Source organism: Helianthus annuus, chromosome 4, assembly GCF_002127325.2.
Source record: "Helianthus annuus cultivar XRQ/B chromosome 4, HanXRQr2.0-SUNRISE, whole genome shotgun sequence".
Lineage (NCBI taxonomy): Eukaryota > Viridiplantae > Streptophyta > Magnoliopsida > Asterales > Asteraceae > Helianthus > Helianthus annuus.
Genome location: NC_035436.2, coordinates 191000126 through 191071508, shown reverse-complemented (window position 1 = coordinate 191071508; position 71383 = coordinate 191000126). Strand labels below are relative to the sequence as shown.

General features: G+C 38.1%; 7 protein-coding genes across 8 annotated transcripts in view; 4 read left to right on the top strand and 3 right to left on the bottom strand.

Moving 5' to 3' along the window:
- Positions 1-34861: 34861 nt before the first annotated feature.
- On the bottom strand, positions 34862-39620 carry LOC110937625 (origin of replication complex subunit 5). The gene is made up of 4 exons (XM_022180072.2): positions 38619-39620; positions 37273-37689; positions 35274-35595; positions 34862-35171 (listed from the first exon to the last, which is right to left on the bottom strand). Exons 1-4 carry the CDS (start codon positions 39443-39445, stop codon positions 35121-35123), a joined length of 1617 nt encoding a protein of 538 aa, XP_022035764.1. The 5' UTR covers positions 39446-39620; the 3' UTR covers positions 34862-35120.
- Positions 39621-42220: 2600 nt separating this feature from the next.
- Positions 42221-43962, top strand: LOC110935185. The gene is made up of 2 exons (XM_022177706.2): positions 42221-43129; positions 43781-43962. The coding sequence occupies exon 1, from the start codon at positions 42497-42499 to the stop codon at positions 43070-43072; it is 576 nt and encodes a 191-aa protein (XP_022033398.1). The 5' UTR covers positions 42221-42496; the 3' UTR covers positions 43073-43129; positions 43781-43962.
- Positions 43963-47978: 4016 nt separating this feature from the next.
- LOC110937626 (ATG8-interacting protein 2) lies at positions 47979-50782 on the bottom strand. Its single transcript, XM_022180073.2, has 3 exons — positions 50583-50782; positions 49097-49889; positions 47979-48378 (listed from the first exon to the last, which is right to left on the bottom strand). The coding sequence occupies exons 2-3, from the start codon at positions 49871-49873 to the stop codon at positions 48271-48273; spliced, it is 885 nt and encodes a 294-aa protein (XP_022035765.1). The 5' UTR covers positions 49874-49889; positions 50583-50782; the 3' UTR covers positions 47979-48270.
- Positions 50783-53373: 2591 nt separating this feature from the next.
- Positions 53374-57143, top strand: LOC110937628. Of its 2 annotated transcripts, none has more exons than XM_022180078.2 (10): positions 53374-53537; positions 55073-55153; positions 55236-55325; positions 55423-55589; positions 55874-55943; positions 56050-56129; positions 56232-56294; positions 56368-56444; positions 56603-56705; positions 56965-57143. In XM_022180078.2, the coding sequence occupies exons 1-9, from the start codon at positions 53460-53462 to the stop codon at positions 56701-56703; spliced, it is 807 nt and encodes a 268-aa protein (XP_022035770.1). In that variant the 5' UTR covers positions 53374-53459; the 3' UTR covers positions 56704-56705; positions 56965-57143. The 2 variants fall into 2 exon arrangements, with proteins under 2 accessions (XP_022035770.1, XP_022035769.1); XM_022180077.2 differs by having other exon boundaries at positions 56960-57143.
- A 3398-nt stretch (positions 57144-60541) lies between these two features.
- LOC110937627 lies at positions 60542-63271 on the top strand. Its single transcript, XM_022180075.2, has 9 exons — positions 60542-60717; positions 60801-60881; positions 60962-61051; positions 61593-61759; positions 61951-62020; positions 62106-62185; positions 62300-62362; positions 62800-62876; positions 63012-63271. Exons 1-9 carry the CDS (start codon positions 60640-60642, stop codon positions 63110-63112), a joined length of 807 nt encoding a protein of 268 aa, XP_022035767.1. The 5' UTR covers positions 60542-60639; the 3' UTR covers positions 63113-63271.
- LOC110937630 lies at positions 63239-64362 on the bottom strand. Its single transcript, XM_022180080.2, has 3 exons — positions 64006-64362; positions 63655-63783; positions 63239-63562 (listed from the first exon to the last, which is right to left on the bottom strand). Exons 1-3 carry the CDS (start codon positions 64336-64338, stop codon positions 63392-63394), a joined length of 633 nt encoding a protein of 210 aa, XP_022035772.1. The 5' UTR covers positions 64339-64362; the 3' UTR covers positions 63239-63391.
- A 6920-nt stretch (positions 64363-71282) lies between these two features.
- LOC110934070 overlaps positions 71283-71383 on the top strand; it is a 3002-nt gene continuing 2901 nt past the window's right edge. The window contains exon 1 of the mRNA XM_022177262.2: positions 71283-71363. Within this exon, the coding sequence (XP_022032954.2) occupies positions 71283-71363 (81 nt within the window). The remainder of the gene's footprint in view (positions 71364-71383) is intronic.

Here is a 71383-nt window from a genome sequence, read left to right as displayed (position 1 = left end):
CAACCACGAGTGCACAGACTATACGTCATAGCACTATGCCTGCTATCACATCCGCGGGCCCAAGTATTACTACACCGCAGATGAGCATGGCTCAATACTATCAGCCCTCGGCTACATACGCCATGCCACTTTTATACTCAGCAGCATTAACGGCGGCATTGTCCACGCCACCACACCAGACAGTCATCATGCCTCCAGGGATCATGAACGCCCCGGTCACGTTGGGGAATCAAGCTTACTTCCCAGGTTACTACTATGCACCCCCATACGGGTATTTACCCCCGTACAATACTCAAACATATACTCCACAGATGTCGGCACAGAGTTATGCTCAGCAGTCGCCATACGCAGCCTATATGTCACCTTGGTGGACTTTCCCAACATCATAGCCGGCTTACAGTTAACCCCCGCCTATGGCGGAACCTGTTTATGACAGCGGAAACGCATCAAGGCCTCGTTTTTCCCCAAACGGGGGCCCCCAGCTCTACACTGAACATCACCTCGGCCCAACCCCCTATCACTCAGGGAACCAGCCAGGGCGGAGCAACCCCTCTAGTACAACCCATTAACGTTGAAGATGACGATCTCACTAGACCTTATAAACCTGTGGACGCTACTTTCAAGTCCAAGTTCACAAGGAGAATAACTGAAGCCCCAATCAAGGAAAACCCCAAGATGCCTCAGACAGTGGGTAAGTACGATGGTCTAGGTGACCCTGATGACCATCTCAACCTGTTCAAAAGTGCCGTGGAAGTAGCCTGCTGGCCCATGCCCCTTTGGTGCAAAATGTTCATCCAAACGCTGGTAGGGGCGGCACGGGTATGGTGGGATAGTCTACCCATTGGAGAGATCGACAACTTCGAAGACTTAGAAGCCAAATTCACGTTGCAATTCAGTCAACAGAGAAGACACACAAAGGATCGAAACGAACTCCTTTACATTCGTCGGCGAGACAATGAAACAGTGGAGAGTTTTATCGTCAAATTTAACGAAGAGAGCCTGGCGATCCCAGGTGTCACAAACGATCTGGCCTGCGGTGCTTTCCTACAAGGAGTAAACGATAATGAGTTATTAAGGACACTCTATGGAAGGGATGGCGTGCCTTCCACCATAGAAGAAATCCTGAGGATAGCCAAAGTATATGTTACACAAGAAAAAACTGTAGCAGCCAGTCACGCGGCTAACAGGAAAAAGGAAGCCCAGAAGAATCAAGACAATAGAGAGCAGCGGAACTCTAAGGGCAAGGGTATAGGAGACAAGTACCAAAAAAGTGATAGATCAGACTCGCGGTACGACAGATCCAGGAGTTCACATTCAAGAAACGAATCCTCCTCTAAGCCGCGGTCTGATTACCCTAATTTAAGTAAAACGCCGGCAGAAATCCTAGCCTCCGAAAACCTCAAATTCAATCCTCCCAAGTCGTTGAAGGACGCTCATAACAAAGACACTCGTAAATACTGTGAATATCACAAGGGGAGCAGCCATGATACCAATGATTGCTATCAGTTGAAGAAGCAAATTGAGTATTTTGTAAAGGCGGGTAAGTTGGCTCACCTGGTTCGAGATATAAAGCAAGGCCCGCCACCCAACAAAGAAGAGGTTGACAAAGGGGCGGGCAAAAGACAGCGGGAGCTGAATATGGTATACGTCGACAAGGTAAAGGGAGCAAAATGGAGTTTCTCCACACTCGAACCCTGGATGTTGGCAACCATGACAATCGAACCACGCGTAGAGGATTTACACCTCACCACTGACCCCCAATCATATCCGCCGCGGTAGGCGACTATAATATGAGAAGAATCCTGGTAGACACCGGGAGTTCTGAAAACATCATATATGAGCACTGTTTTAACATAATGCAACTAGAAGACAGAAAATTGCTCGAGTCGGTACACGCCCCTATTAAAGGATTCAGCGGAAAAAAAGGTTGATCCAATCGGCCAAATTACTTTCCCAGTTACATTCGGACAAACCCCCCGGGAAAGAACCATACTCCTCACGTTTCTTGTGGTACGCGCTGAGTCTAGGGGTGCTAAACGGGTCGTGTTCGCGGGTTGGCGGGTTCAACCCAACCCGAACCCGAAAAATTTAGACAAACCCGAACCCGACCCGAACCCGAAAATCGTGCCATGTATATGAACCCGAACCCGACCCGAATATTCGCATACTGACCCGAACCCAACCCGTTCAACCCGAATTTTTTATTTTTTTATTTTTTTCCTGCAAATTAATATATTAAAATTAACACTACTAAAAAAAACAAAAAAATATATAATAAAATTATTAACCTATAAATAAGCAAGTTATATGTGCATAAAAGGTTGTACCTTTAGCTTTGGGAGTCTTTAAAAAAAATTGGAAAATTTTCTTTTTAACCCTAAAGTTTTAGTGTTTGACAATTTAAGTTTAAACTTCTAATCTTTGTTTCCTTTTTAACCCTAAAGTTTTAATCTTTGACAATTTTTCCTAAAATTTTAATATTTGACAATTTAAGTTTAAAATTTTTAATCTTTCTTTCCTTTTTAACCCTAAAGTTTTAATCTTTGACAATTTAAGTTTAAATTTTTAATCTTTGGTAATTTAACCCCTTTGATTAATTTGATTTTTTACTTCTAATTCAAACCTTTACATCTTTTGCGATTTAGCCACTTTGATTTTTTTTACTTATGTGTTGTAGTCTTGGCTTTGGGGGTTTTTCAAAGAAAAATGGTTATGCATATGGTTGTTGTAAACTTGGTTTTGGGGGTTTTTCAAAAAAAATTGATTTTTTTACTTTTCACCCAAAAGTGTTTCATAAATTACTTTTAACCCAAAACTATTTGTTTTTTTTTTTACTTTTAAGTTTTAACACAAAACTTTTTATCTTTTGCAATCTATCCTCACAACTTTTTTACTTTCAACTTTGGTCCTTTATAGTTTTCATTTTCCGCAAATTTTTCGCTTTATGCTTCGTTCTAAATTTTGTGACTTAAAACATCGCAACGTGCGTCTATGGTTTAGCATTTTCACGTTTCGTTCTAAATTTTGCGAGTTAACACGACGCAACGTGTGTGTGGGTGAACGTTTTTACATCGTTTTTTTTTTCCCGTTTGACAGGTTCAACATAACGAGCGCGTCCTAAATCGACTTAGTTATAATTTAAGAATCTCCGCCGCATTGCGGCGGGTCGTAATTCTAGTTATATTAAAATCATAAAAATTCATGTCAACTTTCATTTTTAAGTAATATTTATAGCATAAAATACATACCTAATTTAATTTATAACATAAAACATATTTTAGAAAATATAATATAATAGAAATAGGTTAAACGGGTCAACCTGCCAACCCGACTGGGTTGACCCGAACCTGACTCGTTTAGCTAAACGGGTTTGCGGGTTCAACCTGAAACTGACCCGAACCCGTTTAGACTAAACCCAAACCCAGGAATTTCGTGTTAGGTTCGTGTCGTGTTTTCGGATCGTGTCAGAAATCACACCCATAGCTGAGTCTTACCACATTGTAATCATTGGAAGGTTTACCCTGGGAAAACTTGATGCTGTAGTTTCCACGGCGCGTGGGTTCATGAAGTTCCCCACCCTGCGAGGGATTGCAACAGTATACCGGGACAAGCTGGGAGAAGTTTTGGATACCAAGAGGTGCCGTCAAGGACCTACCGGCGCCATCGGCCCAGAAAGGTGGGTTTTAAGCACACGCCATCCTGAGCAAACAGTGACAATAGGAGATAGCCTTTCTCCTGAGGTTAAAAACAACCTAAAACGGTTGCTAAGAAGGAATGTCGATATCTTTGCCTTTGAACACTCTGACATGACTGGGATACCACGGGATAAGGCAGAGCACAAGTTAGCAACGCTCCCGGGCATTAAGTCAGTCGCCCAGGGGAAGCGTAGCATGGCTCCTGATCGAAAGGCAGCGGTAGTGAAAGAAGTACGAAAGCTGGTCGAAGCTGGAATTCTTAGAGAAACTAAATATCATACATGGGTATCAAACCCCGTGATGGTTAAAAAACCAGATGGCACATGGCAGATGTGCATTGACTTCAAAGACTTGAACAAGGCTTGCCCTAAAGATGCTTATCCGCTGCTTGAGATGGATTTCAAAGTTGACTCACTGGTCCCTTATAAGTACAAGTGTTTCTTAGACGCCTATAAGGGTTACCACCATATCAAAATGTCAAGAGAAGACGAAGAAAAAACGGCGTTTCACACCGACATAGGCATCTTCTGCTATACCAAAATGCCTTTTGCCCTATGAAACGTCGGGGCCACTTATCAGCGTCTCATGGACAAAGCTTTCGAAAAGCAAATCGGCAGAAATATGGAAGTGTATGTCGATGACTTAGTGATCAAAAGCAGAGAGGAAAAACAAATGCTCGAAGACATCGTAGAAACCTTCCAGAAGCTGAGAGAATACAACATTAAGCTCAATTCCAAAAAGTGTTCGTTTGGGGTAGAAGAAGGCAAGTTTTTGGGGGTAGTGGTCACCCGGGATGGTTTTAAAGCTAACCCGGAAAAAGTAGCCGCTATAGCGCAGTATCCAACACTTGAAAAATTGGTACTGGCACTAGTCCACGCTACTCGGCGCCTTAGACGATATTTTCAAGGACACCGCGTACAAGTCTTAACAAATTATCCGCTACAGCAAATTTTGCACATGCCAGAAATCTCAGGAAGATTGGCCAAATGGGCGATTGAGTTGGGAGCCGTAGATATTGAATATCGAAAACGAACAATAATTAAGGGGCAGGTGATCGTTGATTTCTTGGCTGAGATTCCAGACGGAGAAGTAATACAAGACCCCGCGGTCCAAGATATACCGGAGTCCAGCACAGCCAGGCAAACCTGGATATTGTACACTGACGGATCTTCCAGTGGAAAATGATCCGGGGCAGGCCTCATGCTGATAAACCTAGATGAAATAAGATTAATGTACGCCATGCGGTTTGACTTCGAATGCTCCAACAACGAAGCAGAGTATGAAGCGCTATTCGCGGGCTTGAGAATGGCCCAGTCTATGGGTGCAACAAGGGTGGATGCATACGTCGACTCTCTGCTAGTCAATAACCAGGTGAACGAAACCTATGAAGCTAAGGATGAAACGATGGCAAAATATTTGGCTAAGACCAAGGAGCTCATAACTTCCTTCGACAGCGTCACACTTAATCACGTCCATCGAGGAAAAAACCAAATAGCTGACGCCCTGAGTAAGCTCGCTACCTCGGGTATGGAAAAGGAAGTAAAGGTAGAAACATTACAAGCGCCTTCCATAGAACCCCGAGAAGTGTCCGCCATCACAGTGGAAGAACCCTGTTGGTACACTCCAATTCTAAAGTTCCCCACAAAGGGGGAATTACCCCATGCCCGAGGTGAAGCTCAAAAGATACAAACCAAGGCGTTGCAATATGAAGTAAACAACGGCATCCTATACAGGAAGTCATACTTGGGACCATTATTGCGGTGTGTATCCCCAGCGGAAGCAAAGTACCTAATCCAAGAGATACCCGTTGGTATATGTGGCATTAACGCTGGACCCCAGGCAGTTTCCGCCAAAATCCACAACGCCGGGTACTATTGGCCCGGGATGCATGAAGACACAGTAGATGAACTCAGAAAGTGCCGTAGTTGTCAAAAATTTGCTCCTCAAATGCTCCGCCCCAAGAACAATTTGATTCTTGTCACGGCGGCCTGGCCCTTTAAAAAATGGGCAGTCGATATCGTGGGGCCATTCCCGCTGGCCCCCGGGAAGCTAAAGTACCTAATTGTGGCAATCGACTATTTCACCAAGTGGGTCGAAGCCAAACCCTTGGCTAAAATAACCGCTGAAAATTCCAAGAAATTCCTGTGGGAACACATAGTGTGTCGATTTGGATTGCCGCTATACCTGGTAAGCGACAATGGAACGCAATTCACAGACAGGATCTTACAAGATTGGTGTGCAGAGCTTCAGATTCAACAAATCTTTACATCGGTAGCACATCCCCAGGGAAACGGCCAAGTGGAGCGGGCAAATAAGAGTTTGCTTGATGGAATTAAAAGAAGGTTGGGCTATGAGGGAAGTTCTTGGGTAGAAGAGTTACCAAATGTCCTATGGGCACATCGAACAATGCCCAAGACAAGTAACAATGAAACCCCCTTCAGCCTAACCTATGGCGCAGAGGCTATGATACCCGCGGAAGTTGGCTTACCGTCGCTAAGGTGCCTTACCACTAATGATGATAATGACAGGCTCCTAAGGGAAGGCCTAGACCTACCGGAAGAATGGCGCGAGGCAGCCTCCATCAGCGAGGCAAAGTACAAGAAAACTTTAGAAAAGTACTACAACCAGCGTATGGCTCAGCATACTTCCAAGAAGACTTAGGGAAAGGGGCTTACCGCCTAACCAGGCTTGATGGCACCGCGGTTCCACGAAGCTGGAACGCGGCTCAATTGAAAAAATGTTACATGTAAATCGCCCCTAACGGCGGGTTTGGTTATTTTTTCTTTTACGAACAAGTGTAATTCATCTTTAATGATGTCACTTTTTTCTTTAAGTATTGAGTTAATAAAAGTTGTTTCTTTTTTATCCTCCCTCATCACTTACATGCACAAAAAATTACCATCGCATTTATACTACACTTGAAGGTACAAAAAATTACCATCGTATTTAAACTTCACATAATGGTAAAAAGTATCCTTGACACGAAATATTTTTCATATATAAGTCAGAGGATCAAAACTATACAGCGCTAAGAGTGCGTATCTTGGTAATAGATAAATTAACCACTACAAAAATATAGGTATTTTGGTAATAAATACATACGACTATCTTACAAAAACCAAGTACTTATCCCTGTTGCTTAACACCAACATACGGGAACCAAAAAACGAACATGTTCTAAATATCCAATCATCGGAAAGCATTGCCCTCACCTCTGCAGGGGTGTACAATGCTTCACCGTAATATTCCAGAGGATGAGGGTCGACGATCAGGTCGTCGACATTCACTTCATCTACCGGAAAAAGCCAAAACACTCTGATCATCAACCAGGCCTGCACATCGACGACCATTACAGCGTCGTTCGTATACCATCCTACAGAATTGAACATGATTGGAGTGGAAAGCTTGCAACAGGGTGTCAGCTGATAGAGAATTCACACCCGTCTCAGCTTTCGAATGGCCCTCATCTTCGATACTTTTGTGTGACCGGCTTACCCGGGGCACAGTATCGCCAGAGTTGATCTCCTTTCCTCTAATCATCTCCTCCGTCACCAGAACTTGAAGATGAACTAGAGCATCGGCTGCAGCCAAACGTCGGAGTACATTGGACATTTTCTGTTTATGGCACTTTCGCCCCATGTTTTCAATTACCAGATTTTTTATACAGGTCTAAGGGGGTCTGACAGTAATGACGATAGCAAAATTAATAAAAAGTCATCATTACACGTCAAATGGCCACAGTTAGGCAAACAGCGGCGCCATTCATCATGATATTAGCATTAAATGTCTGACAAGAAATCGAGTGCTTACACGCACCCCAAACAAAACAGTGTTTTACAAAATATCTAAGGAATAGTGTATATTACAAGCAAAATAAAAACACTCATTCTTCCTCAGACTCCTCCGCCGGGTCCAGTATCAGGCGTAAGGAGTCCACGTCGTCCTCGTTCACTTTATCCATCTGGTCGGCATACGAGGGCAGTGGATCATTACACGCCGCTTTAAGAGCATCCGCCATATCTCCCTGCAGTTTACCTCTTTTTGTGTGAAACGCGGGAGTAATCTTATCTGACCGTTGACATTTAAAGTAACCATGGTAAACGCTATCATGGTGACCCGATTGATAAGCTGCAACAGAAAGGCGGTCCAGCAAAGCCGTAAAAGACTCTGATTGGCGTAGGTACTCAAACGCCCCAACCAGGCCATTGGTTATTGACCAATTCCTGTCACCCCGTAATCCAGCCAGTTGGCTGGTCAAGCTATCCACCTCAGCGTTTGACTGTTCCAAAGCACTTTCCACCTCTTTAAGGCGTGCCTGATTGGTTGCGAAAGACTCAACAAGTTTATTCTTCTCGGAGACAAGGGAGTCGCACTGTTGTTGAAGCTCCCTAAGTTGTGCCTCCCGTTCCTCCAATTCAACCTATTTGGCTTGAGCCTTGGCATTGGACGCCTCTAACTCCACAGTTAGAGCTTGGTACCGCTCCTGCACCTGAGACACAAAATCAGTGTCAATTCGGAACTTTTCCATTTTAGCAGACAGCTCAGATCTCACCTTTTGAGCCTCGGCAACAGCCTTGCGTTCCAATTCTTCTTGGACAGTTTTAGCAGGAGCAAGGACTCGATCCTTCTCCGCTATATCGTGGGCCCACAGTATTCTCTCTTCAGCAAGATGGGTTGTCACGCGCTTTAAATCATCCTGTGCCTTGTTTTTCTCAGAAACAAACCTGCTCTCCCTCAGCCAGCAACTTGGAGTTGACTTTCCAAACGATACTTTTCATCCTTCAGCTCCTAATTGCAACCCGCGCCTGGTGGAGCTCATTGTTATCATGCATCCACCGGCGTTGGATTTATGCTAGCCTCCGGGGCTGACTAACGGAGTCCACCTTCATGGCAGTCATCAAATTCTCATTATTTAACCCCTCAACATAGGCTGACTCAGCCGGAGGATATGCCCGCTCAACCCAATGATGTACCACCGGGGGGAAGAATAACCTGGATGACTCCGCTATCTTCCACTTGGGCTGATAACGCTTGTCTTGAACATTTGGATCCCAATTAATAGTGGGCAAATAAAGATCATCGCCCAAACGGGCCCCATCATCAACAATTCCGCTGCTAGACCCCCCATCATCGCTCACGGCGGTATCTCTGGCACTGTTCGCCTCATGAGCAGCGGACACGGTAGGCATCTCCTTTTCAGATGCAGAAAAAATGCTAAGGGGAGAGTCAAACAAGGATGTGGGACACTTGAGGGCAGCGGTGTAGAGACTGAACTGGTTGTCACAGCCACAGCAGCTGTGAACACAGGAGGCGGCATTGAGGTACTATTAGCGGCAACACTCGCCTGTGATATAAGCTCTGAAAGGCTTGGTCCGCTCGTAGCAGAAGGCATGACATCCACATACGTCAAGGGGGCGGAGGACACACCCTCAACTTGAACCTCAACAGTAGAACATGTGTCAAATCAGATGTTCAGCAACATAGCATACAAAGTCCACGCTTACACCCACAAATAAAGTACTAACCAGTGGGCAAGGCATAGGCAGTTTGGATAGCTTGAAAAGCAGTCAAGGGAGGAATAACTTTGTGTTTCTTCAACGCGCGAGTTGGACTCACCAACTCAAGAGCAGCGGATGTAACGGCAACACCGCCAGCTGGCACAGAAATGCCAACCGCAACAGCGGAAGTAGCGGCCCCCGTGGCCATGTACTTCCTCCCGGTGACTTTCACCCGGATTGGTTTTGTCGCCTCTGCAAAAGAAACACCGTTCCCCCGCTGGGGGGGGGCTGGGAAATAAAAGCAGACGGATCCGCTGGCACAGCAGGCAGCAAAAACTGCGCAAGATGAATCTTTAGTACATCAGGTTCTTGTTCACCAATCACGCGATCCGCGGCCTTCAAATCAGCATTCCGCGGAGGATCAACAAAGTCAAATAAACTCCACTTACCCTGTTGGACATTCACATACGTTAATTCAAACACATTTAACGGGATAAATTCAAGACAAAGGGCCACATACCTTCATCATCCCTTTGGAAGGAAGGATACAACCTGATATCACGCCATAGCAGGCTCATTCCCGCCATCACCAGGGCTCCCTCCGGGATCACTGTGCACTCGGAGGGACATTTACACAACCTCTTAAACAGAGCGTTTTAAACATAGGCATCTTTTGGGGGACCGTCGTCTTTAACCTTGTCCTTGGGTCCCATTTCCCTCCACTGCATTTCTCCAGGGATCACACCGGCATCGATATAGAAGAACTTCTTCTTCCAGTCCTTATCACCGGAACTGGCAGGAATGTCCCTCAAGCAAGACACATCGATGTCTCACCTATCAAAGGTGAAAAGGGGGATTTCCACACGAGAACGAAAAAAGCCCTAAAAACGGTAAGTTCAGGGATATGACCCAGGGCTATACAATCAAATTCAAACTGTCGAAGTTTGACCAACCCTAATGGATGTAGTTGGGAAATGTGAATGGGATAATGGTCAAGAACTGTAACACCTCGAATTTTTTTGTCCAATAATGTGTTAACACGTGTCATTGATTACACGTGGCATCTATAATAAATAAAGGACTAATTTTGACAAACCTTGAAAGTATATAAATTCGAGGGTTATAAATGTCAACAAGGGTAAATATACTGTATAGTAACCCTAAAATAATGCTTGTACCTTCAAACGAATAAATCATAGATCGTACGGAAGCGAAACACGGAAGAAAGTGAGAGATTACGAACTACAGGGGTTAACTGTGTCAACATGTTTAATTATACCTCTGAGTGACCCTTTAACGTTCCCAAGACTTCGTAACAGTATTATACGCTCACTAGAAAATACTGTATAAATTCCGCGAAGTTCCGTCTTAAAACGAGAGAGTTATACTCGAATTCGTATGCGAAGGGTTAAAAGCGTCAACAGTGAAAGTTAAGACTTTCCAAATAATTAATAAATTAACCGGGGACTTAATAATGCGGGTAAATAACACGAGGCCCCTATCGGTAAATAACCGAGGGCCAAACCGCAAAGTTACCCCTTCGAACCCGAAAGGTCAGGTAAATCATTACGAAAGATTTCGTTATTAATTACCAGGATTTCGTAATCATGACAAAAGATTTAAAATTTCTGAAATTATAACCTCTCGCGACCCGCGTGATGGTTATGGTTAAGTGTAAGCGGGCCGCGAGCCTCCTGTTTTACGCGCCTGATATTTGAATATTAGGCGACCCGCGTTAAACAAGCATGGAACTCCCATGCGGGTCGCGTGGGACGCCCAGATGCAGAAAGTTGTAACTACTTGCCTTTTGGAGCCTTTGAACAATCAAAACCTCAATCAATGAGGCATGGGCACCCTACACTTGACCCATACACCTTAGGGACACCTGCCCATGATCCATGATCAAATGTAGGCTGAGTTGTGATGATCTTGAGGGCTTAGTTTCACTATAAATAGCCAAGTTTGACTCATAACATTCACACAACTCAAACATACATCTCTGATCATTCTAAGGAGCTCCCAAGCACCCTTCTCTGCTCTATAAGCAAGAACACACTTCTGTAAGTCGATCACAACCATTTTGGTCATACATTTCCATAGTTTTAGCCTATAAACACAACCGTCGTAACTAACGGTTGTCATTGCAATAACTTGCAAATGGTTCAGTCTTATGACGGATCAAAAGTAGTTTTGAGTAGGTATTTATGTGGGTAATAAACCTCTAAAAGGGTTCCCCCTGATCACCACTCTAACTATGTCAAATATCGAGTCAAACGTGCGGTTAAAAAGTCAACAGAAAACTATTTTAGCAATTTATGCATAATCTGTAATGTATATGCTATGGAACCTGTTTTGACAATCATAAAACATGATAATAAGTATATAAACTTGTTTGCGTTCGTTTGAATCGACCATTTGCTATATTGAACCGGTTCGGAGCCGAAAGTCGCAAAAGTTTGACTTTTGCTTTGACTTCAGTTCTGACCCGTTTTAGTGAAGTATAGATATACCTTAGGACTCTCTTAGGACCAGGTCACATGTTGGTATAAACCTCTGTGATCGGTTCATGAGTTATCCGAGTCTTTTGCGCATTTCCGTCATTCGCCTAAAAGTTGACCGTAACGGCCTTTTGAAATTAAAACGAGTAATTCGGACACGTGAACGGACCAGAACCTTGCTTAGTAAATTATAAGCATGTCCGTAAGGTTTCACGTCAATCCGAGGTCTAGAATGGGAGATATGCTAATTAGCGCAAATTAAATAAACTTTTGTAATAAACGGCGCAATTAGCATAACACCTATCTAAACCAAAATTTCGTCACCAAAACTTTTACCCACTGTATTAAAATAATATTTTGGGAATTTTAAAGATTTTTAATAATTTTTACCTCGCTCATAACCTGCGGTTATGGCTACGGTTCGGTAAATACCGAATATGCCCTTTTCGGCCAAAACATGAGTTCTACACGGTCTTTTGACCCGATTCCAGTTGCTACTGATTTTAAATAATAAATAAAGTATTTTAGACTTTATAAACTGTTCGGGAAACTCAGATTTCCTGTAGAACTCGAAAAGCTCTTTAAAAGTCTTTAAAATGACCGAAAAGCCCCTACGGGGCATAATATTAACTTAAACTCGTTACGGGCATCACGGAAGGTATCCTACTGATACCACAACTTCGTTAAGGCATATTGACTTAGGAAATAAGCGTACGACTCTCATGGTTAACCGTTTCGCCTATTGCGCGCACGGTTCGGCTTATGAAACTAGTTTTCATAAATTAGCCGATACGGGTCAAATTATATTATTTGAACCCCAAAATCCAGAGTGTGAACCATAAACCCGTATAAAACAAGTCTCTGAACTTGTTGGGTCAGAATCACACTCCATTCTCGGTTTTCGCCTTTTCGCGCGATTAAACCATATCTATATATATCGGAACCAACCGGTCTAGGCTACGGCCATTATAACGACTCGTTAGGATTCTAAGAGGTTAATTAAAACCTTCGTTCCAGATTAGGAGCCCCAGTAAAAGCTATCGGTGATTTAATCCAAATTAAGGAAATATACTTGCAAAGGTAAATACTTTAACTTATTTCCCCTATATGGGCTTGGGTTACGGTATATTAATACCGCTTGATTGAGCATTGTATTCTTCCATCGCTTAGGTGGTTAATTAAATAATATGATCGGCTCATTTAAACAGTTTTGTTTCTTATAAGCCTTTGGGGGGTTTAATGACCGTTGTCCCGGATATCCTTGGCATCATTTTACGAAATGGCCACGACCATCGACATCCCGGTGTAGGCGTACACCCGGTATAAAGTGTCGACATTAAATTAAAAGACGTAGCCGTTGGTTTTTTACACTACGGTTTTACGCAATGTGGTGTGTCTATAAATCTTTAACCCGGCACGACCCAGGCTACTGAACGCATAAAAGAACATGTAAAACGTTCACAAGATTTTAATAATTTTCCCAAGTTATAAAAGAGTTTGTGCCTTGTGCATTCAAATCAATTTTAATAAACATTTTCAAATGTGTCAGTTGAATGTATTTACCAGTGTAAACTGACGTATTTTCCCCAAAAAGATTAAGTGCAGGTACTAGACGAAATTAGCTGGTACTAGCTGCCTAAGCATCACGAATAGTCTCGCAAACTTGATGCCGTATCTGAATGAACAATATTTATTTATTTTGATCCGCTGTGGATATATTCAACTTCTGTAATACATTTGATATTACAACCAGAGGTTGAAGTTTATATATTTATCTTTAAGCTTCCGCTGTGCATTATATAATTGTGTGGTTTGACTATATTGTTGCCAACATCGTCACGGTAATCCCCCACCGGGCCCACTGGTGAGACACGTGGAAATCGGGGTGTGACAGGTTGGTATCAGAGCCAACATTGAGTGAATTAAACACTATCCTATTGTGTTTAATCTCAATGACACAATTGCACATACTTGAGTCTAGACAAGAACTTAGGACAAATTCGAAATTTTATTCCAATTTTGTCTTTTTCTTTTATTATTGGAATTTAAAGTTTTATAAAGCAGGAAAATGCCACCTGCTATATTCCGAGGAAGAGGAAGGGGAAGAAGAGGCAGAGGAGAAAGCGTGACACATCACGATAACGAAGCTGGACCATCAGGTACAAGACATCCTTCGATGACACGGAGCGAAGAGCCACAACGACGAAGAGATCTTTACGAACCCACGAGGCATTCCACCTCGCACAGCTCGACGCCATCCTATCGGCACTCCTTTGGACCAAACTCAGAGAATGATCCCTACAACCCCCAACCTTCCTTCATACCTCTACAACGTTCGGTATCGACCCGGAATTATGACGATCCTACTCCATACTACATAGGTCAGTTTAATCCGGCTGACTACATACAGGAACCTTCAGGTTTTGTTCCACTAGGGCCACAAGATCATTTCTCCGAGGACCATATGGATGAAGATACTGATCCAACTGAACCTGCGCGTGGTACGCCCACGCATCCGATAGAAGTCTCTGATGGGTCATCCTTCCATGGCACGCCCTATCAGGGACCAGACAGTTTCCAAGCGTTGTTTGACCGACATGAGTGGTACTACACGCCACCTCAACAGACATCTCAACAACCGCGACATCCACAGGATCCCTCTGAGGATTCACGCTTTGAGGCAGTTACGCCACCACCTCCGCCACCGGCGCAACCAGTAATACCTGATCCGCCAAGGCGTAGGAGGACAAATGCTCGTATGTCTACACGAGGAGGAGGGGGTATCCACTTCAGCACTCCTCGACATTCTAGTAGTAGCCACTATCCGCCACTACAAGAAGAAGGACCTTCAAGTCCTATACAGGAGGCGAACTCCGCACCAGCTGCACAAAATTCGCCACCATTTGGGTATGACCAACCCATACCTGCTTACACGGGTCCGACGGCTTACAACCCGTTCGAACCATCACAAGCACAATACAACTACGGCTATGAGCGCGACCCATATGTGGTGTCGGCAAGATATAATGTGCGCTACCCTGACGGAGCACATGGAAACATGGGACCACCGGACTACTCAGCTCATGGGTATCCAATACCTCCCAGACCTCCAGTTTCGCATCAAGCGCCACAACCACGTTTCTCTCCTCCTGAACAGGAAGAGATACTCCATCGACTAGATCGTGTGGAGAGAGAGTTCGAAGAAGAGAAAAAGAGCCACCGAGGATTTCTCAAAGGCTTGGCGAACCTACTAAAGGGCAAAAAGAAGAAACGTGACCACTAGCCCTTAATAGCTGTACTAATGTAATTTCTACTTTGAAATAAGTCCCTGTGTGGACAACTTATCGTATTTCAATCCCTACGTGGACTTATCTTTTAGTCCTTACATGGACACCTATCTTGTATTAGTCCCTGCGTGGACTTGTCACTTATTTTAAACCTCTATGGAGGTATGTACTATTTGAAAGACCCGTTTAGGGCAATATGTAATTGTATTTGAGATTTTGGAATGTATGTTATGAGTTTTGTTTTAATAGGTATAAAACAAATCAAAACCAATCCTTTTAATTGATCTGCCTAAATAAAGAATCTTAAAGGGGTGAAACCTAGCTTGGTGTCTTCTAAGATCCAGTCAAGATGGTACGACCTAGTTAAAAAGATTCTGATTCCCTGTTAACCTCTGTACGCATGTTAACATTCATGGCAGATGTGATTCGTTAAAATCACGCACGTCATTCTTATACAATAATCCTTTAAGGATTTCAAAACCCAACTAAATGATTTATAAATCGTGGGTTAAATCACCAATGAAGGTGATTAATATTATTAAAACATCCATTAGTGATGTAGTGCCTACGGGCCAGTATTATTAAAACATCCATTAGTGATGTAATGCCTACGGGCCAATATTATTAAAACATCCATTAGTGATGTAGTGCCTACGGGCCAGTATTATTAAAACATCCATTAGTGATGTAGTGCCTACGGGCCAATATTATTAAAACATCCATTAGTGATGTAGTGCCTACGGGCCAGTATTATTAAAAACATCCATTAGAGATGTAGTGCCTACGGGCCAACCATATTAAAACATCCATTAGAGATGTAGTGCCTACGGGCCAACCATATTAAAACATCCATTAGAGGTGTAGTGCCTATGGGCCATAATAATTGTCTTATAAAGACAAAAGACAGTGGTAGTCTATGACTCTCTGTCAGAAAGAGATAAAAGAACTACGGTTTAAATCTCTATGCCTTTGATTCTCAGAAATCTCGGCTAAAAATTATAAAACATCCTCGTGATTAGGCTTTATGCCGCCAATACTATTATTATAGCTGAAATAGGATATATTCGAATCCTAATAAGTAATGAAATAATAAGTTAACCAAATATGGTCTCTGTACCATGGTTGACAAATTGTCATAAACGACAATGATATAATAATCTCCTGAATAAAATTTTGTTATCTTCTGTAACAGATTCAAGTTACAATGGCGGACCCCAACGGAGAGAATAGCCATACTAATGATGATGATTACGACAATGCGCCAGTGCATCTGACAGGTGCACAGCTGAAGGCTCTGATTGACAATGCTGTTCAGGCAGCTCTTGATCGTCAATATACTGAGTCCCAAGGCAGAACCGTGTCAAAACCACCCTCTAAACCAAAGACACACTCCAAACCACCCTCTGAACCCAAGAAAGATGACGACAAACACTCGTCCACTGAGAACAGCGTTCATCGCGATAGAGAATATACTGATGCATCAAATGCTAAGGGTTGCACCTACAAATACTTCGTATCGTGTAAGCCCCGGGAATTTACAGGGGAGAAAGGTGCTGTTGATTGTATCACCTGGCTAGATGAGATGGACACTATTGTGGACATCAGCGGGTGTGCAGCGAGGGATGTGGTGAAGTATGTGTCCCAGTCATTTAAGGGCGAGGCCCTGGCATGGTGGAGGGCGTTGGTGCAGGCATCTGGTAAGTCTGCTTTGTACAAGATGACATGGGAGGAATTTATTGCTCTCATTAAGGAAAACTACTGCCCTCAGCATGAGGTTGAGAAGATCGAGGCTGACTTTGTGTCACTGGTGATGACGAACCTGGACTGCCAGGCATATTTGACGAGTTTCAATACAATGTCTCGTCTGGTCCCGTACCTTGTGACCCCAGAACCTCGAAGAATCGCCCGTTTTATTGGGGGCTTGGAGCCTGCAATAAAGGCGAGTGTAAAGGCCTCTCGGCCGACGACCTTCAGGTCAGTTACTGACCTTTCCTTGTCTCTTACCTTGGACGCTGTCCGTCTGAGGACACTAAGGAACAAGGAGGCTGAGAAGAGAAAACGTGAGGATGATACCTCACGAAGATCAGGGAAGAAGCACCGTGGAAACGGTGAAGGCAAAAGAGGGTCGGAGGCAAAGAAGGATGGGCAAACTGGTGAAAGGCCCAACTGCAAGATCTGCAAGAAACCCCACTCTGGGAAATGCAGATTTGCATCAAACTCACAGTCACAATCAAAGACTCCTTCCTGTGGACTATGCAAGTCCAAGGATCATAAGACTGTGGAGTGCAAGAAAATCAAGGATGCAACCTGCTATGGTTGTAATGAAAAATGGCACATCAAGAGTAACTGCCCAAAGTATGCCAAGAAGGCGGAAGAAACAAAGAAGTCAAATGCGAGAGTTTTTCGCATGGATGCAAAGGAAGCGGTCCAGAACGACAATGTGCTTACAGGTACTTTCCTCGTAAATAATATATTTGCAAGAGTACTATTCGATTCTGGCGCTGATAAATCCTTTGTAGACCAGAAATTTTGCCAACTACTAAATATGCCTATCAAAACCCTTGATGCGAAATACGAAGTAGAGTTAGCGGACGGCACGATAGAAACCGTCTCAACTGTTCTAGAAGGATGTGAAATGTCCATTAGGAACCATTCTTTTCCTTTATCTCTACTTCCTTTCAAATTAGCGGGTTTTGACATTGTGCTAGGCATGGACTGGTTATCCCGTAATCAGGCCCAAATCATTTGCGGCAAGAGGCATATAGTGCTAAAGACTCCGAGTGGTGAATCGCTTACCATTCGAGGGGATACGCAGTACGGATTGCCCGAAGACGTATCTATGCTGAAAGCTTCAAGGTGTTTGAACAGAGGCTGCGTAATTTACATGGCTCAGGTGATAATTGAAGAACCGAAGCCGAAGATCGAGGATCTTCCTGTCATTTCTGAATACCCCGAGGTTTTTCCCGAAGAACTACCTGGTTTGCCACCAGATAGACAAGTGGAGTTCAGAATAGACATCATTCCTGGAGCTGCTCCGATAGCAGGAGCACCTTACAGGTTAGCTCCGACGGAAATGAAAGAACTGAGGACCCAGTTGGATGAACTGCTGGCGAAAGGTTTTATCAGACCTAGTTCATCTCCCTGGGGAGCACTAGTCCTATTTGTAAAGAAGAAGGACGGATCGATGCGGTTGTGCATCGACTACCGAGAGCTAAATAAAGTTACCATAAAGAACAGATATCCTTTACCAAGGATCGATGATCTATTTGACCAGCTGCAAGGAGCAAGCTATTTCTCAAAGATCGACTTAAGGTCGGGTTATCATCAGCTAAGGGTCAGAGATGAAGATGTACACAAGACTGCATTTAGGACTCGCTATGGTCATTACGAGTTCCTAGTGATGCCTTTTGGGCTCACAAATGCACCGGCTGCGTTCATGGATCTCATGAATCGCGTCTGCAAGCCGTATCTAGACAAATTTGTCATAGTCTTCATCGACGATATCCTTATATATTCCAAAAACCAAGCTGACCACGAGAAGCACATCCGTTGCATTCTCGAATTACTACAGCGTGAGAAACTCTACGCCAAATTCTCGAAATGTGAATTCTGGCTAAGAGAGGTTCAGTTTCTAGGTCACGTTGTAAGTGAGCGTGGTATCCAAGTGGATCCCGCTAAGGTAGAGGCGGTCATGAACTGGCAAGAGCCAAAGACGCCTACCGAAATTCGTAGTTTCCTGGGGTTAGCAGGATACTACCGGAGGTTTATTAAAAATTTTTCAAGGATTGCTGCGCCCTTAACTTCCCTAACCAAGAAGAAAGAAAAGTTTATTTGGGGCCCAAAGCAGCAAGAGTCCTTCGAAATACTGAAGCAAAAGCTAAGCAATGCACCTGTGCTGACATTACCAGAAGGTACGGATGAATTCGTAGTTTACTGCGATGCATCACACACAGGCATGGGGTGTGTGCTTATGCAGAAGGGCAAGGTGATTGCCTATGTTTCAAGGCAATTAAAAGTGCACGAAAAGAATTACACCACCCATGATTTGGAGTTGGGTGCCGTTGTATTTGCACTGAAATTGTGGAGGCACTACCTTTATGGTATTAAATGTGTGATTTATTCTGATCACAAAAGCCTCCAGCACCTGTTCAACCAGAAAGAGTTGAACATGAGGCAGCGCCGTTGGATGGAGACCCTGAATGACTATGATTGCGAGATCAGGTACCATCCCGGCAAGGCGAATGTAGTCGCTGATGCCTTGAGCAGGAAAGAAAGGGTAAAACCTATTCGAATCAATGCCAAGAGCATTGAGGTCAAGAACAATTTAATCGAAAAGATATTAGCTGCACAGCGAGAGGCTGTGTTAGAAGCTAATTACCCTAATGAAAAGCTAGGAGTAACTGAGGAGCAGTTGACTCTTAGCAAGGATGGAATCTTGAGGCTGAACGGACGTATATGGATTCCGATTTATGGAGGACTACGAGATGTTGTTCTCCAGGAAGCCCATAGTTCCAAATACTCAGTCCATCCTGGTGCAGACAAAATGTACCAAGACTTAAAGGCAAATTATTGGTGGATAGGCTTGAAAAAGTCTGTAGCCGCCCATGTAGCAAAGTGCTTGACTTGTGCTCAAGTCAAAGCCGAGCACCAAAAGCCGTCTGGCTTGCTACAACAGCCTGAACTTCCCGAGTGGAAGTGGGAATGCGTAACTATGGACTTCATAACCAAGTTACCCAAAACCAGGAAAGGAAACGATACAATATGGGTCATAGTCGATAGGCTGACTAAATCAGCGCATTTTCTACCCATCAAGGAGACGTATAGCTCCGATATGTTAGCCCAACTTTATGTGGATAAGATTGTAGCCTTACACGGCATACCTGTGTCTATTATCTCCGACCGGGATACTAGATACACGTCTCACTTCTGGAAGAGTTTCCAGCAATCTTTGGGCACGCGTTTAAACTTTAGTACGGCTTACCATCCACAGACGGACGGTCAAAGTGAGCGTACTATCCAAACGCTAGAAGACATGCTTCGTGCATGTGCGATCGATTTAGGTGGTAACTGGGATAAGAACCTACCCCTGATCGAATTCTCCTACAATAATAGCTACCACACCAGCATAAAGGCTGCGCCTTTCGAGGCATTATACGGTAGGAAATGTAGATCACCTGTTTGTTGGGCGGAAGTAGGAGAGGTCCAATTATCAGGACCAGAGATTGTTTTCCAGACAACGGACAAGATTGTTCAAATCCGGGAACGTCTCAAGGCTGCCCGTGATAGGCAGAAGAGCTACGCTGATCCAAAACGTAAGGATCTTCACTTCGAAGTAGGTGAAAAAGTGTTGCTTAAGGTATCACCCTGGAAGGGGGTGATGCGTTTCGGCAAGAAAGGCAAACTGAGTCCGAGATACATAGGACCTTTTGAGGTCATTGAACGGGTCGGGTCAGTCGCCTATAAGTTGAACTTGCCTGAAGAGCTCAATGGAATTCACAATGTGTTCCACATCTGCAATCTCAAAAAGTGCTACGCCGATGAATCGTTGGTGATTCCACATACAGATGTGCATATAGATGAGAGCTTAAAATTTATAGAAAAACCATTGTCGATTGAGGATCGACAGGTAAAGAAGCTTCGCAGAAAGCACGTACCGATTGTAAAGGTCAAATGGGATGCTCGTAGAGGTCCTGAATATACGTGGGAAGTCGAAGCTACAATGAAAGAAAAGTACCCCTATTTATTTGAGTAAATCTCGGGTCGAGATTTATTTTAAGGGGGTGAGGATGTAACACCTCGAATTTTTGTGTCCAATAATGTGTTAACACGTGTCATTGATTACACGTGGCATCTATAATAAATGAAGGACTAATTTTGACAAACCTTGAAAGTATATAAATTCGAGGGTTATAAATGTCAACAAGGGTAAATATACTGTATAGTAACCCTAAAATAATGCTTGTACCTTCAAACGAATAAATCATAGATCGTACGGAAGCGAAACACGGAAGAAAGTGAGAGATTACGAACTACAGGGGTTAACTGTGTCAACATGTTTAATTATACCTCTGAGTGACCCTTTAACGTTCCCAAGACTTCGTAACAGTATTATACGCTCACTAGAAAATACTGTATAAATTCCGCGAAGTTCCGTCTTAAAACGAGAGAGTTATACTCGAATTCGTATGCGAAGGGTTAAAAGCGTCAACAGTGAAAGTTAAGACTTTCCAAATAATTAATAAATTAACCGGGGACTTAATAATGCGGGTAAATAACACGAGGCCCCTATCGGTAAATGACCGAGGGCCAAACCGCAAAGTTACCCCTTCGAACCCGAAAGGTCAGGTAAATCATTACGAAAGATTTCGTTATTAATTACCAGGATTTCGTAATCATGACAAAAGATTTAAAATTTCTGAAATTATAACCTCTCGCGACCCGCGTGATGGTTATGGTTAAGTGTAAGCGGGCCGCGAGCCTCCTGTTTTACACGCCTGATATTTGAATATTAGGCGACCCGCGTTAAACAAGCATGGAACTCCCATGCGGGTCGCGTGGGACGCCCAGATGCAGAAAGTTGTAACTACTTGCCTTTTGGAGCCTTTGAACGATCAAAACCTCAATCAATGAGGCATGGGCACCCTACACTTGACCCATACACCTTAGGGACACCTGCCCATGATCCATGATCAAATGTAGGCTGAGTTGTGATGATCTTGAGGGCTTAGTTTCACTATAAATAGCCAAGTTTGACTCATAACATTCACACAACTCAAACATACATCTCTGATCATTCTAAGGAGCTCCCAAGCACCCTTCTCTGCTCTATAAGCAAGAACACACTTCTGTAAGTCGATCACAACCATTTTGGTCATACATTTCCATAGTTTTAGCCTATAAACACAACCGTCGTAACTAACGGTTGTCATTGCAATAACTTGCAAATGGTTCAGTCTTATGACGGATCAAAAGTAGTTTTGAGTAGGTATTTATGTGGGTAATAAACCTCTAAAAGGGTTCCCCCTGATCACCACTCTAACTATGTCAAATATCGAGTCAAACGTGCGATTAAAAAGTCAACAGAAAACTATTTTAGCAATTTATGCATAATCTGTAATGTATATGCTATGGAACCTGTTTTGACAATCATAAAACATGATAATAAGTATATAAACTTGTTTGCGCTCGTTTGAATCGACCATTTGCTATATTGAACCGGTTCGGAGCCGAAAGTTGCAAAAGTTTGACTTTTGCTTTGACTTCAGTTCTGACCCGTTTTAGTGAAGTATAGATATACCTTAGGACTCTCTTAGGACCAGGTCACATGTTGGTATAAACCTCTGTGATCGGTTCATGAGTTATCCGAGTCTTTTGCGCATTTCCGTCATTCGCCTAAAAGTTGACCGTAACGGCCTTTTGAAATTAAAACGAGTAATTCGGACACGTGAACGGACCAGAACCTTGCTTAGTAAATTATAAGCATGTCCGTAAGGTTTCACGTCAATCCGAGGTCTAGAATGGGAGATATGCTAATTAGCGCAAATTAAATAAACTTTTGTAATAAACGGCGCAATTAGCATAACACCTATCTAAACCAAAATTTTGTCACCAAAACTTTTACCCACTGTATTAAAATAATATTTTGGGAATTTTAAAGATTTTGAATAATTTTTACCTCGCTCATAACCTGCGGTTATGGCTACGGTTCGGTAAATACCGAATATGCCCTTTTCGGCCAAAACATGAGTTCTACAAGGTCTTTTGACCCGATTCCAGTTGCTACTGATTTTAAATAATAAATAAAGTATTTTAGACTTTATAAACTGTTCGGGAAACTCAGATTTCCTGTAGAACTCGAAAAGCTCTTTAAAAGTCTTTAAAATGACCGAAAAGCCCCTACGGGGCATAATATTAACTTAAACTCGTTACGGGCATCACGGAAGGTATCCTACTGATACCACAACTTCGTTAAGGCATATTGACTTAGGAAATAAGCGTACGACTCTCATGGTTAACCGTTTCGCCTATTGCGCGCACGGTTCGGCTTATGAAACTAGTTTTCATAAATTAGCCGATACGGGTCAAATTATATTATTTGAACCCCAAAATCCAGAGTGTGAACCATAAACCCGTATAAAACAAGTCTCTGAACTTGTTGGGTCAGAATCACACTCCATTCTCGGTTTTCGCCTTTTCGCGCGATTAAACCATATCTATATATATCGGAACCAACCGGTCTAGGCTACGGCCATTATAACGACTCGTTAGGATTCTAAGAGGTTAATTAAAACCTTCGTTCCAGATTAGGAGCCCCAGTAAAAGCTATCGGTGATTTAATCCAAATTAAGGAAATATACTTGCAAAGGTAAATACTTTAACTTATTTCCCCTATATGGGCTTGGGTTACGGTATATTAATACCGCTTGATTGAGCATTGTATTCTTCCATCGCTTAGGTGGTTAATTAAATAATATGATCGGCTCATTTAAACAGTTTTGTTTCTTATAAGCCTTTGGGGGGTTTAATGACCGTTGTCCCGGATATCCTTGGCATCATTTTACGAAATGGCCACGACCATCGACATCCCGGTGTAGGTGTACACCCGGTATAAAGTGTCGACATTAAATTAAAAGACGTAGCCGTTGGTTTTTTACACTACGGTTTTACGCAATGTGGTGTGTCTATAAATCTTTAACCCGGCACGACCCGGGCTACTGAACGCATAAAAGAACATGTAAAACGTTCACAAGATTTTAATAATTTTCCCAAGTTATAAAAGAGTTTGTGCCTTGTGCATTCAAATCAATTTTAATAAACATTTTCAAATGTGTCAGTTGAATGTATTTACCAGTGTAAACTGACGTATTTTCCCCAAAAAGATTAAGTGCAGGTACTAGACGAAATTGGCTGGTACTAGCTGCCTAAGCATCACGAATAGTCTCGCAAACTTGATGCCGTATCTGAATGAACAATATTTATTTATTTTGATCCGCTGTGGATATATTCAACTTCTGTAATACATTTGATATTACAACCAGAGGTTGAAGTTTATATATTTATCTTTAAGCTTCCGCTGTGCATTATATAATTGTGTGGTTTGACTATATTGTTGCCAACATCGTCACGGTAATCCCCCACCAGGCCCACTGGTGAGACACGTGGAAATCGGGGTGTGACAAGAACCAACTTACAAAACTTGGTGATGGGCAATCGGAAATTGCAGAATTTGAAAAAATCACTAAACAGAGTGATTTTACCCTCTTTTAACGGAAATGTTGTGTCTGTCTTTGACGGCAGCACTGGATTCCAATCTGCCCTAATGCCGTACTCTTGAACAAGATTGTTGAAAGATACAAGCCCCCATTTGACATATAGGGCATCAGAACTTGCTTGGGCAGAAGAAGAGGACTCGCCGGTCTTGGAAGCCATTTTTGGAATCAAGAAGTTGAAGAAAGTGGTTGTGAACAAAGATGGAAATGTAATCCCAAACCCTAAATGGGGAACCTATTTATAAGGGATTACAACCTTTCGAATTCGAAAAGGCAAACGAATGGGAACGCGTGTCAGGACAGGGGAGGTACAACTGTCATCCTAATGATGACTTAACTGTCACATCTTTTCCCATCGCCGCCATTTTTCAAAAAAGTAACGGTACCCCACTCGAGAAACTAATACTCAAATGGGGAATTTTGACTTTTTCCTTTTTAGTCCGAGTTCATGAATTTCATTTCATAACTTCGGACTGGGGGGACATGACGAGGTATGACCCGGATCGGCTAACCCGGCTCGGTCATCACCTATTATGTTATCTATACCTTATAATAAAACAAAACAATTTTAGGCCACTTGGCATTAACTTGAGCTATTAGATGCCATGTGGCATTTTATTGTTTCCTCTATTTTCCCTTTGAGCGGCAAATTTAATAGACTCTTACTATTCTATGTTTCATAATCTTACACTAGAAGAATTCTCAAATCCCTCTCAATCATCCTCTCATCTTCTCTCAAATCATCTTCCAAAAATAAATACATTCCATATTCTTATTCTTGAAGATCATTCCTTTCAATAATCTCCTCATCACAAACCCTAATCTAAGGCGATCGTTCCACTTTGACAATTTTTGTTTGTCGCATTCATCCGCCGTCGCAAGTTCATCGATTTCTTCTTCATCTTTTTCAGTTGTTAATTCACACAAAAACAGTAATAAAACATGAGATCGAAATTTGTGTTGATTATGAATCGATTTTAGATCTATTTTTGACATCTTGAATATCAAGTTTGTAGAAAGTGTTGAATTGCATGTTTTTATTGTTACATCGAAGAAGAAGAGAACAATATAGTTGTTAATTACAATTCATATATCACATCACTGTTTCTATTGTTGTTGGCAATTGATGAAGCTGAAGATGAATGGAGCCAAGAGCAATTTTGGTTGCATAATTTGAAAGAAATTGCAGGTTGTGATTCACGAAGATAAAAATTGCAGGTTTTGCTATTTACAGCAACTCCAACGATCAGATGCACTCTGTGATTTATATAATAGGTATGGTGTTTCTATTTTTCGTTTATGAATTTTTCATTTACAGATGCTAATAGTGTTTCTTTTTTATTTTATTTTTTCATATTGAAACCCTAAATCTGACATTGATTATTCATTCTTCAAAACAGGTTAATTAGTTAATTCTTTTATTTTTTGTTTGCTGGTCAATCTAGGGTTTGGTCCCTTTACAGTGAATCCAAACTCTTATTTCGTATATATTGAATCCAAATCTCTAATGTTTGTTTTTAAATCAGGATTTGTTCCCCTTCCACTGAATCAAATCAGATGCTCTATCAGTTCCAGGTAAATACGGTAATTTTTTCTTGGTTTGATCGGATATTTGTTAAATTTTATTTGTTTCATTTTTAATCTAATTTCATTTAATTAAGAACGGGTCAATTCGTGTTGTGTTTAATCTCTCAAATAGGATTAAATCAAAATTTTCAACTTATAATTTAGCACTAATATTAAGTATGTTATAAAGTTTCATTTTACTAATAATAAGCATCTATAAGAAAAAAAAAAGGCTGGATATTAATATTGAAACTAAAATTTGCACATTGTTTTGCTCCTTTAGTGCAATAGCAGATGAGGTTAACAAATAAACCATTGGAATCAAGCTCTATGCCTCCAATAGAGAGCTGGAACATTACTTTTAAAGTAATATTACAATAACATTACTTTTGATTATGATAATATTACAATAACTTCTCTTTCGAGGTACGCACTTCCCCGTATCATTTTGTGGGAAGTTTGAGTAATTTAAATTGGTTTTTAATCGATATTTGTTCTATTTTTTATAAGTTTGTTGATAATGTGTTTAGCCTGTGCAAAAGCTGTTTGCACACCTTGAGGTTGCGATAAAGGTTATATTATTTCTATTCATTTTTATGTAGATAGAGATTTTAATTATAAACAGGTCATTTTTGGCTTGTGTTATTGATTTGTGACTAAACTTGCGTAATCTAATTATCAAACTTGCGAAATCTGGATATCGTCTTCTAATACTCAATTAGTTATTGATTTGTGACTGATATTCTTTTGGTGGATGTGGCTTCGTAGCATTTACAGAGATCGTCTTGAATATTTCGGAAGCTCTTAAACCAAATGCCTAACCCAAAGATGAATGTGGCTTCTACTTGACAAAATGTCAAGAAATTGGCTTGAAGTTAAAGGTAAACAAACAAGGTGTCTTAAAACGGATGCAAGTGTTTTCTGAATTTAATATTCTTTGATTTTTTTTTTCTAAGAACTTCTAAATAGGATTGATAACTAAGCTATCAAAAAAGTATGGATGAAGCTCAAACTTAACTAAGTGTTGTCACCATTATTGTGTGCAAGCACCTTATATCATTAGAGTGACCAATACTCTATATGACCAACAAATATTGATTTCAAATAAGGTTTAGTTGGTAATCTAAAGGGGTAGTGTTTTCCTTCTTTACTTGACACATTCAAAATTATTGCATGCATGCCCTTTTGCCATCTTTCTTTTGTAACACATATAAAGTTATGAAAGATTACACATAATATAACATCCAAAGCAGTTATAGAAACCTTACCACCATACTTTGGTTGACTATATTGTTTTCCATAACATCTTAACACACTTCACTAACAGTACATGTCATGCTTGATCTTTTTTTCAGAGAAGTGCAATTGAAGCTGTTGCGGATTCAAAGGCCTACTCACATTTTGATACACTTATTCAAGTCAACCATTGCCATATTATATAATATTACATCTTCACCATGCAATAATGCTCTTATATTTATTAGTTTTCGGGTCAATCAGGGCTGGATTAGGACGTCTATTCTGCTGCAACAAGTGAGGTGCTGGTAATATTTTCTCTTTCTTTTGAGTGTGAATGACTGTACAAGCCTACAAGGTGTTGCAGGTGGGTTAGGTAACAAGTCAAAACAAGTCGAGCATATTAACTCATAAACACTATATTGTTAAAAAAATTATAAAATGTATAATTGATTACAATTCATTGTTATTATGAACGCTAGATGATTACTATAATAATTTGAACTTTTTTCATATTAAAACCGTTTGGAAGGTTTTATGCGTTTTGGTGTGTATTGGATGGCTTTTTCATACTTTATCCTGTTACATTTTGAGTTAAGTTACAGCCTTTAAAATGGTTCCAATATGTATACTTAGGCTGGATAGGAGTTAACAAGTCACTAAAAGTAATGATGTTTTTCAAATTGATCAAGACTCAACATTGATGTACCCGCGGGTAGAGGGATGGATTTCTTTACTTCAACGATTATTTCATTTAAAGGATTATTTTAACATTTTTAAGTTATATATTTGTGTGTTAGTCCACCCGCGAAATTACAATTGTTTATTGTTAACATTATTATCTCTCACAGGTTTCCATCTCTTGCGTCGGTGATAATGTAACGCCAATTTCTTCTGCCGGCATGAGTCGCACGTTGGAAACGGATAAAGACAATGAGGTATCTCCAAGTAACAGTCTTAAACGTAATCGATTTGTAGTTCAACGTTTATTTAATTAAGATGTTTACTTAGATGGTGTTGAATAATATTAATTATTGTTGGTCCACCACCCGTGTAACACACGGGTACTTAGACTAGTTATAAATATTTAATTACACATGTTTATTCTAGAATGTTCTATTCTGCATGGATAAACCACGTAACCAAATCCCCAACCTTTTGGGAAGATCATGCAAATCCCTAACTTATCGGAGTCCATCCTAAGTTAGGGGAAACCCTAATGGTAAACTATAAATAGAGGTAAACATCAAAGGTACGAATCATCTTGCTCTCGTTTACTCTCTCTCTCTCTCTACATTCACACTTTCTTTCTCCCAAACCGAGACTTATTCTCACGCCGGAGGGTGGTTACAGGAATAACCCCATTCCTGTAACGAGTCATAACGGTGTTTGGTTTTGCAGTTAGCTGTTCGGATCGCCAAAGAGTTGAAGTTCTAGCCAGAGCTTACCCATAAGGTCAGTGTTTCTTCACTTACAATAAACAACTGTCATTTTCCCAGAAATGTATTAATGTTTTGTTCAATATTATGAATGTAAATGAATTTGGATAAATATAACTTTGCCACAAAATAAAGCTAAAATTAGTTTGAATCATATCCATCTCCCACCAAACAATTTTAATGTATTTATTATCCTTCCTCAACTAAACAAACCCATTTTCTTAGCTTAGCTTAATGCTTCCTCAACTAAACATACCCATTTACTTAGCTTTGCTTCATGCTTCCGTATGCATTGTATGTTTACCCTTTTGTGGTTCTATGTTATTTATGATTACTATTTTCAATCTTTGAGGCAAACATCACATATATGTAATCAACTTGAAACTTATTGCTATCCTAGTGTGAGCGATTATACATACCGCGTTATTGTAAAATTACCTTCTTATTTCACCATATGAAATGGTAAACAAATATAAATCATCTACAATATTAGAACACAAGCTTTATAGCATGATATATCAACATGTGAGTTTTATAGTTAGATATATAGAATATCATATATGTGACAAGTTGAATACGTTTCTAATAAATCATCTACAATAGAATATAAGTTTTGTAGCATGATATATTAAAATGTAAGTTTTATAGTTGGATATATAGAATATCATATAATACTATCTGACAAGTTGAATATGTTTCAATTAGGCTGCACGGGGTGCAGTCGGTGAGTGAATTCGGGGACCCCCTTCACCGATTAGGGGGGGCTGCCATCGACGCGGTGAGTAGAGAGAGGAGAGAGGAACGGTGGTGGCTCACCGAAGAGAGAGGGAGGAGAGAGAAGGGGCTTGTCCAATCAATGATTTCCTTTTTTTTTTTTTTTTAAAAAAAAAAAACCAATTCACCTAAGAGGGGAGTGGCGCCATCAAATTGGGGTGTTAGGGGAGTTTAAGAGGGGACTTGACGTGGCACACGGGGATTGGTTGGGCGTAAGAGAGGGGACTCACCTATTAGGTGAGCACCCCCTTCACCCTTATAGTTGTTGGAAGCCATCGCCCATCACCTCTCACGCTTAGGCTCGTTTTCCAAGCAAGGTGAGATAATTGCGCTTTAAGTTGAGGAAAATGCGCTTTAATTGTCAAGGTGATGGTTCATGCGCAAATCCTTGCGAGATTCTTAGATTTCCAAGAGTTTCTGGCCAAATTCTCTAAATTCGGCAACATTCCAGCTAGATTTCAACTTTTATCTAAGGAAAACTATTTTTCTACACCAATACACTAACATTTTAAATCTTTTGGTGCTAAATATATGATATTAAATGTTATATAATAGGTTTTGGGTTTATTGTATTTGAAGAATATTATTATATTTCTGACACTTAATATATTTTCAATCTTTTTTCATTCGCCTTTTTTTCCTTAGGCCTTCGCTTTTTTTTTCGCGTCTTACGTCTAAGCCCAGGCGAGGCCTATACGCCATGAGTGCGCCTAGCACCTTTAATAAGTATGGTTTCAATATATAATGATGACGGAGGTAGCCCAAGACTAAATAAGATGACTTAAATACATGAATGCTCAAAGGGTTAAATGGTTCAAAGGTTGAAAAACTGAGGAGATGAAGTAAAGCAATACGGGAACAGTAAGTAGTCACATCTCCGGATTGCTTCACCAACTCACCAGTCGCAAAAGCAGCACAGACACATAGAACACACTCTTTTACCCACAGGTCAAAGCCTTCAACCCCCAAAAAGGGCAAAACCCCCACTGCAAGCATGGTCACTAGTCAAATACATTCCCCTTCGAGAAATGTCTTCTCCTATAAATTTGACACTTCATTAACTGAGGAGGACATTCCTGGCCAGCCTTGATTTCCCGAAATCTCTGGTCATACACCACAAGTACTTGCTTCTCGCAAGATACTTTCTCTCACAATCAACACACACATTCCTTTTGCTAATTCACCCGAATCTGAACACAATTCAAAGGAGGACCTTTTAGCAAATCACAAAATCAAACTAGTGAACCTCTCTCCACGTCTTGCAAACGTGGGGGGACCTGCGTTAGGCAAAGTTGAAGCCTTCAACCCTTTTACTTAACCAGCTAAGCTACTATCTTTGGTCTATTATTTGTTGCATCAACATATAACATATACACATATGATACACAATTAAGATTGTAACAATCATAAATATATACACATTATCTGACTAACATGAGCGACTCTCGACTACATTAAGAAAAATGAGCAAAAATTTGAGCTACCATATTTAACGGGCCCCAAATTTTGTTATGGCTTTAATACACTACTTTTGTATTAAATAATTTTTCTCCGATTACAACTCGCTGATCTCTAAATCTCTCTTGTTTTCTTTTACAACAGCTACTTATTTTTTTTAATTACTTATCTTTTTAAATTTTTTTTGCATCTTCACAAATTGGAAATAAATAGGTGATTACGATTACATTCGTTTATTTTCACGTTTTGACAAAAAGAGCAAATAATAAACATATTAGGAAGAGTTACCTATTTGTCGTTCAAAAAAAGAAAGACTTTTCTTTTCACTAAAACTCCCTTCAAGCTCGATATGTGTCATGTGTGCCTTTTAAATATCATATGAAAAAAAAAATATGTATCGTCAGTTCCACATGTTACCATCCTAAGCATTTTTTTTTTTTTTTTTTTTTTTTGAGAATAACCCCGATTTTTTAATCCACTTGAACTATCTCAAAAAGGTTGAGCCGTGAGTAAAAGTAAAAATGTAGATCACATGCCATGTGCAATCTATAAATATTACTTCATGGTATGTTTGGTTGGAAATGTCCCAACGATAATGGAAGCACAAACCACCAAAACAAAAAACAATGGAGTTTACTTTGCACACATAATCGATCATACAATAGTTGTATCAAGTCATTGGTGTTGTTATTAATAACCGGATCTGATCTGCACAAATATAACTGGTTAAAAAACCGGTTGAGTAGGGTTTTAAACAACTAATGATTACAATGATAATAATATATATATTTGTTAATATTATGTTACACATGATTGTTACCTATTTCTGTTAACACAGATCAAGAGGTGTAACGCACTTGAATACACTTCAAATTATGTTCAACCCGTTAAGTCGTTAACCCGACTTTTTTTTAGTTAAATAATAAATCTTAACAAACTTTGACGCATTAAAAATAGAGTAAAACACAAATTAATAAGAGTAAACTGCTAAAATCGTCCCTGTGGTTTGACTCAAATTGCTAGATCGGTCCAAAATCAACTTTTTTTGCTAAAACAGTCCCTGAGCCTAGTTTCTGTTGCTATTTCAGTCCAATAAATTAACACCGTTAGAACCTCCGTTAATGAATGGGTAAAACTGCCAAATTCATCCCTGAGGTTTGATTCAAGTTGTTAGATCAGTCCAAAATCAAGTTTTTTGAATTTGTTAATTATAAACTTATTTAGGTATGTAATTTTTCTAGACTTGCATTAATTTTTTGAATTTGTTAATTATAAACTTATTTACATTATAAACTTATTTAGGTATATAATTTTTCTAGACTTGCATTAATTTTTTGAATTTGTTAATTATAAACTTATTTAGATTATAAACTGAGTAAATTACAAAACTCGTCCTTTATGTATGTCACTTATATCAAACCGTGTCCTTTATCTTCAATATATTCAAGAAACATACTCGATGTTTGCAAATCCTTACAAGTTATGTCATTTAGCCCTAACACAGTTAGTTTTTATGGTTAAATCTGACCTAATGGACCCCAAATGAGGGTATTTTAGTCTTTTTACCCTGTCTTTTGTAATTTACTCTAAAATTAATAATCATAATCATCTTCAACATTCACCTGCCACCACACCCTCTCGCTCTCTCACACACACAAGCTCCACCGCCGTACACCTTAGCAGACCGACCACCACTGCCGTACACCTCAGCAGACCGACCACCACCGCCATATTGTTCTCTCTCTCACACACACCAACTCTATCTCTCTCTAATTGCAAGACCACAACCACCACCAGAATGACCACCACCGCCGTACACACACCCAACTCCGGCGACCAAGAACTCCCACGCCCAACCCTCCCCTCTTACTTTCTCTCGGATCGAAACCCTAGCTGTCGTCCTCTGGTTCAGATCCCCGCATCCTAGTTTAGTGCACCCCCACAACTGCCCCACTCTTTATAAGAATCGCCGCATCCTCTGGTTCAGATCGCCGCATTTGATATATAAGAATCGCCGACGATGTTGCAGTTTCCGGCGTCAAAGAGGTTCTGACTTCGATTCCGTTTCATGTGTTGAATGCGAGATTGAACTCCAGATCGACCAGATCTGCGTTTTAGTAAAAGGTTTTGTGTTGAACCTGATGATATTGTTGATTTTAAGACTCGTTCAGATGATTTTGATTGTCCTTTTGAAGGTTTTTATCAGTTTACTGTGTCGTGTTGATCGATATCATGTGTAAATCTAATTTTGACTAGTGTTTGTGGGGGTGGTTGATGGTCACATGCGGAGGCGAGGTTGGTGGGTGGTGGGGAGAGACCGTCTTTAGAGAGAGGGAGAGAGACAGAGGAGAGATGGTTTATTTTTTAAACATTAATATTTAATACAGGGTAAAAAGACTAAAATACCCTCATGTGAGGTCTATTAGGTCAGATTTAACCATAAAAACTAACTGTGTTAGGGCTAAAGGACATAACTTGTAAGGATTTGCAAACATTGAGTATGTTTCTTGAATATATTGAAGATAAAGGATACGGTTTGATATAAGTGACATACATAAAGGACGAGTTTTGTAATTTACTCTTATAAACTTATTTAGGTATATAAATCATTAATATCACAAGAGAAAAAAATCCTTTTGTTAGTTATTTTGAAAAATTATTTGTTAGTTATTTTGATTATTATTATTATTATCATTAAATGTTTACTAATTATATACTTAAGTATTTAAATAAGATAATACTTAATTTAATTTAAATAAAATTAGTTTTAAAAATATAAATGTAGCTTTTTTGAAGAGCGTAATTTAACCGGCCCAGCCTTAAATACTGATTTTATTTTGTTGTTGTTGTTGTTGTTGTTGTTGTTGTTACCATGTAAATATTTAGTATTTATTTAAGGATTTAAATAAGACAACAGTTAATTTAAACAATATTTAGTTATGAAAAATACAAACATTATATGTAAATTTAAATATTAAGAAATTAACATAATTTTTATTTGTTTTTATTTAATTCGTAATATTTAATGTTTAATATTTATCAATTATTTTAATTTAATATTTGTATTATAAAGTTCTTTTATTCATTTTTTCTACTTAATTAAGTGGTTTCTTATTTAATAATACTTATCATTCAGGTGAGGTCGGACAACATGTCGTGCCAGAACAGGTCTCATAAAAAGGATTATTTTGGTTTGAGTCAAAACGGGTTCGAGTCAAACCAGTGTTTAAGACAGGTCAAATAAAATTGCGCTCTCCAAAAGAGCTACATTCTGTTTATATTTTTATAACTAAACACAAATTTAAATTGTATATTTAGGATAGACTTGTAATTTATCTTAAATTTTAAGACATTTAAGAAAATATATAATGCATTTGGTACAAGTATTGATGCATTAAGAACCTGTCATTTACCATTTTTTTCTCTTGTGATATTAATGATTTATTCAACGAACATAAATATAACTATAACTAGACCCACCTTAAATAAATTTATAATCTTGTGATATTAATGATTTATATACCTAAATAAGTTTATAATCTACATAAGTTTATAATTAACAAATTCAAAAAATTAACGCAAGTCTAGAAAAATTATATACCTAAATAAGTTTATAATCTACATAAGTTTATAATTAACAAATTCAAAAAATTAATGCAAGTCTAGAAAAATTATATACCTAAATAAGTTTATAATTAACAAATTCAAAAAACTTGATTTTGGACTGATCTAGCAACTTGAATCAAACCTCAGGGACGGATTTAGCAGTTTTACCCATTCATTAACGGAGGTTCTAACGGTGTTAATTTATTGGACTGAAATAGCAACAGAAACTAGGCTCAGGGACTGTTTTAGCAAAAAAAGTTGATTTTGGACTGATCTAGCAATTTGAGTCAAACCTCAGGGATGATTTTAGCAGTTTACTCAATTAATAAACATATATAGACTTTGACTGAAATTGTTAATCAGAAAACCCCATTTACAATTTATAACCCAAATTAATCCATTCATACACATGCCATGTTACTTGTTAGTGATTAAGATTCAGGCCAATAACCTACTTTCCAAAAGAGTTGGTTATTACAAGTTTGACCAAAGGCATATAGGGAGAGTTGACCAACACTACCAACCCTATATCAAGAAAAAAAAAACATTTGATCTGCTTGTATTTCAACAGTGAAACTGATGTAGGTTACCAAACAGAACATAGGGTTTCATAACTCGGTTCTTAAGGTACAAAACAGACCACCAACATGTCTAACATGTAGCAGTGACAAATTAATACAGCTATAAGCTCCGTAAAATTAAAAAATATTTCAAGAAATGATATAGCAAACCTTTAAAGGTCGAATCATGATACGGTTTATAACAGAGACTGTAACCAGCTTTCTCCTAGCATGCTATCGTCTGTACAAATACTTTGAAAGCGGGAACTTCAAGCTCCTAGCTACCTGTACATAAAACAAAATACAAAAAAAAAAAAAAAAAAAAATTAAAGAAAATCCACCAAAAATGTTTATAAAGAATCATATAAATAAGTTTAGGAATATCACTTTTAATGCAAGATCCTCGCTAATTGTGGACCGATATCGGGTGGATCCTTCTAGTGGACAACTTCCACCCTTGGTTATAAAATTAGCATTGCAAAGACTTGATACTTGCAAGAGAATATCAGACATAAGATTGTTTTCACCGAAATCACCACCTAAACCTGTTGTTTCTTGTGGATCTTCGTCGTTTTCAAGTGAATATTCGTCACTTGACGCGATACACTGGAAAATAGCTAATAATCTTTCTAAAGGAAAAGTTCCAGGGCCTTTCATAAACAGTTCTTGCTCTGAAGCTTCCTTCAAATCCTTCGATTTTTCAGAAGTCCTGTAAATTAAATAATAATTAAAATAAAATAAGAACCAGCATGTCGAAGTAAAATAGGCACACGGCACGAAATAGAAACAAATGTTCCACTTTTCCCCGATTTTAGCAACTAACTTTACATTAGACACAAAATAGAAACTGACGTACAGCTACTTGATTACTGATCTTAGACTATACGGTGTGGGCGTGGAAGCCATTCCACGCCGGGCACACCATCCCGGATACAGCGTGGAGGCCGGCATTGTTGAAGGGGCGGCCAGAATTCCACCGGCGTGGAGGGCATAGTGGGAGACGACGTGGCCACGTGTGATTTGATGCAATTAATATTAATGTTTTTTATTTATATTTAATAGATTTTTTATATTATTTTAGTATATAATAATAATAATAATAATAATAATAATAAGTGTGTGCCACGTGTCGAATAGTGCCACTCTTTCACACCCCCGCCCCACTCCATTTTTTGCACCACGCCCCCTTTCTGACGTGTGTTGACGTGGCTGCCACATGTCGCATAATGCCCCATTTTCATGCCCCTCCACACCGAATGGTCTTAGCAACCAACCTCATTGTAAATAACTTCACCAGTAAATTGCTACATTGGTTGATTCCATGCGAGTCACATCGTGAGATAGCATGTATGCAAGTTTGAGAAATGATAACCTTTTAAGTTATAAAATAATTATTAAATGTCGTGTTAGATTCAATGTGGCATGTATACATACACTAACTATATTAAAGTTTAAAATATCAGCAATAAGAAGATCAACGGGTGCTAAACGGGTCGTGTTCGCGGGTTGATAGGTCCAACCCGACCCGAACTGAACCCGAAAATCGTGTCATACATATGAACCCAAACACGACCCGAATATTTGCGGCTTGACCCGAACACGGCCCCTTCAATCCTAACACGGCCCCTTCAATCCAAATTTTCTTAATTTTTAAGTTTTTTTTTCCCGCAAATTCATATATTAAAATTAAAATTTTACTACAAGAAATGCAAATTTATATAAAACAATTACATTTTAATTATAAAATCTTATGTCAATTTCTCTTTAAAGTTATAATTAAGGAATAAAATACATAACCAATTTAATTTGTGACATAAAACATATTGTAAATTGTAAGAGAAATAATATAATATAATATAAATGAGTTAAAGGGGTCAACCTGCCAACCCGGGTTGACACAAACCCGACCTGTTTAGCTAAATAGGTTTGCGGGTTCAACCCGAAACTGACCCGAACCTTTTAGACTAAACCCAAACCCACAAATTTTGTGTTAGGTTCAGGTAGTGTTTACGGGTCGTGTCAGAAATTCACACCCTAATGTGTGTATCAATCATTGGCTGCTGCAATCGGTAATAAAAAAATGGTTGCAAAATTGGTGATACCATGTAAGTTGCTTTCTATTTTGCGTCTAATTTATAGTTGTTGATACAATCAGGATCAAAGTATAAAGTTTGTTTCTAATTCGTGCCAATTTGAACTAGTAACATACATCCAACAATCAAGTTCTACATGAAAACGATATAAGCCTTCTAGGACAATCAAGTTTGTTTTTCCAAAACAGAAATTGACTTATAAGGAAACAAGAATATATATATAAATGATTTATGAAGAATTTATATTAATGATACCACACTACTCAATATCAAGAACTTATGAAAGCACTTACTTTCGTCTCTTTTTCTGATTAGCAGAACCGCCAGTTGAATCAAAGAACGACGCATCAAGGGTAGCAGGATTTCTAGAAGCAAGAAACGCAGAAACGAGAAGATATTTTGCGGAAGTAGACATATGGAAGTCTATATCATCAATAGAATCATTTCCGAATTTCTTCAAGCCGCCTTTTCTTTTCAAATTGTTTTTTATTCCAGCTTCTACAGATGACTGAGAAGTGACTCCCAATATCTCATTCAGAGCAGGACCGATATGAGGTTGAAGACAACTAAATAACTTTCTCTTCGTTTCTTCATCAGGGATAACATTTAAATCGTCTAATGGCTCACAGTATTTCTTGAATAACGGTGATAAAGCAGTAGATAACTCGTCAAGCCTTCTTGTTACTCGACAGAAAGGCTTCAATACCACACTGTGTAACATAAGATCCAAAATTAAAAAAACATACTTCTAGTAATCATATGGCGCACCCTCAAATTCAATCAAAAAGGTATAATAAAGGTTTAGCAGTTATTCTGTTAACAATTAAAAAAATAGTTTAGCATTCAAAAGCATAGTTGTTAATGGCGAATAGCAATAAGGTACCTATATGCTACATAGCGAATAGCAACAAATAACGGGCGGCTATTTTATAAAAAGTGATACACTAGAAAAAAAATTATACGTATATTATATCAAAACACCCCGGTATATATGCTATTTTACACCCCGCTTGCGGTGTGCACATATAATGTATATATGTGTGGGCGCTCGGGGGGCAAGAGTGAAATGGTACTAACTTTAACGTTATTTTACTAATCTCTTGAAAATAACGTTAAAAGCGGCGGATGGTTAATCATGCATCATGTGGTGACATTGATAGCTGAATGACACGGGGGTACATGCACCAATCAGTCTCTGTCCCGATTGTTTGAGTGTTATGTGTCTTAGGTCCAAGGCTTGATACAAAACTACAATGGAGCTGTGGGTCTCACAGGAAGCAGCCTCTCTATTCCTACGGGTTAGAGGTAAGGCTGTCTACATCTACCCTCCTCAGACCCTACCTTAGCTTTGCTATTGGTGGGATTTACTGAGTATGATGATGATGATGATTTAACAAAAACCTAAAATCCAACTATTTTATAGCTATATTTAATTGTTGTTTATATTGGAAAAAAAACAATAAAAAAGTCGCTATTATCGCAACCCTAATAGCGAGCCTAGACCTATATGCTACGTAGTGCGCTATAGCGATCGCTATGCTCGCTATTGACAACTATGTTCAAAAGTGATTACCAACACTTATATTGAATGATATCAAAAAAGAGAACAGCAATTCATATATGAAACTATATCACTTACTCAAGAAAAGCGGATCGGAGTTTCGGATTCGCTTGGTTTCTCATAAAGATTTGCCTGAGTCCCTCTTCTGTATAATCAGGGAAATAAACCGATATCGGATCAACAAAACCGGTCTCCGAATGGTACGTATCAAGCGAGGAGCTGCTAATAAAAATCAAACCCACATCATTAACCTTCAAAACATCATGAAGCTTAAACAAAAGTGGCAATATTGTACCACTCTTATCCCAATCTCTAACAAGCTCTAAACTATCAAAAATCAAGTAAACCATACTTCCATTAACACATCCATTTAACTTCTTTGAGCTAGAAGATCTCTTCAAACCATCTACAACACCCACCAATGCTTCCTTCAAAAGATTAACAAAGTCAGCCGGCTTTTCGCACTTCTTCGCACTCGAATAACCATTGTTTTCACTCTTCCTATGAAGCAAAAGCTGGTTCAGAATATTATCAAACAGTTGGCGTGCATTGTAACAAGTCCTGCAACTAGAGTACACAAATGGCCGGTTTAAGTACCGAAAAACCCGAAGAATAGTACTCGTTTTACCGGTCGATGCGGAACCGTATACGAACATCGGAGACATGGGGGAATTCACCGGACCTAAGAGGCGTAAAAGGTCAAAAATTTGGTTTTTTCTTCCGGGTAAACTGGAAATTAGATCATCAAAAGTTAGGGGTTCTTGTTGTTCTCCATACACGAGATTGTGAAGCGAGAGTGGTGGAAGATTGATGCTTTTTGTAGGGCTTTGAATTGCATTTGGGGTGTGGGTTGCTGATAATCTTGTTGTTCTTCTTGTAACTTGTGGAGTTTCTTCTTTGCTCATTGTTTTTTCTTTGAGAAACAAGTTTGCAGAAGCTGAATCGAGTAGGTAGAGAATCAGACAAGCAAAAAGATTTGGTTAATTGGCTAGATTGAGAAGTGTTTCTGGTTTTTATTGGATGAAACCCTAATTTTAATAATTGGGGATGAGAATTTTCCCGCCAGTTCGAGGAGGGAGTTGTTGCTAGCGAGTAAATGCTATTTATTTTTTTTATTTGTAAATATCATATTTAGTAACGAGTAAATTACAAAAATCGTTTTTATAGGGTGTTTGGCTACCTTTTTTAGCTTTTTTTTAAAAATAAGCTTAACTTGGTGTTTGATTTGACTTTTTAAGTTTATGCTTATTAGCTTATATAAGCTAATTTGAAGAAACTTTAGCTTTTTTACAAAATAAGCTTAACTTGGTGTTTGATTTGGCTTTTTAAGTTTATGCTTATTAGCTTATATAAGCTAATTTGAAGAAACTTATTTGAAGATTGTGTAAGAGCAAATGATATACAATAAGCTATAAGGTAATCTAAACACTTAAAAAGAGCTTATCAAATGATAGAAAATAAGTTATAAGCTACTTTAAAATACAAGCATAAGCCAAAAAATAAAAGCTAGGCCAAACACCCCCTATGTATGTCACTTATTGAAAATTGTGTCCTTTGTCTTCATTAATTACAGAAAACGTACTCGGTGTTTGCAAACCCTTCCAAATTATGTCCTTTAGCCCTATTTTATGGTTAAATCTGACCAAATGGACCCCACATGAAGGTATTTTTGTGGTTAAATCTGACCAAATGGACCCCACATGAGAGTAAAATGACCAAAATACCCTCATGTGAGGTCCATTTGGCCAGATTTAACCACAAAAAATAACTGAGTTAGGGCTAAAGAACATAACTTGCAAGGGTTTGCAAACATCGAGTACGTTTTCTGTAATTATTGAAGACAAAGGACACAGTTTGTAATAAGTGACATACATAAACGACGATTTTTGTAATTTACACTTTATTAATTAAAGGTTTAGTGATTATAGTTGTTAAGTGTGTTTACGTGTTATGCAATTGAAACTCATTTTAAGTGTTTAATTTGAGGTAGGAAAAAGCCACAGACAAGAAGATGTTAAGAGTTAATGGTGTTAACTCGGATCTCCTCACAACTCATTCACACCGAAAATGGGGTGGTGTTCCCGCTCCACCCACCACCGCAAGGACTGCTCGACTCCCTTCCTCCCTCAAATCTTCGTGACTCTTTCGAGTCTCCCTCGAGTTTGGTCCCCCTTGACCCTAAACTGCATGTTCGGGGCGATGTTTCGAACGACTATACACCCACATTAGTAACCGACCTTCCTTCTCCAACAATGATTTCGCCTACTCTTATATTGTTTTTAGTATGTAATTTCATAAATAGCCAACAAATCTATATATAATAAAATGAAAACTGAATGAACAATAGAATTAGAATTAGAATTAGAAATTTATTATTAAATCTATATATAATAAAATGAAAACTGATTTATTATTAAATTAAAATTAGATTAGAATTATTTAAAATTAGAATGGAATGAATAGTAACATTATTAAGAGATGAGCAAATGGTATCGGATATAGGTATTGGTCTCAAATTTACCAAACCGGTGTATTTTCGGTACCGGTTCTGCACGGGTATTCACCGATTTTTACCTTCAAATACCGGCGTCATACAAGTACCGACTGGTACCGAACCGTACCATACTAGGTATATTCGGTACCGGTACCCACTTTTGGGGATTTCGTTAACGGTATTTTCGGTACCGGTTGGATTACTTTTCATACACACAGTAAGTAAACTGTATTTTGTCTGAATGAAGTTTTATATACACAACAACTTATTTTGCTTTCTTTTTGGTCTTTTTCTGTAATGAATGAATTGTAGTATGTAAAATTAACTTACATATTTAAAATATTAATGAGCAAATCGTATCAAATCCTGTAAACGAGCCGGTATCGTATCGGTACAAAATTTACTATACCAAATCATTTTCGGTACCAATTTGGTACCCACCTTTTGGCGTTTTCAGAATCGTTACTTTCGGTTCGACACCGGTCTAGCACCATACCTGTATTTATTGATTTTTACCTTTAAATACCATACCGTATTGTATCGAGCATTTTCGGTGCCGGTACCTAATTTCGATGATTTTCCGGATCGGTACTTTCGCTGCCGTTACCGGTACCGAGCTCATCCATATTTTAACGTGTTAGTACAGTAATAATTGAACTGAAAACAACCGAATTTCCAACGTGTAGGACGTGTGGGTCCTATTATTATATATTAGGTTATTTAAAATCGTTTTTTTATGACGGGGTGACTATATTTACCACGTCATTTTCTTTATGTTTTGATATTCGGTATCTGTTTGCTGTTGTTGACACGTCTTTTGTAGTCATTGGGTCCCGCCGCAACGCGTGGATGGAAAATAACTAGTTTTAATAAAAAAAAGGTTGAAAAATTATGATCACATTACCAACTACATTTTTACATTAGTTTTTTTATAACAATATATATTTGCTTAAAAATAACTTACATCTACAAAGTTTATGAAAGCTTATGAAGTAATGTAAAAAAATTTTACACATATAAACTAGAGTAAATTGTCAAAATCGTCCCTGAGGTTTGGATATATTTGTTATTTTTATTTAAAACAATTTTTTTTGTACCATATAGTCCTTCACTTATGGGATTTTTTGTTATTTTCATCCAAAATTCTGACTTTTTTTGCCAAAATCGTCTTCAAGATCATACATCTTCAAGACTCACCTTCATTCAACTTTAGTACGACTATCAAACAATCTTTTCATTATTCGATCGAGTGTTAAGAAAACTATAAATACTACACGTTGTTCCTAACTTAAATCCGCTTACATTACACTTCCTGAAATTCGTTGTTCAAAATCTTGAAATTCCTTCATATCATCTTCTTCTTCTTCTCTGATCACTCGATCAAACCCTTGTTCAAAATCCAACATTTCGTTGAAAAGACTGTTAAACAAAACAAACCCATAAACGTTCTTCAAAACCCTCCATGGATTCTCCCGATTCTAACCCTCCATTTCACTTTCAACCGGCCAGTAGTTCTCCAAGAAACAACAACAACCAACTACCACCACGTAAACGCTACAAAGATGACAACGACGACGACATTACTCCACCACCAAAACGCCAACAATTTGCAGTCCCAAAAGATGTTGTGGAGGGTTCAGCCAGTAGAACAATAACCACATGGAGAAAGTTACATGAGATCAATCTGTTGAAGGGCATTCTTGAATATTATAAGCAAAATGGGACGTACCCGTTTGATGATATGACTCACATGCAAAGGTTTTACAAGGATTGGATCGAAAACCGGGAGTATGTAGATGAAGATGTGTTTACTAGTAAAATGGTTGAGTTGCCGGAAAGATTCTTTAAGGATCAGGATAAGACGTTGGTTTTGGGGAAGAATGTGAAGGCTTGGATGCCTCGTGTTGATGTTAGGATTTATGAGTTGTCACATATGATTTGGGGAGGTGAAGATGATGATGGTGGTGATGGTGATGATGGTGGTGTTTGTGTTGATCCAAAAGTTGATGATCAAAAGTTGAAAGAAGGTGGATCTTGAAGATGCATGTATGATCTTTCTGTTAGGGTTTTAGTCTGCAGGGGTTTGTTTCAAAAGGTAAGTTGATGGAGTATAGGAAGTCAACGGGTTGACTTTTTTGTGTGTTTTTTACTTTGAATTTCTGATGTTCATTTCTTGGTTATTAGGTTTTGGTTTTCATTTATTGGTTAGTATTGTTTTTAAAAGTAAAAAACTGAACTATATTCTTTTTGTCTCCAAAGATATATATTTTGGTGTTCAATTGTTCATAATGTCTTGATAATTAGGTTGGGGTTTAGGTCGTACCTAGTGGGGCGTGAATTGAAGGAGGGGTTTTTTTGCGCATAACGCCCCATAGCGCCAGCCACACCACGACAACCGGCGCTATGGGGCTTCATCTTGATGCCAGCGCTGTGTTCATAACGGCGTGAAGGATTTGCAAACCTTTCCCCCCACTCACATACATATATATACATACATATGTATGTATAATTGAAGGGGTTATTAATTAATTGAGTAATGATGGGTAGGAGCTTTATGACTACGGACTCTAGTGATATAACGCCCCATAAAGCACCTGTGTGACGTAGCACGACACGTATCGCATAACGCCCACAAAGGGGCTTTATGACTACACATGGCCTTATCTCCTTTGGAACCTGTTTCTTGATTTACGTGGCTTCTTGCTTTTTTTTCTTCCAATCTTCTTGATATGGGGTTGCGACGCAGTGATCGTGGCGACAGTTGTACACATGTGGTGCTTACGACATTGATGGAAGCGGTTGTTGTAACTACAATAGGCGGTGGTACTAGTAGTAAGAGACGGGAGATTTCAATTTCTTTGATTCGTTTAATTTTTTAATAATTCGAAATCATGAAAAATTTTCAAATTACTTTTAATAATTTGAAATAATGTAAACTCCTTATTTGAATGAATTCTAGTTAATTCGTTTCAGTTTCATGCATTATCATAAACATGTTATTAGTTTAATGTGCCGTAATTTTTGACGAAAAAAAATGATGTTTAGTTGGAATATTTGTCGCCATGTGTCCATTTCTAATTGGTTGTTCTGAGACGTCTGTAAGAGACATTTCAGTTGCTTCGTTTTCAGTAGGGCGTCTCCCACAACCGCCTCCAATGAATTGGCAAATTAGGTTGGTCAATGGCTAAAATGGTGATTTTCTCTACATGGATTGTCTTGTATTCTTTATTTTTTTAAATTACAACAAAAAAATAAGAAGACAATTACATATATCCTCTCTAAACTTACAAAATTATATATTTTATTAAATAAGGTTTGTACGCTATTGATAGTAATCAGATAAGGTAACAAATATGAAAAGTAGATATAAAAAAGGGATAGACAATTGGTGGATCCAATAACATACATAAATCACCACTTGATCCAACTCTAGGCTCCAAAGAACACTATTGAAGTTTTTCATACTTGAACTAGCAACGAAAAAATCACTAGAGTAAATTATAATTTGTGTTCTTTAAGTATATCAGAAATTATGAAACGTGTTCTTTAAAAGATTTAATTTCAGTTTATGTCTAAAAATCGCATGTTATGTAACAGTTTATATCCTTTAGGGCTAACCTAGTTAAGAATTTTGTTATGTTCACTTTAACCAAGGGCAGAGTTGTAATTTCACTTCCCGTTTTAAAACCAATTTATTTGAATAAAATTAGAAACCTAAAACTAAAATTTAAGTGGGCCTCACCCTACCCTTCTTGTTCACAGCCATAGTATCACCACCGCACCACCATCGCCATCACCACTATCACCCTTCCACCATCACCAACACCACCATTTGCGCAAAGCATCACCACCATTTCCACTACCTACGACCCTCCATTACAACTACATAACCCTTGATCTTCACCAACATGACAAACCATAACCATTCTCCGCCCAACCCCACTGATTAGTTACCACCATGATCCATCCACGACCAACCCCCACCATCCTTCACCTTCACCGCACAAACCTGCAACCACCGGTGATTTGCCACCGTAGCCCGACCAAACACCACCTGCATCCTCACTATCCCGTCACCTCTCACCACCGTACCCATCACATCCGACCACCATTAACCAACACCATAACTCCACGCACCCACAAACAACTTCTGGTAACCACTTTCGCCACCGACATCACTACCAACAACCACCATCACATAATCGCTACACCCCCAAATTTCCAATAATCAAAGCCACCATCTCCTCCAACAAACCCACCGAAACCACCCCAATCCCCGTCACCAAACCCCGTCGTCCCGACGACGAATCCATCCGCGAAGCTGCCCACCATCGCCCCATCACTGACCACAAATTCTCCACCAAATACGTCCCATTCAACATCGACCCCTTCGAAGCCCTCAAACAAGTCGACGGTAACTACTGGAAAACCCTTTTTGATTTCATCGATTGGGTCTTACTGTTTGTTAGAGAGTAAAGAGTAGAGAAAGAACAATTGTTGTCCGTGTTTAAATCGTAGAGAGAGACAGAGAAACCAACGTTTTGTTTATGATCAGGGCCGATCCTGAGAATTCGTGTACCATGTTCGAGCTCGAAAAAACGTGCCCTTAGTCCTTAACGAAATTGGGTATTTGGCTCACTAAAGGTCTAACACTAATGCCAATGGGCTAATAACTAATCTAAACCATAAGAATAGTTTTGTAAGTGAGCCTATTTTGGTGTTTGTATGGGTATACCCTATTAAAAAAATATTTTACATATACATATTGGGTTTTTTTCATAAAATAACGTGTTCCTTAAAATATAGGGCCATGGCCGGTGGTCCTCTTCGCCCACCCCTAAGCCCGCCCATGTTTATGATGTTCAAAACCCTAATCTGATTTGGGGAAGATGATGGATGAAAAGATTGGGTGGTATAAAGGGGTCTTATATCAAATGGTTTGTAAAATACCTATATTGCCTTTCATTTTTTGTGTATTACCAATATTGCTCCTCGCATAAATTTAATCTAACTGAGATAATTAACTGAGTTAGGTGAAAAGGATATAGACTGTCACATAACATGCGATTTTTGGACATAAATTGATATTAAATCTCTTAATGGATACGTTTCATAATTCCACCTTTCCATTCTTTCTTCCTCTATAAATACAACGATTACAATACAAGCAAAAATAACTGAACCACTATCCCATAATAATCTCCATGTCTTTCTGATCCTACTTAACTTAATATAAAAACCAAAGAAAATAAATAACATAATGCATGAAAATTAAAATAAGAGTTAATTACTGTTTTCGTCCTTGTGGTTTATCAAAAATCACTATTTCAGTCCCTGTGGTCTCACTTTCGTAACCATTTCAGTCCACCTCGTAACCGTTTCAGTCCCTATACTAACAGAATAAATGGATTGAAATGGTTACGAAAGTGAAACCACAGGGACTAAAATGGTTACGGAAGTAAGACCACAGGGACTGAAATCGCAATTTTTAAACTAATGGACCGAAATAGTGATTTTTGACAAACCACAGGGACGAAAATAGTAATTAACTCTTAAAATAAAAAGAACAAGATTTAAATATATGGAAAAAAAGTTATAGATGTAACTAAGTGAACTTAGAGATGAGAATTTTAGTTGAGTGGGTTAGAATGACTCTGAATTTATGTGTTACTTTCTTTTATTATTTTATAAAAATAAGTGGCTAGTATATGAAATTGAAAACCAAAATAGAGAAAGATATCATGTAAAGAAACTTTAGTCAATAAAATTAATCTAAACGCAGAGGAGTAATATGAAATTTTGAAACGGGTGATTAACTGAAGTTGGAGAATCCGTTGCTCTTGATCTTCAAATTCAACCATCATCTCTCTCTTTGATCACTTATCAACCTTAAATAATTCAAAAACTCCATCTCGTGGACATAGACTCGAAAGAATCATTCCTGCCGTTTGTGACGGTGGTCGTTGGAGCTGGGATTTCAATCGATTCTTCCAATGGCAACCAGCACACCGTTGTCAATGCTGACTACAACAGGTGGTCCTTTGGTCATCGTGAGTGAGAATCGATCAAAACCCACGGCTCCAACCTAAGCTATTTTCAATAAACTTAAAAATTTTATCAATCAATTTTAGAGTGGGGAGAGGATAGAGGAGACAGATGGACGTCACATCTTATAACTTTTGTTGAACGTCACATCTTCAAATTTAGCCTCTTATAAGCTAAATCCGGAACGGTATAAAAACCGGATCTTAGAACCCAAATTTTGGATTATAGATGATTTCAATTCAAACCACAAACCATGATGTCACAAAGCCATACACGCTCTGTGTTTGGACTTGGGCCGTATCCAGTCTTCCCCAATGGCTAAAAAACATGCCCGACGCCGCGATCAGGTAACCATCATCAACTCGGATGGCCAGACCCATATGTAGGGGTGTAAACAAGCCTAGATGCTCGAGAGCTACTCGTCATCGGCTCGGTTAAAAGCTCGAACGAGCCGAGCCTTAACGAGCCCGAGCCTGAAATAGAGCTCGTTTTGTTATCGAGCCCGAGCTCGAGCCTGAAATACAAAGCTTGTTTAGGCTCGCGAGCCTAAACGAGCCCGTATAAAATTTTAATTTTTTTATATATAATATATTAATAATGATGATAACATATAATATATTAATAATAATGATAACATTGATAAACCGAGCTTTGACTCGTTTAAGCGATGTTGAAGTGAGCTCGAGCCGAGCTTTTAGCGCGTTTAAGGTTGTTCTCAAAATAGTTCGAGTCGAGTCGAGCCGAGCACGAGCTTTGAGTTTTACTCACGAGCCGAGCTCGAGCTCAAAGAAATAGGCTCGAACCAAGCCGAGCTCGAGCTTCATAAAAACCTAACGAGCCGAGCTCGAGCCTGGTCGAGCTCGGGCTCGGCCCGGCTCGTTTACACCCCTACCCATATGTAGGGATAATCAAGATCTTATAAAAGTGAAATATCAACTAATTACAAGCATAAAAAATGTACCACAATAAGCAAAGATTAACATGTGTTTCCTTCTTCTACTTTATGTATTGCAAAATGAAATATCATTTGTTTGGCCACTTCCATCATTCTGCATCTTCCATTTCAAGTGTCCCACTTTTATTTCATGTCTAAAAAGAACACACACTCGTATAAATGGGACTCATATAACATTCACTCTGTTTTTGTACCATCATTTTCATGATCATCAAATGCTGTTATCGCCATCATCTTCAAAGTTCCCCATAGATGCCTCCCCCAATGGAAAAATCATGCTGTTGTTGACCACCTATGATCGCGTACTTGAATCGCGCTAGCGGACCCGCCATCATCCTTATTTTCTGTCAACATAACCAAACATCAACACTATAAAAATATATGTTATGCTGTCTGTCTTCAAATAGCCCCAAGTCATTTGAACCAAAATTATTAAACATGTATAATGCAGTTAAACTAGGGGTGTTCTTCGGGATTTTTTTCAGGTCGGGTTGTTCGGGCTTTTTGCTAGGAAAAGGTGACTCGATAACCCATCCATTTAAAGTTTAGGTTGTTCGGGATATGGGTTATTCGGGTTCGGGTTGGGTCGGGTTGTTCGGTTTTCGGGTTTAGATGTAAAATGAAAAAAAAGATTGTTTTTTTTTCACAAAATATCATCAAATATTCAAATATATCATGTTGTTAAAAATATATAATCATAATTCAAACATCATTTAACAATATGGTATGATAATGTTCAAAAGTCCCAGAACTTGAATATTTCGAATACAAAATACTCCAAATCAAATCGCATCTGCAATAAAAGACAATTAATGTTTGGGTTTCTATTCGAGTTTCAGGTTTTTCGGGTCAGGTTGTTCGGGTTTTTGGTTGAGAAAAAGTGACCCAACAACCAACCCATTTAAGGTTCGGGTTGGTTGGGTTTGAGTTATTCGAGTTCGGGTTTTTCGGATATTCTCTAATTCAGGTTAGGGTGGCTTCGAATTCGGGTCGGGTTTCAGGTAAAATAGGACAACCCTAGGTAAGAAGATAAAACGCAAAATCTGATCATTAAACACGTACCTCATCAGGAGTCCTAGATTTCCACTCGTGACGGAAAACTTGCCATTTTTCTTGGTGCCACTTATGGCCAATAATTACAATGCCCATTACGGCTGCAGCAGCAACAACCGACCACAGTGTGTTTGTTTCTTTTGCGTGTGCATAGAAACAAACAGCTTGTTTCTTTAACCACACAGTATAGCCGGATCCGTCATGGTTGTCTAAATGGTCGTCTTCTTTAGACGGAAGATTTTGAGTGTTTGAATCCAGTGCTGGATCAGAAGAATGTACAGACTCATCGAACGCACCCGTTTCATCATCCAAGTTTAACGCACCCATAGTCACTTCATTGTGTAACGAATGAAGCGTAGGAGAATCATAAATACTCTCCTCCTTTCCCGCCAAATTCAGACTAGTGTTTTCCGTAAAGCCCATCTCAGTCAGCTTCCTAAGATCCCAATTTTCTTCTTCCTTGATGCTAGATTCAAACTCTCCACCTAAATCTTTAACAGATACAGAACCGTCATCTTTCGCTACCAGATTTTCAAAAATCTCCGTCATTTCAGGCTCTGATTTCGCGTTCTCGTTCTGCCTAGGTGGATAAACAAAATGTCCAGACATGAACAAAGCGTTTGAAGTTTCGGTGTTATCTTTGTCAATCACTTCACTCTTTTCCTCATGTTTAACCTCCGGAATACTCCCGCCAGGTGAAGCAGCATACGCCGATGCAGTGAGCGTCACCACTTCCCAATCGGCTCCTCGAGTGGTGTTTACCTGTGCTTCATCTTTTTCCGCCATGACGTAAAACTATTTCCTAAATTCGAGCATCCAAAATTCCATATCAGTGTAGGAATCAAATCAAACAACTAAATAAACATTAATCATGTTGCTTCCTCATAAACACAATTAAATAACGTAATCATAATGTGTTATTCATACAAGGAAAATCAAGAATAAATTTCACAAAATCAAAATGATATTAAAGTTTTGCACTTTAATACACAAGAAAGCTCAATATAGAAATTGCAGTAGTCAAACTCAACTATTATTAGGTCAACAACAACAAACATAAACCACAACCCCCCCCCCCCCCCAAACCCCACACACAGTCACACACACACACAAAATTATCATGTTGTGGGTCAGGGTAAGATATAATTGTATAATTGAGTGTACATAACACCAGTTATCAAAAGCCAAAAGGCAGCATCAATAAACAATATTATCAAAACAACAGGAACAAATACAGAATCAAATCATCAACAAAAAGCACAAATTCAAAGCACAACAATTAATTAAAATATCAAAAAGAACTCCAGCAAATTCAAAATCACACGCAACAATTTCAGCAATCAAAATCTAATTCAACAAAAAAATAGTTAAATCAATAACACATATCAACAACAACTAATCAAACACGTTTCAAAGAAATGAATCGATCACAATTCACAAAATCAAAACATAAGCCCTAATTAATTCGATCGTATATATAACGGATTAAACTTACAGTGAAGATAAGATTGAAGTATGAGATGACGGTGACGTAGCAACTCCGGTACCTGCGATAGGATTAGTGGAGTGTTTTAGGAAACTGGATGACGATGGGGGTATTTATAGGATGAAAGGGAAACCGGGTGTAGGCGGTAAGAGTGGAGAGGTTGGTGTAGGGGTAACCGGAGATAGGAGGTGGATTGTGTAACTGTTTGTGTGCCGGGGAAGGAATGTATATCCGGTCGCGGTATTGGCGCTTTGCTTTTTGACTTTTTGGTCATTTGAGAGTACAAGTATGACATGCAGGAGAGTACAACTCACTGTTGCAGTTAATAATGTTTGATTCATTAGGGCATGGCTCTTGCAAGTCAAGATAATAAATGTTTTTAGTCAACACTTATTAATTTATTTAGTTAATTTGATGTTTTTGAAACCAAAGTTTTTTTGAATTAGTAGTTTGATGATCTATATAGTGTCAAATGAATCCAAATTGATTTGGTTTACACTCAAGCTAATCATTTTAAGGGTAAGTCTTTGAGTCGTATGGATTGGGTGTTTTTTCGCTTAAGATAGAGCTGTAAAATAGAGATAACTTGTTAAAATATGAGACTATCCTTTGACGGTCAAGTTACTGTCGAGGATGTAGATGGATCATGTATAAGAAATTTGTGTGTGCATTAGTGTACAAGAGAGTTTAGGAGGAGTATAAGAAAGTGTAAAGGCTTGCTTTTGGAGGAGCTGGAGTAGGACCAAGGAGAAGGGAAATAGGGGAGGGGAGCATGGACGGATCCAAGAACTTTTTCTAGTGGAATTTTTTTGGTAAATTCTTATTAATTCTCACTATTTTTTTCCTAGTCATACAATTACAAGGTTCTCACTTCTCACTATTTTTTTCCCGAACCGAGTGGGTTCCTGAAACCCACAAAAAAGGCCTAGATCTGCCCTGGAGGGAAGAGGAGAGGTCTTTATAACATAGTTGAACTAAATGGTGTAACTAAAAGGCTTGTAGCATTGCCGTGTAAAAAAAAAGTGATCTTCCCTGGTGATTGATGGTCTCAGTCTTATGAGAATATCTATGTAGATTTAGGAGTACATTTAAATAATGTGTGGACAAAACCTTGAATCTATATAATTGTAGAAGTGAAAATTAGTTGTTTTATCATCCAATGAACACCTTGTATTTCATAAATGTTGGGAGTAATGTAATCCTCAAGTATTATCTATAAAGTCAAGAATTGGTGTAAGGATTTATTGCAACTTGATTATCTCACTCATTCTTCTAGTTTTTATGATTCTCTTTGTTTCCATGTAATGCATATCCCCGTTCAAAAAAAAAATGTAATGCATATCCCTCCTTAATATTAAGGAAAATGGATCCCCAGTACCTTGACTTTATATGTTTGTAGTCAAATGCGCGCCAACACGCTACAACTTGTACGTTTTTCTTTAATTGACTCGTTTTTTCAAGCTCTACCCCTTATTTAAAAAAAAGAAATAAAAAAGCGCTAACGCAAATTTACTTTTTTGAGGAGATACAAAAAAGAAAGCAACCTTATTAAGAGGGTGTTTAGAATTGAGTTTGGAAATCACTTATTAACTTATTTTTAATTTTTAAAAAGCCTCTAAACAATCGTAGACTTGGTTTTGTTGTTCTAATTAAAAAAATCAAATGGTTAAGCCACCCTTGTGATAGAAGAGGGCTGTGGGCTGGACTACATCAAATGGGCCGACTTTTACATGGATGTAAACCCAAACGTTAAGGCTGATATGATCAATGTAACTTTTAACATCTAGAGTGAAATTTGTTTCTATTTCAGTTTTCTATATAAAAATACTAACCACGTGTATTACACGGGTTGAATAAATGTATTTTTATATAACAAATAATATAAAAATATATATATATCTTTAAAAATCTTGTTTATTATACGGGTTAAATAAATATAATTTTATTTATCAAATAATAAAACAATATATAATTAAAGATCTCGTTTATTATATGAGTTGAATAAATGTAATTTTATATATTAAATAATAAAAAATGTTGTATTTTTAGAAATCCCGTGTATTGTACGGGTTGAAATAATGAAAAAAGTTACATTTTTAAGAATCTCATGTGTTATACGGGTTGAGCACATGTAATTTTATATATCGAACAATAAAAAGTTATATCTTTATAAACTCTATGTATTATATGGATTGAATAAATCTAATTTTATATACTACATAACAAAAAAAAGTTATATTTTTAAAAACCCCGTGTATTACACGAGTTGCATAAATGTAATTTTGTATGGTAAAAAATAAATATGTTATATCTTTTAGAAAAACACATTTATTATACAGGTTAAATAAATTTAATAAAAAATATATCTAGTGACTACTGACTGCCTAATCCATCAACATAAAAAAATATATTATAGTAACACTATGGTCTTATGTTGTTCATGTAATCCAATGCTTTATTAAATTTAATTTTATAATTATCTTTTAATTGATGGCTTCAATGAATGACATGTGTCCCTTTATTAGTTTCTTTTATTATATAGTATAGATATAGATTTTACATATTATGATTTAAAAAACTCTTGTTTTTATAATTTATAGATATAGATTATAGATAATACCAATATAACTTGCACACTAACATTTTCTAAATAGAAGTTATTAAAATCAACACGCCAAAACAAACCATATACACCAAACCAAGACAAAAGAAACATAAAAACAAAATCATCCGGATAACCATATATTGAATTCTCACCATTTATTAAAAACCATATAGTTTCTTTTCTTTTCTTTTGTTATGGAGTATAAAAAACTGAATTTTGAAATCATTTGGACTAGAACAAAGAGTGCTGGTTCTCCACAAGCAGAGAGATAAGATCAAGATATGGGGGATCTCTATGCATTGGACTTCGATGGAGTTCTTTGCGATAGCGTCGGAGAAACCGCCATCTCCTGTGTTAAGGTATATGTTTCATTTTCACACACATTGTATTTTGTGTATGGATGTATGTGTTAGAAAAGGAAAAAAATAACTTAGAGAAAATAATGGATCCTCAACATCGTCTCCATTTTTAATTAGTCTTTCCTTTTATTTGTTCTTGTAAGCCTATAAATAAAGGCTCTCGTTTTTCATGTTTTGTATGCAAGATATATTCAATGTAGTCTTTAATTTTCAACATGGTATCAGAGCAGAGTTATGATCCTTGAAAACTCTGTTCTCCAATCTCAAACCAAAACCAAAACCAAAACCAAAATCGTTCAACCAAAATCAACTTCAAATCTTCTTCGCCACGAACCATCCAATCGAAATCAGAAAAAACCAAAATCAAATCAAAACCTAAACCCCGAAATCGAACCTGAAACCCCGCTGAACTTCGCCGCCGCCGCATCCACTGCCGCCGCTGAAAACCCTAGGGTTTCGCCGCAATCTCCGTCAATCGCAACAGCGCCGCAATCTCCGTCAATCGCAACAGGAAAAACAATCAATTGAATCAAAATATTCACCGGAAAACATTCAATCAGAGATGTCGAAGAAGAACAACTTATCTCTTAGAAAAAAGCAGTATGAATTCGAGCTTCGAAGAGAAAAAGAAGAGAGAGATAAGAAGGCGAAGAAGCTGGAAGCTAGCAAGAACAAGAAGAAGGGTAGTGGTGGATTTGCAGTAGGGAAGAAGGTGCGAGCCTCTGAGGTTAAGCAGATTATTCATGATCTTCGTAAATGGAGACGGTTCCATCATGCATTGGAGGTTTCAGAGTGGATGAACAAGAAAGGCATTCGTGCATTTACACCTACAGACCGTGCAGTGCAGTTGGACCTAATTTGCAAAGTCAAAGTAGGCAAAGGCTCCCTTTCTTTTAAATAAAAGAAAATATTAAAAAAAACGTTTCCGTAAAAAAAAAACAAAAATATAAAAAAAAACAAAGCTCAAAAAAAAAATTAGAGCTCAAAAAAATAAAATCTTAAAAAAATGACAGCTCAAAAAAATCAAAGCTTAAAAATCAAACTCGAAAAACCCAAAAACCCAAACCAATGCCAAGACCCAAATGGCCAAGTTGATTTTTCAACTTGAGGGGAAACCAAAACCCAAAATAGGTTGCCATGTCGAAAGGCGGTAGCTCAAATCAAACCAAAAGTTACCATGTCGAAAGGCCGTAACTTAATAGCTCAAACTACCATGTCTAGGAGATGGTAGCAAATCAAAAACCAAACAAATCAAAACCCAAAAACAAAACCAATCCAAGTTGAATCGTGGCAATCCCACAATTCAACTTGAGGGGGAGTGTTAGAAAAGGAAAAAAATAACTTAGAGAAAATAATGGATCCTCAACATCGTCTCCATTTTTAATTAGTCTTTCCTTTTATTTGTTCTTGTAAGCCTATAAATAAAGGCTCTCGTTTTTCATGTTTTGTATGCAAGATATATTCAATGTAGTCTTTAATTTTCAACAGTATGTACATATATGTTCATTGATCGAACAATGATTGTTCGACTACAGGCAGCCAAACTGAGATGGCCCGAATTGTTTGCTACCGTCGATTCATCACTGGAAGATTGGTTTGTTGATCAAATGCGAATAGTAAGCTTGTTTTTAGCTCAAAATTCTTTTATTTGTTGTTAGAATTGTTAGTTTTTTGTAATTGTATCTCAAATTGTGACAGTTGCGGCCGGTTGTGGAAACTGGATATGAGACCCTGCTGATTGTGAGATTGCTTCTAGAGATTAAGAACCCTTCATTGCGAACTTCTTCGGTGCGCATATAAATAATAATAATTCATAAACTTTTATTTTTGTTAACTTGTGAGTTGTGACATAGTTGAAACATTATTGTTACTGTTAATGTGTAAGGTGGCAAATGGGCTCACAGTTGAAGGAATATTGGAGAACTGGTTTGATATTTTACCAGTTGTAATGAAAGAATGGAGTGAAAACAAAGAGGAACTTATAGATCTCTTTGATGTAGTTAGGGATGAATGGGTGGAAAATAATGTGGATGCATGGTTGGGAGCAAACAGGTGATTTTTATTTTTGAATTTGTCAGAATGACGGGTCGGGTCGGGTCAACCCAAAACACTTTGTGAAAAAAGTTATAATTGATAGGTATGTTAGACAGTGAGTACAAGAGTTGTACTATTTTAATGGTAATATAGTTTTTGTTAAAAAAATTAATTACAAAAAAAGTTTACATGACTTCTATCTCATTTGACATGTTTCCTTTTTAGCTAAGGTACACCGTTTGACTGTATTACTCGTGTATCATTCAAATGGGGATACCGCTCAATTTTAACTCCCTTTACAGGTTTTTTCCAGGTGTTCCCGATGCATTAAAGTTTTCGAGTTCACAACTCTACATAGTTACCACAAAACGTGTAACACCTTTTTTCTCATGAAAATTACTACATATTCCTTTTGTGAATGTCGATATTCATTCTTAAAGGGTATATTAGTAATTTTAGTTTCGTATGTTTATGTTAGGGTCGTTTTGCTGATTTGTTACTGCGAGAACTTGCTGGAGTTACCATACCACCCGAAAGACTATACGCACTTGGATCTGGGTAACTAGTTTTTACAAGAGGATATTTGTATTATTGTATAGATTCATGTTATGATTTTTCTAGTCAAATTTATATTTTTTTTCTTATAATTTCAACATTTAGTCCCAAAGTAGAAACACTGAAGATGCTTCAAAAGCGACCAGAACACCAAGGCCTCACCCTACAGTAAGTCATATAATTTGACTTCTAATTTTGTATTCCAAATTTTATATGAAACTTGTATTCCTTGTTTTACTAGCTTCGTGGAAGACCGACTAGCAACACTGAAAAACGTCATCAAAGATCCCGAGCTAAACGGGTGGAACTTGTATCTAGGTAATTACACCTCAGCACATTTTTTCTTACATCATCATCATCATCGTCATCATACTTAGTAAATCCCACCAATAGCAAAGCTAAGGTAGGGTCTCAGGAGGGTATGATTATCGATTTTAACACTAATCGTGTGTTGTTAATTGGTTTGTTTTACGTAGTTGATTGGGGTTACAACACTCAGAAAGATAGGGAGGAAGCTGCAAATCATTCCAGAATTAATCTGCTTCAGCTTTCTGATTTCACCACTAAGTTAAAATGAAGGTATCTTCTCGAATCCAAAAAGTATAAAGTTTTACTCGCATTTCTTGTTTCATTTTGATGCAAATGGAACCAATAAATTGTTGTATACATTTAGTTCATAATACAAACAATAAAATTTGTACATTTTGGAATTTAGAATGTTACAGTATCGTATTCATTGTATTATTGTACACGTCTTTGACGTATTTATTCACTAAGTGTTTGCATTTCCTGCCGCATTTTGTTTCTCCGCGACAACCGGGATTGTGAAATAGTAAAGAGTGCTTGTTCTTGAAGTGGTGGAATGAAGAGCGGACGAAAGTTGGCTTGAAAGTTCGTTATATATAATTTAAGAAGATGTTATGTAAAACTACATTTAATTATCTGTTTTAATAAATATCTTATGTATCGACTATTTAAACAATATTTATTTATTTATTTAATGTGTAATTTGATTAAGTATATGTCTCTCACCATCCATAAGTTAACAAATATCTTAGACATTTGAAATATGAAAATGAATTATGAACACACAAATCGAATCCAAAACAAACAAAAATGCCTATTTGTTCTTGTTCAAAATATGAATAAGACATTATAACCTTTTTTTTCCAATTTCTTTTGTAGTTTATCTTTTTGTTCTCTCATTAGACCATGTGTAGTGGTAAATTGTTATAATGCCTCCACCATGAGACATTATCCGACACGTGTCATCCCAGTCAGCATGGGACGTTAGTGCAAAAGTGGCGTAGTGGGAATAATGCCTGATAATGCCCCTTCCAATCATTAAAAAAAAATTAAAAAGGCAAATGGTTGTTGATTGATTGGCTAGTCAAAAAAGCAAACTGTCTCATTGTCACATGCAAAAATCCCATTGGCCACCTTTTGTTTGCATTTGACCACTTTGGCGTTTTAAAAAAAAAACGCCGGCTTGCAAAATGGAACAAAATAACGCCGGATCACGCCATGTGTAGTGGGGGAGAGGCGTTTTGGGGCGTTTTTTTTCAATTTTTTTTTTTAAAATCACGCCCCACTACGGATGGTCTTATAATTTGAAGTTTCAGCAAGTATTATTGTTATATGAAACACGGGTTTATATTTTATTCTTGACCAAAATCACTAAAACACACACAAAGATTCAAATCCAAATCAAACACACATGTTCAAACATAAGTCATATTTAACCAAATTTATTATTTGTGAGAGACGTGCAAGTGAAAGATATGTGAGATGTATAAGATGCCTCGTGTGACATGAGACATATGAGAGATGTAAGATCTATGAGTTAAGAAATGTTATGTAAAAAAACATTGTAAAAAACAATAAAACTTTACACATTTAACGGAAAAATGAGCAAATTACGGTCCGTAATATATATGTTCAACTAATATTAAAAACACAATAAATCAATATAAAATGACAACTTTACTAATAAAAAAAATCCTAACACCCCACCTCCTCTATGTTCTTCTTTCTCGTCTCTCTCACCACCCACAACTCCTTTAAAACTGAGTTTGAAATTCTGACATGCCACAACTCTAACACGGATTTTGTAAGTTTGATTTATAGTCTAAATGGATTTGGATTTGATCAAACATATGAACACATTTAGCTAAATGGTTGCATTCACATCAACTTAGTGGTTCATGTGTTAGGCGTTTAACCCTTTTGCTTTATATATGTGTTTCTAAATGATGTGTTTATGTTTGTTTTATATGTGTTTTTAAAAGATGTGTTTTATATAACACCTACAGTTGTTTTGGTATTTTTTTTAAATAAAATTAAGTTTAAAAGAAATCGTATTCGTATATTTTGTTTTAAATTTGTAATTTTACAGTATTAGTACGCAAACAAAATATATGTGCTAACCTATAGCTATGCATGGCATGTTAGGTTTAATGTGTTTCACAATATTTTGAAGACCAGATTCATGTTATTTTTCCCAATTTGTGTCGGGTTGACTCACTAACCACGCGAACACAGCCTAACTATCATGTTTTTTCTTGGTTCATATGCTTGTAAATTTCATTTGTGTCATTTCAAATAAATCTACAGTATTTTAGCGTGAAAATAAAAATCAGTCAGTTGCTCAATAAAGGACGCACATAATAAATGTTTTCTTAGAGTGGGACTACCTTTGGTAACAAACTAAAAGTTAGTAGTAACACTCGTCACATTACCAATATGAATCCACCAGTGAAACATAGCTTAGATTATATAAAACCTAATTTGCCTTTTGAAAAACCAAAACCATAACTATGAATATATTTGGGCCACTCCACATGTATAGGGATGGCAAAAAAGCCCAAGCCCGACGGGTATACCCGAAACCCGAAACATACAGGCCGGGTATAACCGAAGCCCGATGGGTATGGGCCAGGTATGGGCTTAAAAATGGAAAAAATTCGGGTACGGGTACGGGTATGGGATTTAATGATACCCGCCCGATACCCGGCCCATTTACCCGAATAATACCCGAAATAATCATATTATAAATTTCATTTGATTATGTTTATAGAAAAGATTATTTTTATATTTATTGTGTTGCTTTTTTATACGCACAGCAACATGTTCAAAAGAAATCAAGCCTATTGTCAAACAATTGAATATGACTATGATGATGGTGACAAGGTAAATATATCTTCCAAGTTTAAGATTTTATTACATTTATGCTAAAGGCTACCTTAGTGATGAGTTATTTAATAGTATATTTTTCTCTTTTCTCAAACTGTAGGAAAGAGGTTTCAAGGGATGAGTAATGAACTGCTACTCTAGCTTCACTTTTGGAAAGCAAGCACAATACTTACAATAGCTATAACAAGTGAACTTAACTTTTTGAATACATATTTGGATATGAAGACAACTAGTATTTCATATGTGTATATGTATTTGGCAACTGCTTAGCAAACAAATAACTTATTTTTAAGCATGTATATTAGAAATGGAAATATTTAATCGTTTCGATTAATTTGGTATATGTGGTATGAATATGATATGGAAGTATTTAATCATATTTTCATTTGTTATAGTTATTAAAATTGTAAACTATATAAACATCAAAGTAAAAATTGCACATTTGTCCCGATGGGTATTTTTAAGGAATTAACGGGTATACCCGATACCCGCAGGTATGCCCGATACCCGTCGGGTAATTACCCGACAAATACCCGACGGGTAACGGGCCGGGTATGGGACAAAGAATTACAACCGGGTACGGGCCTGGGATTACCAATACCCGGCCCAAAACCGGCCCATTGCCATTCCTACACATGTACTATCCATTTAATTGAGTAGCTACAACCACGGGCGTGGCAAATAGGATTAAAGGTGGTGTTGAGTTCTAACCTTCTTTAAGATATAGAGTTACAAACTTACAATTGTAGAGTAGGATTATCGCCTTTAAAAAATATTGGATTTAAATAACCCTAATTTTTATTAATTAGTTGATATCAGTCACTCTTAACTTTCAATCTGTATCACATTACTCCCAATTTTCAACTTATTTTCTTTTAGCACTTCCAAACTAATTAAACCCTAACCCAGTTAGTTTTTTTATTGATGTGGCACTTTGTTTGGTGACGTGGCATCTAAAGTGGCCTTTTTGATGACGTGACAGCTATCATGGCATTTTTATGATGTGGCAACTGACATGACATTTTTTATGACGTGACATCTGACATCAACTAACCAGGTTAAAATTCAGTTAGTCAGGGAGTGTTAAAGGAAAATAAGTTGGAAGTTTTGTGATACAAACCAAAAGTTGAAAATGTTAGCAACTATGGTGAATATTGAGGTTATTTAAATCGAATATCCCCAATACATATAACGTGACCAATAATACCCACGAAAAAAAATATATGATTTGAGTATTACAAATTTCTGAGGGCTCAATTTGAAATATCTTGGACTAGAACGAAGAAGAGTGCAGTTTCTTCTCCACAACCAATTGGATTAGATGGGGGATCTCTATGCCTTAGACTTCGATGGAGTTCTTTGTGACAGTTGCGGAGAGAGTTCCATCTCTGCTGTCAAGGTTTCACACCCACACACACTTTCTTCGCTGTTAATTGTTGTTTGATCGATGATAACAACAAATTCATTCATTGATTGATACAGGCAGCCAAACAGAAATGGCCTCAGCTGTTTACTACCGTCGATTCATCAATTGAAGATTGGATTGTTGATCAGATGCACACAGTAACCTTTCCTTCATTGTTTTTTTTTTTGCTCCAAGTTATCTTGTATTCTTGTGTTTTTACTTTCTTAAATTGTGGTAGGTAAGGCCTGTTGTGGAAACTGGATATGAGAATCTTTTGCTAGTGAGACTGCTTTTGGAGATTAAGATCCCTTCATTGCAAACCTCATCAGTATGTATATATATAATTATCTAACTAATTAATGCCCTAAAATATCCGATATCATCACCGATATTTGAGATATCAGTTATCGCGGTGGGATATGTTTAATTTTAATATCATGCTAAATTTATATATATAGCAGTTTAACACTAACAATTCAACAATTCAGTATCCTCTCCTACCATTAACAAATTAACCTTTTGCAAGTTGCAACTTGCAAATCACTAACAATTGTAGCAAGTAGGAACTGACTAAGACTTAAAACACTAATAGCAGCAATAAGAAGAAAGAAGAATGGTAGAAATAAGAAGAAAGGTACTGATATTGGGAAAATCGGTGATATATCTGTCCAATATCGGTCAATATTGCCGATATTATCGGTACCGATATTCCGACTGATATTTTGCACCGATATCTCCGCAGGGGACCGATAACTGATATATCGGTGATATATGGGGATATTAACTACATAGAGGATTATAGATCATATAGTTCTAGTTTTGTTACCTAAGCTTGTGAAATAACTGAAACATTATTGTTAATGTGTAAGGTGGCAAAAGGGCTCACAATTGAAGGAATATTGGAGAACTGGGCGGATATTAAACCGGTGATAATGAAAGAATGGAGTGAAAACAGAGAGGAACTTGTGGATCTCTTTGGAAAGGTTAGGGATGATTGGATGGAAAAGGATTTGGCTACATGGATTGGAGCCAACAGGTGGTTTATAATTATTTTTTTATGGGTTGGAACGGGTCGGTCGACCTAAAACTGTTTATTAAAATAAACTTTGGATGACTTCTGACCCGTTTGATATGTTTCTTTTTTAGCTAAATTTGATTGTTGATGGTATAAAGCGCGCGTATTATTCAAATTGGGAGGACAGTGATCAATTTTGACTTCCTTTACAGGTTTTATCCAGGTGTTCCTGATGCACTGAGGTTTGCGAGTTCGCAACTTTACATAGTTACCACAAAACAAGTAATACTTTTTCTCATCAAAGTTGCTCCGTACTGTCATTCTTGAAGGATATATTAGTAATTTTTGTTTTGTATGTTTGTGTTAGGGTCGTTTTGCTGATGCTTTACTTCGAGAACTTGCTGGAGTTACCATACCATCCGAAAGAATCTATGCTCTTGGATCTGGGTAAATGTTTTCTAGTTTTTACTAGAGGATAGATGTATAGATCAATGTCTTGATTTTTTTTTTTAACAAAATTCTGTTTTTTTTTTAACCTTTACTTTTAATTTCAACATTTAGTCCCAAAGTAGAAACGCTAAAGAAGCTTCAAAAGCGACCAGAAAACCAAGGCCTCACCCTACAGTAAGTCATATAATTTGACTTCTAATTTTGTCTTTAGAGTAAATTGCCATTTTAGTCCCTGAGGTTTGGTCCAAATCTCCATTTTAGTCCAAATAGTTTTTTTCTCTTCTGGGTCCCTGACTTTTCCATTTTCTTGCCATTTTGATCAAAAATCTGGTTATAACCATGGGTATTTTTGGCATAGTTGTTGTGTAGTGATAACCAGGGATAGTTTACAACATAATTTATAAGCCTCATAATAATACCCCTGATTATAACCTGGTTTTTAGACTAAGTTAAGCAATGTGATCAAAATGGCAAGAAAAAGGAAAAGTCAGGGACCCAGAGGAGAAAAAAAAACTATTTGGACTAAAATGACAATTTGGACAAAAACTCAGGGACTAAAATGGCAATTTACTCTTCAAATTACATGAAACTTGTCTTCCTTATTTTACTAGCTTCGTGGAAGACCGACTAGCAACACTGAAAAACGTCATCAAAGATCCCGAGCTAAATGGGTGGAACTTGTATCTAGGTAATTACGCCTCAACAATCTTCTTGCATCATTTTTTTGATTCTATAAGTATGCCGTAGACTTGCGAATACAATGGCCGTATGATTATCAATTTTAAAACTAACCGTGTGGTGCTCGCTGGTTTGTTTTACATAGTTGATTGGGGCTTCAACACTCAGAAAGAGAGGGAGGAAGCTGCAACTTATTCCAGAATTCACCTGCTTCAGCTCTCGGATTTCACCAAAAAGTTAAAATGAAGATATCGTCTCAAATCCGCAAATTCTTAGTTTCACTTTCATTGTTTCATTCTGATACAAACGGAAACAATAAATTGTTGTACACGTTTAATTCACGTTAACAAAAATTATGCTTTCTTCGGTAAAGCCTAAATTCAGTCGTCCTTTTCCCTTCCGTTAGCTGCTAAATGTACTTGCATTTCATCATCAACAATGAATACAAGAAGAATTCACACGAAAGTTATTTAACCGTAGACTAGATGAAACTGAAACACCTTAAACTGCAAAATTTACCGAAGATTATAACTCGGTTTTCAGAATGGTATCGTTCGAGGAAGTAGAGCGTTTCTTCTTGCTTTTATGGAGTTCCTTTAGAAGATCATCGTATGGAGGATCTCCCAGTCTTCTGAAAAACCGATCCCCCATTTTAATTTCATATGATTCTGGCTGGCTCAGAACAAACTCCTTCACCTGAACACAAACAAATACGAATGCGCTCATCAACAAAACTTTGCGGTTTGAAACAAGTTCGTGGTGGTCGTAACTTGTAAGTTGTAACTAACCTCATAAGTGTTTTGTGCATTTTGTAATGAGAACATTACAGTAGCAATATCGAAACCCATGAAAGTGACTTCGATTGCTCCGGTTCTTGCAAGGTTGGTCCATTTCTCCGCAATATCTGATACCATATCCTGCAAATATAACACACAATATCCATTAGGTTTCGCCATTAGACGTTTGGTTGATGCCCATCTGATTTATAGATTTTTGGTATAATCAATCGGATTTAGTATTCAAAAGGGGTTGCGGCGCAGCTTGTTGCCCTTTTACCTGCCATTGTTATGTAATTTTCCTATCGTTTATGTAATGAATATATTGTAATTAAAAAAAAAGAATCAGAAGATTTGAGTTACCGGGGTACGATGATCTGTTAATCGTAGCTTAACGAAGCCATACGAGAGTCCGACCTGCCGTTTCATGATCTCCTCCTGCATTTGGGTGATATCCAAATCCGAAAAATTCTCAGGTGGCGGATCAAATTCTTCTTCGGTCATTTTCTTTTTCTGTCCCCATTCTATCCATGCCTCATCCTCCTCGTTGTCCTCCACGTCGTGGAGGTCGTTGGGAATGTGAACTCGCTTCTTTGTTCCAACGACGCCGTTGATGATTAAGAGTAGGAAGAAGACGAGGAGACAAAGATTGGCCCGGGAAGATAAACACAATGTCTCCGGTCTGTGATCCGTCATTGATCATGCTATGTTTGTTTGTTTGTTTGTTTGTGTTGTGAATGTTACGTCGTGTAACAAGTGCAGTTAGTTTTACATTAATTAGTGGTGCATGTTAGCTCTATGCGAGTTATGAATTGTGTTCTCTAAAATTACAAAAATGACCTTTAAAGAGAGATCTGTTTTTACTTGTCAAGACTATGGGGCACGGGGCGGGGGTTGGAGCGTGGATTGGGTACAAACGCTCAAGTCACCACCCCGGGTGGGCTTGGGTTTCGGCGTGGCCCCTTAGGCGGGGGTTTCAGCCCGGGCGTTGGGCGGGCCTAGCGGTCTTCCGTGGTCGGCTCTCATTGGCCGGGTTGGCTAGGCTATAGGTGGCTAGGATTTAAATTTAAAAAACAACCGTTTGGCCAAGCCAAACCCACGCGGGCTAGCGACGCCCCACCATACCGACCCAACATACAACTGACCAATGGTGCCCCTCGAAGTCCACGTGTCAACCCATACCCCAAACCCTCGCCCCACCATACCCACGTTCTAATAATTGTAACAGCCCAAGTTTGGATTTTCACTTTGGTTAAATGTTGTGCCCTCCCCCCAAAAAGGAATAATCAATACCAAACTTTCATCCTTTCAAATTCTATTTTAAACAAATTACTTTGAATACTGATATATTGTTCATATTAAGACTATGTGGTGTGTGGTTTGGCTAAGTAGTGTTGGTTAAAGCGTTACGTCACTGTCACATAGGTAGTGGGGCTTTGCCTAGCACATCCATTAACTAACCCGATGTAATTTAATTAGATGTTAAAAAAAGAAAAGAAAGGGATTGGTTGAATCAAGGGTGGTCCCCACACATAAATGGGTTAGCGCTCGCCAAGAACTTGGTTGAGGTGATGATGATGATGATGATGATGATGATGATGATGATGATGATGATGATGATGATGATGACGACGACGACGCCTCCCTTTGGCTAGCTTGGAATGGTGTTGAGAGCTTTATCATGTTGACGTGGAGATGGATGTTAACCCACACCACTCAACCGATCTGCATCTTAGATATATATTTGACTCATTATAAATTATAATTTTATTGAATATAAATGTAATATTATAATTTATTAATTATATATCACACACACATGACACTTGGGTTCTAGCCCAATGACATTGTTGGATGGTGTTCGTTAACATAACATCCTGCCACATAAAATTACTTTTTAACTAGTTTGGGGCGGTTAAAATAGGTATTAAAAAACTTAAAAGAAATGTGATTGGTGTATTGGGGCCACCTCTTTCTCTTTCTCACACCCGTTAATGACTTGGCGGAGCACCTCTTTGGCGCCCATGTGTCGGTGTTGAGGGCTTTAAAGGGTTTAGTTGGATGGGTGCGCTAGCCCACACCGTCCGCCTAAGAAGCAAAGCCTCTTTGGTGAGAGACTCATTTAAACCTGAGGAAATGAAATTAGCGGTTAAATTAAATTTCATACACATATATATACAAACATGATGTGCGTAAAATACAACATATAAATTATATCAAATACGGCGTAAAATCAACCCTTTTTCGGTACTAATGTTAGAAAAAGCATGTTTCTTTGTTCCTTTTTAATTTACAGGGTTAAAAGAGCTTAAACGCACAAAAGAAGCAAATTAACAGCAGAAACCAACATAAATACAAAGAAGGAGGATTGACATGACTCGCCAAACCCCCATCCACATCCAAACCAACAAAATAACAAAAACAGAAGCTCTGGCACGGGCCGTGCCCAGTCAAGATTCTCTGCAGAAGAAACGACAACAGCAAATGACAAACCAGACACACCAACACGGGGCCGTGCTAAGGCAACACGGGGCATGGTCAACTCTAAGATTCACATAATCTAAGATAATACAGCACGTACAATGGCCACGGGCCGTGCCCTTGACACACGGGGTCGTTTAGTATAAGGTCTGATACTGCAGTTAATGAAGAGGAGAGAGAATGAAGGCCACGGGGCCGTGCCAGAAGGGCACAGTGCCGTGTTTATTGTCTGACTTGAGCTATAATAAGGGTGCTTGGTTTCATTCCAATCCATCCCTTGGCAAACCACTTCTCTCACACTTGTCACCACTCCACCACCACTACAACACCAACTCCCACCACCATCATCTATCTTCCATTTTTTAGAGTGTGTAGTAGTCTCGGGATCCAGGATCAATCGTAAGAGTTCTTGTCAAACAAAGGCCATGCTTGGCTAAACTCTTACATCACTTGGTGAAACAAATCTTTTATGTATGACTTTTTTATTTCAAAACTTTGGCTCCTTTTTATTTGGATATATGTATTAATGACTTTAATAACTAGTTTTTTATATTGGAGGCGAATTTACTTAACCATTCTTCATGTTTTGTTGATTCACTCATTCTTGTCTTTACGGTCTATATAAAGCACGTTAACTGCCTGGAAGGGGGTTAGAAGGGTGGTTGAGTTATTCTATGTCTTGTTCAGTGTATAGATACTGCGAGAACCTGGTTCAAGCTTAGTAAGACTTCACGAGTGGGCGGTACAATCTGCCTCGGGAGAAGTAAGAACCGCTTGAATCCTTTATCTATAAACTACTATTAAAACTTTAAACCAACCTTGCGGGACTGTATCCTTGTTGACTCGGACCAATAGGTTGAGGGTAACGCTGCCTGGAAGGGGGGCCACCACTTTTCGCATTAATAACTTATTTAATTATCTTTCAATAATCCGACCTTGTGGGACTGTATTCCTGCTGACTCAGACCAATAGGTAGAGAGTAACGCTGCCTGGAAGGGGGCCTACTACTATAACTTAAAAATAATCTCTTAAAATGTCCAAAGTGCGGAAATCATTAAAGGATACATAAAAGGGGAGTTGGAACCAAGTGATTTCTTCTTGTCTATTTGTTTTTCCTTATATTTTATTTTTATTTTTATTTTTTTAGTTTATCTTTTTATAACTTTCAAAACTTTTTATCAAAATTTGGTTAGATTAGACGTTAACGATAAGCCGATACTAAAAACTCTTATATTCTTGGACGACCTCGGTATCTTGCCATCACTATACTACGTCCGCGATTGGTGCACTTACCCTAACGTGTGTAGAGTGATAGTATTATATCGTGTTTTATAAATTTAAAACTTGATTCCGATTAAAAAGAGCTTAAAATATATCTAAAAATTATATACACCCGCACACACGTCAACACACTTTCAAAATCAACGAAAATTATCTTCTAACTAATTTTCCGTAAGCCACAAAAACAATCCCCATCGGTTTGAGGAAACAAAGGTATGAAATCAATACACTTGGAGTAAAACTTAGCAAAATACATAAGGTAGAAAACAAACATCAAAGATTCTGAAAACAATAAATGAAAGAAAGGGAATAAGTTTTGTCATGAACAAAGACAATAGCCAAGTTCAAGTTCAAGTGATGGAACCATTTTAATTTATTATATATGAGAAAATCATATAAATTGTTTCTTAATTACTTATTCGTTTCCAGATAGATCGTCTATACGTAACACCATATGTAGTGGTCCATACATATCGTTTATACATAAAACCAGTGGTTATATAATTGTGTAAAAATGTATATCTAGGCATAGTGGTTATATGATTGTGAAAAAATGTATATCTTAGCATAACACTCACATAACTGGAGGGAAGTTGTGATAAGGTGATTGATCAATAGGACACTCGAAAAGAGGCTTTTAGGTGATGCACAAGTAACTAGATAATATATAATAACTCTATAATAAATCAAAACAATCTTTCGTCACGTGTCCTCCCTTTACACCATTTTCCTTTGGTTTTGACGCTCAAACCTTTTGTTTCTTTGACCTCACTCTTAAACCCCTTTTCTTTCGGTCGTATCACTCACAACCCTAATTCTCATCTAGGCGATTCTCAGCCGACCCGAATTCAGATGATTATCAGGCGGTTCAAGACAGTTGCCAGATAGATAGATAGATATACGATTACGAATATTAACTTTCTTGCGCTGATTCATGGATATGATTAGGGTTAGGGACATAGGGTTTTAGGATCCAGTGGGTTCTGTAAAGTCAAGGTATTGTTCGGACAATCACAGGGTCTGGTCGAAGGTTGGACGTTTAAGGGATGCTTATAAATTCAAACATGAGAGAAGATGACGTAAAGAAAGTCAAATGCTATGGATATGTTTGGCATGAAGCTTTTAGGAGCTTCAAGCTTTAAGCTTTTATGAAAAAGTTCATACTTAATAAAAAGCCTTGTTTGGTTGAAGGAGCTTGAAACTTTTAGGTTAGGAGCTTGAAGCTTTTGGTTGAACGCTCCTACTAGTAGCGTTTAGAAGGAGCTACAAGCTTTTAGGGAAAAAATAACTATTTTAACCTCTAACGATAATAAACTTTTTAAATATTTAGTTATGTCCATTTTGGTCATTTTATACATTTTATTAAAATCTCCAGCTACTCTGCCAAACACCAGGGGTATGTTTGGCATGAAGCTTTTAGGAGCTTCTAGCTTTAAGCTTTTAAGAAAAAGCTCCTACTTAATAAAAAGTCTTGTTTGGTTGAAGGAGCTTTAAGCTTTTAGGTTAGGAGCTTGAAGCTTTTGGTTGAACGCTACTACTAGTAGCGTTTAGAAGGAGCTACAAGCTTTTAGGGAAAAATGACTATTTTAACCTCTCAAAATAAGAAACTTTTTAATGCACCAACTTTCTAAACTTTTAGTTATGTCCATTTTGGTAATTTTATGCATTTTATTAAAAGCTCCAGCTACTCTACCAAACACCAAATATATCTAAAAAGCTACTAGCTACCAGCTACAGCTACCAGCTTTCAGCCACCAGCTTCCAGCTACCAGCCACCAGCTACTTTTGCCAAACATACCCCAGATATATCTAAAAAGCTACAACTACAGCTACCAGCTTCTAGCTTCCAGCTACCAGCTTCCAGCCACCAGCTAGTTTTGCCAAACACACATATGTGTTAGAATTTGTAGTAGAAAACCCTTTATTTGGGCGACACGATGACAAGGGCGGACCTAAGCCCAACCCAAGGTGGGCGGGCGCACCCCCGGGGGGAAAAAATTTAGTGCTAAATTCCGTCGAAAATCCCGTCTGCACCCCTTGGAATTTTTCGTCCGCACCCCTTGGAATTTTTCGACCGCACCCTTGAAATTTTTCGTCCGCACCCCTTAGGTAAAAAGTGTTATCAATTTATATTTTAAATTTTTTTAGTAAACTCTTATTTTTTAAAAAATACAACCTAAATTATTTAACTTTTAATACCTAACTAACTAAACCAAAATACCTATACATTTACCCACTTATAATTCCTAACTAGCTAGCCCACTAAGTCTTAGCTCATTAACCAAACCCAACAATATTTCAAACTATAATAAAATAATTAAAGCCCAAAACCTTTAGAAATTCTCTCCCGCTCTCTCTCTCTCTCTCTCTCTCTCTCTCTCTCTCTCTCTCTCTCTCTTGCGTCCCTGCACTGCCAACGAACAACATCACCCAGCGATAACAGTCCAGCAACCGGCGACCACCGTAATCAGCCACCATACCACCGTCGTTTGACACCAAATCTAACCGGGTTTAGATGATTTTTAGGGTGATTATGTTGTTTATATATTTTTAGGGTGATTACAACTTACGTTATGATTTCTAGGGCTTGGATAATTGAAAACTAAAATTGAAACATTATGTTATGGAGCGATAAACTTATGTTATATAGAGAAAGAATTGCTTAAGAAATTAGTTTTAGATGATATTTTGGATAGATTTCAAAAAAATAAAAAATTCGTAGGGCGTCGACGTTTTAATTATGTTTGTAACAAGGTTTGACATGTTTTTGATGACTATAGAAATTAGTTTTATATGACCTGACCCAATACAAACCGATTTTTTTACTTATATACCTAGGGGCCTAAAATTTTTAAAAATGTTCCGCACCCTCATGGAAAAATTCCTAGGTCCGCCACTGCACAATGATATGATGATTTCGATCCACTATATTAATATATTTATGTAGACTAAAATGTTAGGCATGGGGAGACTTTGAAAGAAGGATTTTTATGTAATAAAAGATTATTTACATGCATTTGTTTTCATGATACCCCTCATTGAAGGAGCCAAGGTAATTCAATTAACAAGTGGTCAAAATTCCTTTGACTATGTAAAGTCAAGCTTGTGATTTAACCCAAATGTAGCTGAAATTTGTTTGTGTGTAGGTGGATCCGAATCGGCTACAATGGCTTTCCAAGACACGTCACATATGGTTGCGACAATCCAATCGATGTGGTCTTTAGTTTCTCCGACTGTAAGCTATATATTAATTACAAGTTTTTGTGCACAATTAGCATGCTATATATCTAGCTAATAGTGGTTGTACATTATTTCAAATCATTTGGCATGTGTTGGCTCATGGAACCATGATGACACTTTCGGAGCTAGCGGATTTTGTAACTCAGGAGATGTTTGTGGTATTTATTAATTTATTTTAATTCATTGTAATCTAATACTTACATTAGTACTTGAACGTTTATTTCATTAAAAAAATATTTTGACACCATTAAGTAATATATTTTTATATTGGTCTACCCATGTAACACACAGGTTTTTAAACTAGTTTATTTACTATATCATTATCTATGAGGCAGTCATAAATATATCCTTTTACCGGAGAAGTGAATATAAAAAGAGAAAATTACGAAAATGGCCAGGAAAATGATTGACTTACCAAAATGGCCAACTCATACGTCTTTGGAACGAGGCATCACGGATCCAAATGCACTGGATGCGTCTGAGATGAAGATGGGATGCGTCTGATATGAAGATGGGATGCGTCTGAAAGATGTGATGCGTCTTTGGATCAAAACCCAATAAAAAATGGACACGTGGCCACGGAATGCGTCCTTGGAGCGAGGCATCATGCATGGGATGCGTCGGGATAGTTTCCGGCGATGTTTTACGGTGAGTTGCATGGTTCCGCCATTTTTTCCGGCGAGTTGCAGGTTTCCGCCATTTTTTCCGGCGAGTTGCAGGTTTCCGTCATTTTTTTCGG

What these genes read in the sequence shown, in the direction of transcription:
- LOC110937627 (XM_022180075.2), top strand. Translation starts at nt 60,640, where the DNA reads ATGGGGGATCTCTATGCCTTAGACTTCGATGGAGTTCTTTGTGACAGT. An exon ending in ACATAGTTACCACAAAACAA is followed by an intron (nt 62,021 to 62,105) that starts GTAATACTTTTT and finishes TGTTTGTGTTAG; the next exon opens with GGTCGTTTTGCTGATGCTTT. An exon ending in TGGGTGGAACTTGTATCTAG is followed by an intron (nt 62,877 to 63,011) that starts GTAATTACGCCT and finishes TGTTTTACATAG; the next exon opens with TTGATTGGGGCTTCAACACT.
- LOC110937628 (XM_022180078.2), top strand. Translation starts at nt 53,460, where the DNA reads ATGGGGGATCTCTATGCATTGGACTTCGATGGAGTTCTTTGCGATAGC. An exon ending in CTATACGCACTTGGATCTGG is followed by an intron (nt 56,130 to 56,231) that starts GTAACTAGTTTT and finishes TTCAACATTTAG; the next exon opens with TCCCAAAGTAGAAACACTGA. An exon ending in CGGGTGGAACTTGTATCTAG is followed by an intron (nt 56,445 to 56,602) that starts GTAATTACACCT and finishes TGTTTTACGTAG; the next exon opens with TTGATTGGGGTTACAACACT.
- LOC110937630 (XM_022180080.2), bottom strand. Translation starts at nt 64,338, where the DNA reads ATGACGGATCACAGACCGGAGACATTGTGTTTATCTTCCCGGGCCAAT. An exon ending in TAACAGATCATCGTACCCCG is followed by an intron (nt 63,784 to 64,005) that starts GTAACTCAAATC and finishes TTATATTTGCAG; the next exon opens with GATATGGTATCAGATATTGC. An exon ending in ATGCACAAAACACTTATGAG is followed by an intron (nt 63,563 to 63,654) that starts GTTAGTTACAAC and finishes GTTTGTGTTCAG; the next exon opens with GTGAAGGAGTTTGTTCTGAG.
- LOC110937625 (XM_022180072.2), bottom strand. Translation starts at nt 39,445, where the DNA reads ATGAGCAAAGAAGAAACTCCACAAGTTACAAGAAGAACAACAAGATTA. An exon ending in CTCCGATCCGCTTTTCTTGA is followed by an intron (nt 37,690 to 38,618) that starts GTAAGTGATATA and finishes TATGTTACACAG; the next exon opens with TGTGGTATTGAAGCCTTTCT. An exon ending in GCGAGGATCTTGCATTAAAA is followed by an intron (nt 35,172 to 35,273) that starts GTGATATTCCTA and finishes TTTTATGTACAG; the next exon opens with GTAGCTAGGAGCTTGAAGTT.
- LOC110935185 (XM_022177706.2), top strand. Translation starts at nt 42,497, where the DNA reads ATGGATTCTCCCGATTCTAACCCTCCATTTCACTTTCAACCGGCCAGT.
- LOC110937626 (XM_022180073.2), bottom strand. Translation starts at nt 49,873, where the DNA reads ATGGCGGAAAAAGATGAAGCACAGGTAAACACCACTCGAGGAGCCGAT. An exon ending in AATCTAGGACTCCTGATGAG is followed by an intron (nt 48,379 to 49,096) that starts GTACGTGTTTAA and finishes TTATGTTGACAG; the next exon opens with AAAATAAGGATGATGGCGGG.